Source organism: Sceloporus occidentalis, unplaced genomic scaffold (genome assembly GCF_023333645.1).
Source record: "Sceloporus occidentalis isolate IW3139 unplaced genomic scaffold, rSceOcc1.0.p SCAF_6, whole genome shotgun sequence".
Lineage (NCBI taxonomy): Eukaryota > Metazoa > Chordata > Lepidosauria > Squamata > Phrynosomatidae > Sceloporus > Sceloporus occidentalis.
The window spans coordinates 65,380,391-65,452,479 of record NW_028316986.1 but is presented as its reverse complement, the minus strand read 5'-3'; the positions used below and the strand labels follow the sequence as shown (position 1 = coordinate 65,452,479).

General features: G+C 40.4%; 2 protein-coding genes and 1 non-coding gene across 4 annotated transcripts; all 3 read right to left on the bottom strand.

Annotated features, from left to right (window-relative positions):
• Positions 1–39,504: 39,504 nt before the first annotated feature.
• TOMM20 (translocase of outer mitochondrial membrane 20) lies at positions 39,505–49,242 on the bottom strand. The gene is made up of 5 exons (XM_089529891.1): positions 48,988–49,242; positions 44,001–44,047; positions 42,719–42,800; positions 41,651–41,793; positions 39,505–39,924 (listed from the first exon to the last, which is right to left on the bottom strand). Exons 1-5 carry the CDS (start codon positions 49,118–49,120, stop codon positions 39,880–39,882), a joined length of 450 nt encoding a protein of 149 aa, XP_089386017.1. The 5' UTR covers positions 49,121–49,242; the 3' UTR covers positions 39,505–39,879.
• LOC149310858 (small nucleolar RNA SNORA14) lies at positions 45,112–45,252 on the bottom strand. Its single transcript, XR_016281823.1, has one exon. It is a non-coding gene; the product is annotated as a small nucleolar RNA SNORA14 (small nucleolar RNA).
• Positions 49,243–52,416: 3,174 nt separating the features above from the next.
• RBM34 (RNA binding motif protein 34) lies at positions 52,417–70,371 on the bottom strand. Of its 2 annotated transcripts, XM_089529883.1 has the most exons (12): positions 70,280–70,371; positions 67,498–67,669; positions 63,149–63,288; positions 62,440–62,665; positions 61,208–61,267; positions 60,457–60,500; positions 58,911–58,994; positions 58,644–58,707; positions 58,510–58,552; positions 56,801–56,851; positions 55,297–55,415; positions 52,417–52,757 (listed from the first exon to the last, which is right to left on the bottom strand). In XM_089529883.1, exons 1-12 carry the CDS (start codon positions 70,309–70,311, stop codon positions 52,476–52,478), a joined length of 1,317 nt encoding a protein of 438 aa, XP_089386009.1. In that variant the 5' UTR covers positions 70,312–70,371; the 3' UTR covers positions 52,417–52,475. The 2 variants fall into 2 exon arrangements, with proteins under 2 accessions (XP_089386009.1, XP_089386010.1); XM_089529884.1 differs by lacking the exon at positions 56,801–56,851.
• Positions 70,372–72,089: the final 1,718 nt, after the last annotated feature.

Below are 72,089 nucleotides of genomic sequence, written 5' to 3'. Positions count from 1 at the left end.
CTCCTGATCCCACCCCTGAAACCACCTGAAACCCACTCAGTAGTATCAAGCAATGAGGGTCTGGGGCACTGCAGGAAGACATAACCAGTCTCTTCCCACCAGCAACTGATGGTGTGATGAAGAGTTAGGATAGGACCCCAATTGGGATCCTTGCTTCAGCTCCTCTCACCATTGCCCACTGTAGGAAGAAGGCTGGTCATGTCATCCTTCAGTGCCCCCCCACTCATCATCACCACAGAACTTCATTGTTTGGCAAAGCTGACTGGCTTTTAAGGTGAGTTTCAGGAATATTAACAATCCTGGCAATGGTACCATAATCGTATATGTGACTAGGAAATAGTTACATGGTTGTAAGTCTAACATATGTCATTGCAATTGACTAACAGGATGCAGCCTTTATTATTAAAACATGTCTCCTTGTTGTGTGCCTTCAAATCATTTGCAATTTATGGTGACCCTAAAGCAAACCTATCACAGGATTTTCTTGACAGGTTTTGTCTCTCAGCTCTCCAGTTTCTTCTTTCTCACTGATTTTTGTTATCCTTGCTTCAGTGTCCTTCCCCTCTTTTTATTACAGTTATGATACATCACCCAATCTTTCTTCCAGTGAGCTCACACCAACATGCACGATCTTATTCCATATATCATCACAAGGTCATCCAGTGAACTTCATGGGTGCATGTTGTCTTCTTTTACACACTGTCAAACATAACATAGAATGCAATTTCTTTTCCTTCAGATTTATCTTTTTACTTCTATTAATCTGTTTCTAGATAAAGTGCCTGGCAAATTAATTCACCTTCATTATTGTTGTCACATATCCCAAACAGAGAAATGAATATTGGAAGCAAACAAGAAAAGCAAGAAGACATATTTATTTCTGCTTTATTGTGTCATTTGCAGTTCTGGGAAGTTAGAGTAATATGAAAGAGGGAAATCAAATCCACTGTAATGTCTTTTAACTGATGTCTGTACTAAAACCTGAGCTCGTATATTAAGATGACTCATACAAATAGCAGCTTCTACAGCAGTAGATCATGTAGATATAACATACTGAGTTTTCATCTTGCACTATTTGTGTTTTCTAATGTTAAAAGGAGAAAACAACAACTATCCTTCAGTGTAAAGCCAAAAATAGGCCTGCAGTGCAGCATTCTCTGATCCAGAGTAATTTCATAATTTTCACTGGAATATGTAATATAAGAATTACAGCCAAATATGCATATGCCACAAAGTGGAAAAGCCTTCCTGGGCTGCTTACAGAAACAGTATTTGTCGGTCGCTTATAAAACCAGCTAAAGTCTGGCAAAATTAATACATAAGTAAGGAGGTGCAAAGGGTAGACCAAACATTACATTACATATGTAACTGAACCTGACACTATTTTTATAAGATGAAGAATAAAGATGGAGGTTTAAAGCACATCCCTCTCCTCCAAATGTTCTTCCAGCAAGTTTCCCTCCTCTCATTCCAAAAACATGTTTTCCCTAAACTGTACTTCTTTTGCACTGCATCCACACTGCAGAAATAATCCAGTTTGATACCACTTTATCTGCCACGGCTCAGTGGTACAGAAGTCTGGGAATTGTAGTTTTGTGAGACATTTGGCCTTCCCTGCCAGAGAGCTCTGGTATTGCAAGAAACTACAAATCCCAGACTTCTGTACCACTGAGCCGTGGCAGATAAAGTGGTGTCAAACTGGACTATTTCTGCAGTGCGAACCCAGCCTAAATTTCTATTCCAAAGCTGATTTTTATTGGATACTATCAAAAGGAATGGTTCTGGAAAAAGTACAAGAAGGGGAGATGGCATTATTTCACAGTGATTGCATAAACAGAGCATGAGCAATTAGTACAATTAGTACAAGCAGCATCTAATGGGATGAGTTCTGAAAGTATTTGCACAAGTGCATGATCAAGCAGATGGACTGGACATTTATCCAAGGATGAAAACAAGGCTTAAAGGACCATGCCCAACCAAAGTCTACATTAAATTCACATTCAGCAGCAAATCAGCAAGTGAAGTGGAGGACTTATCAGGGCCAGAGCTTGGAAAGATTATTTTTCTGGATTACAGCTCCCACAGTCCCACAACTAGTATGGAGATTGGCCATGCCACTTGCTGGTTTCTGGGACCTGTGATCCAAAAACATAAATTCTGGATGCCCTGGTCAAAAGAAAATGTGGTATAGGGCTCTGTGTGTGTGTATAATAAAATAAATATATACTATATATGTGTATGTACGTACGTACGTGTGTGTGTGTGTGTGTGTGTGTGTGTGTGCATGTGTGTATACAAATTTATTCTGAAGTAAGCCCCCACTGCATTCACTGGGGTTTCCTCCAAGTGTGTAATGAATAGCTTAATCGGTCAAAGTCACAATAATGTTGGTGAGCACATTTATATTGATAGTACCTGTATAAACACAAACATAGTGCTTACACCGCAAAATCCATTGCCGATGTCTGTTATCTTTTGTTGATGGAGGAAAGAGAGGAACAAAGGGATTCTATCAAGCTTTTATTCATGGGTACAAACCTTTGATCAATAATAAATGAAACGTAAGAACCTTTCAGATATGCTGCAGTTGGCACTTATACACAGTGACTGAGGTAAACAGTCCGTGCTGATTCACGATGCAGCTTGCTTCATTTGCCAAAGCACTTATATAATTTCAATATAAACATGCAAGGGGTAGCAGTTTGTTGGCAAGAGATATGAGTGCATTTTTGCAGTAGCAACTACAAAAAAAGGACAAGAAGCAAAAGGAAGAATATTGACAGAAGAGGGAATCAGGGGAATAGAAAATAAGGGGTTTCCCAAAAGGAATGACAAAAAAAAGAAGATAGATAAATTCAAAGTGTTTGTCCCATGCCTATATGGCTCCATACAATGTAAGAATTCCAAAATAATCAGGGCTGGCTCAGCTATTTAATAAATGTTTATTTGATCTGTGCTATCTGGGTATCCAGGTAGGAATCCACTAGTAAACAACCTCTGAAATAATATAGAGATGTTTGAACAATCTGTCCAGTAAAGGTTTAGATCTTGCCTCCTTCTACCAGAGCAGGCAAAAGGGATAACCTCATATTAATGGCAGCAATGTGCCAGGTGAGGAAACAGAAGAAGAAGCTGTCAGGCAGGGAAACAGGTTTAACATCAGAGATGAGATGGATAGGGCCCAGGAAAGCAGGTCTGACCCTAGGCAAGAGGAGAAAAGATGGAAGAATTAATTGGACTGCACCTCAGGAAGGTGAAAGGAAAGTGGATATTGTGGCTTATTGAGATGCTGCAAAGTTGGGTACATACAACAGGATGTGAGGAAAGGGTGTAGATATGAGGGGTTAAAGAGCAACGACCTTGATAACAGCCACAAACCCTAAGACAGCGGCAGAGAACCTTTGGGGTTCTAGATGTTTGTGACTACCATTTCCATAATCTTCTACCATTAGCCATGTTGAATGAAAGCACTGGGAACTGAAGTCCAAAATATCTGGAAGGCCAAAAGTCCTCCAGCTCTACACTAAAACTATCCATGGAGGAATTTAGCATGTTGCAGATAGTCTGAGGGGAAAACCCCATTCCAGATGGTACCTTTCTGTGGTGGTCAAAATACAGTAATAAAGTCCATTAACAATTTGGTGACCTTTAGTGGTGGTAAGCCAGCATCTGATGCAGAATACTTCCTCTTTTGTGAATAGGGCTAACTTATATATATAATTAATTATTGTTATTCTGAATAAAGAATAACAGTAATTAATTATATATATAATTAATTACTGTTATTCTGAATAAAGAGTGAGGTTGCAAGTGCAACCTTAGAATGAGATGCTTTGGCTAGCTAAGCCTGAAAATAAGAGACTTAATGTGTTCACTTAATCTGCATCTGCTCCCTCTGCTGTAGTCCTCAGCAGTGTTTACTGTTAATATTTTGAGAACAGGATGGTAAAAGCAGAAGGGATTGCTTGTCTGGAAACTCCCCTGTCACACTGAGTCCTGCTATATTAATTCTGCTATGACAACACAGGAGCAGTACTGGCTTTTCCTCCCACAGCACCTCATGTTTCAAGGCCAAGGAAAGAATGCACTGTTCTGTAATGAGCAAAGGAAATTCTTCCTTAATCAATAAAAAGTCCTCTGCAAACTATGTTGACACATGTAATAGCTTAGATCTACGGACAGCCCGAAACCTTTTGCTGGCTGAGGTGAAGAACAAGATGGTGTTTCCTCCCATTCCATTAGCAGAAGCTGACTGATTCAGTTAACACTGGCAATGTGACAGCATCTCCTAAGAAACCTGAGGATACCGGCTGATTTTGGAAGTGTGACAGAGAGAAGCAACTGTGGAGTTCAAGAGTTATAACAAGGAGGTTGTCTCTCTTGCTCCCCAATACCTACTGCCTGAGGATATTGCATCATTCTACCTAATAGTAGAGCCACTCCTGCATGGATGCCATGTGTTCCCACGATCCTTTCCATTGTACTTTCTGTGACCACTTGTCAGGTGAAGCAAACTTAACAAAATAAATACTTTCTTTACTACCCACATCATCCTCAAGCATCCTTGTTGTATACAAAGCATGGTTAATTATGATTGATGATTATGGACTGATGACAACAGTTTCATACAACTGATTTATTAATTAGTGCATAGTTGTGCAATGTGTAAATTGACCCAGATATTGTGAAGAAAGTCCTACAGCCTATTCTTTCAGCAGGGACCAGGAGTGCTAATGTGCCAACTGTAACCAGAAGTCAGATCTGCCCACAGTGGTGCATGCCTTGGTTGCATTCTATTTGAATTACTGTAATGCACCCTATGTGGGCCTGCCATTGAAAAGTGCATTAAAAACTTCAGTAGACCTACAGAGCTGCAGCCAGGTTCTTAAAGGGGGCTCATTACAGGGAACACACAACGTCCTTGTTGCAACAGCTCCATTTGCTGCCTGACTGTATCCAGGTGCAATTCCAAGTGTTGATTTTGACTTACAAAGCCCTATATGACTTGGGTCCAGGTTATTTGAAGGACTGTATCTCCCTTTTTGAGTCCATGAGAGCTCTAAGATCATCTGGAGAGGCCCTTCTCTCTGTCCCCCTCATATTCTCATCAGAGTTGTTTGGTGCGATCAAGGGAGAGGGCCTTCTTGGTGGATTTTCCCAGACTTTGGAACTCTCTCCCAAAGATTATGGTCTTGTCTTTGGTCTCCTTTAGACAGCAAGTTAAACATTTCTGTGCAATCATGCTTTAACAAACTAAGAGGCTGTGCAGACTGGCATCTTTGGCCAGCCTGGGGGCAGGTTAGGGCATGCCGCCTACATGATGCACACCCTGGCTCTGCCCCCAGGCTGGTGTGATGCCACACGCTGCACCACATAGCACGCAGCATCATGGCGCTCCTCTGGCGCTGCGTTTAGATGACGCAGCACCAAAGGAGCAATGTAAAGCTGTGGTGCCATCAGCTATAGAGCCAGTTTTTGCAGCTCCTTTTTGCACCATGGAAAGGCCAGATCAGGGCCATGGCATGCGGTTGCCACGGCCCTGATCTGGCGAAGATGGAGGCGGCTGCAGGCTACCCCTTCAGGGGCAGTCTCCACAGCCCCTAACTTGGGTTGGGCTTCTAATGCTGTGCAGTTCTGTTTTTAAGGTTGGTTATATAGACTTTTTATGCATTTTAATATTTTTAATCTTTAGTGTTTTAACTTCATAAATTGTTTGTTTTTTTAAAATCTTATATTTATACTTTTATTAATGTTTGTGCATTGTTTTTAGTTGTGTTTTAAATATGACATTAGCCATCTTGAATCCCATTATTGCACCCTACCCTGAAACCCTTAATAGAATGAATAGGATAGTTTATAAACTATTTAAGTATATACAATATGGAAATAACAGAAATTTCTTAGAGACGTTATCTATGAAAAGGAACAAATAACTGATTATCAGCAAATATGGAAACAAATATAGAACATAAGTAGCACAGCTCTGCCTCTCCGAAGGATTATGTATGGCTATATACCCTAATATAACCATGCTGTTGCAATATGTTGCATCGAGAGCAATAAAAGGCACCTATGCAACATATAAGACAATTTTAAAAAGTGTTCTTGTGAAATAATAATCCATTCAGATTCTTATTGCTGTCCCTCCACAATCAAGATATTATGCTAAAAATATTCAGATGATAGACATTAACACAGGCAGCGTACTTGGCATTCACCACTCATGGGAAGAGAAAATAAATGTGGAATTTCCAAGCCAAGTCATTTATAAGAGGGTTTTTTTAATGTACTGCAAGAGCTGGATTTTCCAACAAGAGCCATGTAGTGGGTGTAGAGGAACTCTCCTTTATCAAACTTTCATACCCCCAGGAGGAGTTTTGCAGTTAAATTGAGCAGCAAGGGGATTGCCTCTGCTTGCTGGCAAGCAAGCCAAATCAGTTTCAGCTGGAAATAAGTGCTTCTATATTTCCCAGAACCAAGCCTTAATGGAAGGCAAGCTACAACTGCTATGATGAAGTCACTAATGTTGTTATTATACAATCATTTGGAATGCCGTTTGAGATCCTAAGGGGTGAAAACAGTGATATGCATGAGAAAGCTCATATTTATTATTATGACACTAAAGGAATGGGAAAGAAACCCCTGTGTAAAACATGAATGGGAACAGCTGCTGCCAAGAAATGTATCACAGCTTTGGCTTTAAAAAAGATTATTCAACTTCTCAGCCATAGATAAAAACTCCTTCAAAGATACAAAATGTGGGAAGGATTGTTCTCAAGCTAAAACAACAGCTTCCTCTTCTGAAGCCATGCTTTGTGCAAATGTTAACCCTCTTTCTTTGCCACATTTTCATTAGCAGAGATTATCCAAGATCCCCTGCTGCAAGAATTCTGACTGACTTTGATCATGCCATCAACCTTTAGAAATTAAGCTGTTTTCTTTAGGAAGGTTCAAGCAAATCCCCCCAGGCCTGACCTCTTGCCACTGACATATACTCTCACCCCATACCCCTGCTGGTCACACAGTTTGGTGGCCTTGTGAAGGGACTGTACAGGGTTACTTGAGTGTAGTCATAGGGACTGTCCATGCAAAGAAGCTTCCTGGGCCAGCAGGAATATTCTCTTGGGTGGATGAGCCCTGTCTGTCGGGACCTTTCACACAGCTGTTGAATCGGCAGGCATGTCAGCAAGGGCTCTGGCTAACCGGCACAACTCCATGGCACCCCTTTGCTTTCCCTATGTGAGAGAGTTCATCTGACATTTCCTTTTATCATGCCTTCTTGCTGTGGAGCTTTCACTCTGTGAAGAGATGTGGCAATCATAATTAATGGAGAATTTTCACTTCCCTCACAAAGCTCTGACAGCTAAAGTTAACCACTGTGCTTTCTGTGCAGCCATAAAAAGAGGCTTGCTGCCAATCAAAGGCAAATAGAGGGATCTTGAAGCCAGAAAGCTTAAAGAAAATTCTCTTGGGCTGCATATGCACTGCAGAAATAATCCAGTGTGACATCATTTCAACTGCAATGGCTCAATGCTGTGGAATTCTGGCAATTATAGTTGGTTGTGGCATCAGAGCAGAGTTCTGGTGCCACAACAAACTGCATTTCCCAAAATTCCATAGCATTAAGCCATTGAAGTTGAAGTGATGTCAAACCAGATTATTTCTGCAGTGCAGATGTGTCTTTGGTTTCACTCCAGTATCTTTTTTGCAAGAGGGGTTGCCACAACAAGCATGCACACAGTGAGAGGCACATTTGAATTTGAAGTCCCCCCCCCCCCCCGTCTTCAATGAGGTTCAGCAATGTCCTAAATGGCACGAGTCTGTAAGCTTTTTGGCACTTCCAACCTTTCTTGCCTTCGTCATGCGGTTCAGCAACAGTCAACACAGCAAGAAAGTTTGCATGTTGGACCTTGTTCTTTCCTGGCTCCCCAGCTGCTGGAGTTGTACACAGTATTTCCTGCCAGGAATCCTTTGCATATTATTCACAATTTGTCCTCAAATACACCTCTCATTCCTTCCAAGGAAAACACAGAACTTTTCTTTTCTGCTTGATGGTCCTCTTCCTATTACTTCCAGTCAGTTATACATTAAACTGAAATCAGGGTGACTAGACACCCTCCTTTTCCAAGACATGTCCTCCATTTCCACCTGTCCAGTAGGAATTCCAAAACATTCTCCATTTTGAGCATGACTAAGAAGCATGAATTTATATTTGTACGAGTGTTTTTAGCTTTTATGTGATTGTGTCCTCCATCTTTCTTTTATGGTGCCTTGTCCTCCTTTGTGGTGAGGACATGTGGTCACCCTGACTGAAGTTCCCTAAATTTTCAAGGAGATGTTCAGGTTATATACATCCAGACACATATCATAATGGCACCATGGCTTCTGCCTGAACGGCAGAGCTGTTAATGCAATCAACTTTCTGGTACTCGAGGCAAAACCAGGGACGGCTGGCAGTGTCATGCGTGGGAGAAGATGAAAGAGAATCCTTGGCCTTCATTTTATTCTAACCTACTTAGCCCAACCGTGGCTCCACGCTCTTGCAAACTCATCCTGGGCCTGTTGCCACAGCAACCCTGAAATATGTCATGCAAGGCCATCCCTCAGCAATGAGAAATACAGAGAGGGGGAGAAGAGGAGGAGAGACAGAAAAGAGACTTGATGAATCACGAGAGGTATAATAAGTCAAAACAAAAACCAGGGGATTGATTATAGTGAGGCCATTTTTTTTTTTCTGGATGATTTAGCAGGAGTCAGTTAATGGCTTGTTGTCTCTACTGCACTCACTTTGTTTTCCTTTCTTTGGCTGCACCTATTCAAAATAAGGCATCATTCCTGAAAAACACAAAGTCAACAAAACATCATATTTCTAAAGCCTTTTTTTTTCTTGCACATGAGCCTCTGCCTGAACTCTCTGTAGGCAGGCCACCTGAAGCTTTATGACAAGTGACAGGAAAGAGGTCTGCTCCCAAGGGAGCTTTGTGTGGCACAAAGCCTGATGCTGCTGCATTTCAGCACAGGCCAGGATGCGACTTCTAGCTTCCATCACCAGAGTTTATTTGTTTTTACAAAAAGGTCAGGATCAGGGGGGCTTTAAGGCCTAGAACTACAATTAAACATGGAGTAGTGGTTTGTGCATTGGATAGCTACTCTGGAGACTATGATTTGCATCCCAGTTCAGTTGCAAAACCCACTGGGTGGCCTCGGGCAAGTCACATACCCCCAGCCTCCGGGGAAGGCAATGGCAAACTTCCTCTTAACAAAATGTGCCATGAAAACCCCATACTAAGGTCACCTTGCCATAAGTCGGAAACAACTTGAAAGCACACAACAACAACAACAACAACTACTACTACTACTACTGAAATTAAGCTACATTTGGAGGCAGTGACAATTGAGCCCTTTGGGGAGATTCCCCCCCCCCCCACATACACACACATTTTGTGTGACTGTTCCCACCCATCCCCGGCCCATATTTTGGGAATTGTTTAGGGAGCTGCATGTAGGTCTGCTTTACGAACAAGGAAAGGGTGGCATTTGGGGTGTACATAGAAAAAAAATATTAACTTAGTCTTAAGGTTGCTATATTCTAGTCCCTCATATCTGGACACAAAATTTGCATATTATGCAAATTATTATAAACATGCATATCATTAATTTGCATTCTGACTGTGGAAATTCAACACGTTAAACATTGCACTTTTTCTACCATTATGTTTCAGATTCAGTACCATTACCAAGCTAAGAGCTCTTTTCTTCTTCTTTCCCCCCCAGCTGGTGTGAAGAGAGCGAGGTTTCCAAGCATCCCAAGACAGTGTTTGGAATGCTGTTTGGAACCAAAGTTCCACCGTTCTGCCTAGCTCTAGGCTCAAGCCACTGACACAACAACCACACAACACAAGGTCATCTCTGCTTGCCTCCTTTCTTTCCCTGCCTTCTGGGGAAAGGGGAGAGAAGAATAAGATGACAGTGCTACACCTGTGCAGTAGCAATTGGAACCTGCAGGGTGGGATGAGGTTGCCCCCCAATGCCAGTCTCCTTGCACAGTTTCCTGCTAAATGCCACTGCCACATTTTAACCTATGGCCTAGATGAAAGAGAAATCTGGGATTTACTGCTTCAACTGGCCCAGCTGGGACATTTTTAGTCCCTTCAATCCAGGATTTTCCAGACAAGTGTCAGACAGCAATCCTACCTGATATGTGAGCAAACTCCTTCCTCCTATACCAGGAAAAGAGAGTAGGGGTGTGATGAAAATTCATTGTTGTTTTTTAAACATGTGGGATTTCCTCAAGGCTCAGGTATTTACGAGTTCTGCAATTTGGCACCTACTTGATAGAGGTGTAAGAATTTGCAGATACAGTACACTTGTCCCTTCACAGTCACTGGGGATAGAGGCACAGGACCCTCATGGATGTGGAAAAACTGCAAATAACAAAAACACTATGTTTTTACCTGAGAGAACACCTCTCTAGGAATTTCTAGATCCTCAAGTGCAACTCTCTGGTCAACATCCACCAGACATTGGTGCAGTACAGACTGCCATAAAGCAGCGTACTCGCGCCAATACTAGGGTTAGGCAGCACGCACCAACCGCACACTCCCTAACCCTAGTACGTGTGGGGGCTGCCATGATTGCATGGCTCCGCCCACACATCACACGTGTCGGAGACATCACACACGCGCCACATCCAAACAGTGCAGCATGTGTGTGATGTCTCTGTGCCACTGGAGGGTGCTAATCACGCCTTTCCAGCAGTATGAAAAGGAGCTCCGAAATGGAGCTCTTTTTTGGGAGTGGATTGTTCCTGTGGCATCCACGCAGCCACGGGAATGATCCTGAGGAGAAAGGAGCTGCCCCTTTCTCCCTATGGCTCATGGGGTGTTTGGGGGCATGACGCCCCAAGGACACCCCTTTTCTGCACCACGGAAAAGTGGCATTTTGCCGCTTCTACGTGGCCTGGAAAAATGGCAGATTGGGGCCGCAAGGTTGCCAGTGGGGCTGCCCTGGCCCCAATCCACTGTGAAAAGGGATGGTTTGTACTGCGCCATTAACCATAGAATTGCACTGGAGGAGCCACAAATGCCTAGTGGAGTGTTTTCTCTAGGAATCTCTAGGTTCTTCAGTGCAACGTTTGGTTAAAGTTGACTAAAAAGTTGCACTAGAGAACCTAGATATTCCTAGAAAGAACAGATTAATAAAATCAATGAATAATCAAAACCACAAAAGTCAAAGCCAAAAATGTGGAGGGACGAGTGTACTTCATTTGCAAAAGAAGTAACAGTGCATGCACTTCAGTGAGAAATTAGATGTTCAGGAGATTATGTATATATATATATATATATATATATATATATATATATATATATATCTTAAGTAATAAAAGTACTGTAACAGTGCCCCTGCCATTTATTTTAATTGTGTGAGTCTTAATCAAGAGAAGTTGAATTACTCCATTAGGCTGCAGGAGGGGAAGGGGAGAGGGAATTCCATTCTAAAGCTAAAAAATCCTTCCTTGTTAGACACTGCCAACTGAGTTATATGGTTCATGCTACTAATTGCAAGAGAGTTAGGGACAGAGTGTTGTATAGCCTTTGTTCTTTGAGAATTTGTCAGGAGTGGCTCAGCTTCTCTGTGACGGGTGACCCATTTGAATATACTGCTCTCCACAGAAGACTAAGGAGGGTAATAATCCCCCTCCCTCCCCACCAAACCCAGGGATGAGAATGGTAAAGGGAGAAATCTACATCACTAAAGGGGAGTCTGTGTCTCTGCAAATATTGCTAAACTACAACTCCCAAAATCCATCAACATTGGCTATCTTGGCTAGGGTTCATGGGAACTGAAGGCCTACACTATCTGGGAACCACATGTTCCCTGCTCCAGACTGTTCTGTTATGGCTGTCTGCTGCTGTTGAAAATTCACATTGCCACACAGATCCAGGACCAATCCTAACTTGATTTTGGCAGCAAACACACTACATGAGTATGAAGGCAGTGATATCAGATATAAAGAGGGAAGCAGCCATTTATTACACTATTATTGCCCGAAGTTAACCTACCTGACATATTGAGGCTGCCATTGCAAGCACATTTTCTAGGTTCTGTTCATCCAGTGGCACCACCCCTTGCACAAAAATGTTTAGAACTAAGCTCTAAACCTCTGAAATGTCACTGCAGCTCCTTCCTTAAGTTAAAAACCCTGTACTGGCTGAACAAAAACATCAGAATCCCAGATTCAGTCTGGTATAGGTGGGGGCTGTAAGGCAAATTTTTGTAGGAATGTCGGGTATACTTTGAATGAAGAATGAGGACTTAATTCTTGAGTTTTCCTTTTAAATTACATTTTTGAAAATCATTACACCAGTTTCATGATAAAGATCTGCATGTATAATGCTTTACCCTCCAGTCTTTACAAATGGTTGCTGGTACAGACAGATAGGCCAGGCAATTTGAAACTTAAAGTCCAAGGTCCAAGTTAATGAAAAATGCAACAATTGCACAGACAGAGAGGCAGATAAGGAAAAAAGACTTGCCAAAAGAAATATAGATAAATAGAAGGCAGTTCCTGTATTTGGGAATTTGGCTGGTTTTCCAAATATGATTATACATGGATAATGTGATGTTGGCAGCTTCATCATGAACAAATGTAAGATTTATGAGCTTCAAACTACAGAGAGATTTTTGCAAACCAGTTTGTTACACAAGGTAGCTGCAGGGAAAGTGAAATTTGAATAGTGTGTATCATCTGCCCCCAATGGGTGTGTTGAGCTTTCAGTGTCCCAGATCTTATTAGAGCCTCAAGCAAAATGTTGCCAACACTGTCAAAATTTGCCAAGTGTTTCACATATCTTCCTTCAGTTGTTTCTCTACACTTCTAGCTTTGAATGTTATCAAATCAAAAGATAGCCATCAGTAGGCAGGTGTATTAAAGGTCTTTAGTTCATCTTTTAGGTGTAGTAGTATTCTGTTTATGCATCTAGCACAAGAAAGAGATGGAAGAAGCAATGAAAATAAATTATGAAGAAAGATAGGGAGAATTAAAGACATGACCAGTGTTAGCAATTTGGTCAAATATTAGAGAAAGCTAAGATTTTAGAGAGGAGGAAACATTGGCAGGTTGAGTAGGTAATTTTATTTCTAATAATAAGTCCCGATAGGAGTCTTTGGCCTTCTAGATGTTTTGGATCTTAATTCCCAACAGGCCTACTGAGCAAGGCCAATGGTAAGAGTCTGTGAAAGTTGAAGTCCAAAACAACCGAACAGCCAACATTCTCCCACACCTGGTTTAGGTAAAGCTGACCACCACATCATATATATAGTCCAGTGACTATATAAGTCTGAAATTCACCAGGAAGAACAATTCATTCACCATGGATACTAGGAAAAGTAGATTTGGCAAGTCTACATAAGAAGCTCTTTATTCATATATGCAAAATCAACAGATGACAAGACAAACATGAATCAGTCATATGATACAGCAACAAAAAAGGCCAGTGCAATTTTTTACTACATCAACAGAAGTACATAGATACGTTAAAAAGAAGATAAAAGTACAGTACAGAAAAAAAGACATTAAAAACCTTTCTGCCACAATCAGTTAACAGTTAACGGTCTATCTAAATTAAAAGGTGTTGACCAGCTACTAGAAAGAGATCAGAAAAGGGGCTAACTGGGCCTCCCATGGGAAGGAATTCCACAGTCTGAGAGCAGCCATTGAGAAGGTTCTGTTCCATATCCTCACCAAACACGCCAGTGACAGTGGTAGGACCAAGAGAAAGCCCTCCCCTTAAAAAATCTTAAAACTAAGACAGGCTATGCAAGTTTAAACTATAATGCTGAGAACTGGACACAGAACTGCAGATGAAATCTGATCACAGCAGACACATTGTACTGCTCTGTAGATGGGTGGGATGTCTGTCTCTTGTCTGCCAATGAGCCATTTCTAGGAAAGGGTTCCCCCATGATACATGTCATGGTAATGTTTGGATTGCTGCAATAGGTTGACTTTAAATGCTATGCCAAAACTTCAGTTGCTCCAAAGTACATCAAAGTACACAGAGTGAGCCAAAGAATCATGTCATATCTCTACTAAAAACATTACATTCCTATCCAGACAAAATGGAAAGAAAAGCCTTAGGTCCAAAACTGGGTTATTTTGTCCCATGAGCTTCCCACAATGCTGAGGTGATCCGGGAATAATCTGATGTTTCTGCCAGCCAAGAGTGTCTCAGCAGGGGTGCATCTAGTTTGGACCTCTCACCCCAGAATTCATCTCTTACACATTTATAAAGATTTTCTCTTCTGGCATGTTTATGGGGGGAAACAGTTAATTTGACAATCTATTTCACCTGCAGGTTTTACTGTCCAGTTTTAAACACTGCTTTCATGGAATGCTTTCATGAAAATACTGGAAAGGTATTTGACTGTTTTCTGTCTGATTTATATTTTTTGTTATAGCTATTTTAACGTTATTGCTATGAGCAGCCCAAGGGGGTTGAGTGACCCACATGGCCATATTTTAAAATCCATTTGTAAAATGCACAAAACTTTGCCTTTTCATTGTTATGGCTGTTACTGCTACAACAAACAGGCACAATGGGCAGCACATGCTTAAAGAAGTGAGATCTTCAATCTCTATGGGCAGAGCGAGTTGTTCTAGATAACATTTGTGCCAGAGGTGGCAAATTGTAACATAATCATCTTTAACTTGCCCTCCCACATACCACCACAACATTATTTTAAAATGTAAGGCAGCAAGCCTCTTGCGGAGGTGTGAGAATCTCCACCTATCTTTCCTTGAGCAATGGTTTCTCCGTTTCTCAATCAGTACAGGTAATTAAAAAGTTTCTCACTGGCCAGTAGAAATAGAGGGGAAACATAACATTTATATATATATGCGCTGCCCTTTATCCATGGATCTCAGGACTGCATGCAGTAAAATCAATTTAAATAGTTTAAAGCAATTTAAAACTGTAAGAATAATTTAAATCAGACCTGCACAACTAGGGGGCAAAATTAAAATAGGTTAAACTTTTTGGGGCCACAAATAGGTTTTAATTTAATATTAATTTATTAATTATTACAAAATAATAATAATAATTAATATTGTTAATATTAATGCCATCCTTCTCTGCCCAGTCCTTCCTCCTCCTCATGGTCCTCTCCTCAGGAGGAGGCCAAGCAATGGAGGAGCCTTGAACTCATTCCACATCCTTGTGAGCCACCCAAAATCCTTTGGTGGGCCACATGTGGCCCCCAGACCATAAGATGTGCAGGCTCGATTTAAATAGACTATAAAATGCATGAAATAATATGAGAGTATATCCATACTACATAATTATAGCACTTCCATATCAGTTTAACTGCCATGGCTCCATCCCATGGAATCCACGGATTTGTAGCTTGGTGAGTTACTTAAGATTCTCTGCCAAAGATCTCTAGTCCAATTCAGAATGGCACTAGAGAATTCTAAGTACCTCACCAAACTACAAACCCCATAATTCCTTAGGATGATGCCATGACAGTTAAAACAGTATCAGACTGTTATAATTGTGCAGTGCGGACCTTGAGAGGTTACAATTTGACCTTATCTACAAAGAAAAAATTATAGCACTGGTAAGTTTGTTGCTGTTGTTTTTAAAATCATCATTGTTCACATGTCTTAAGCCCTGTTTCTTCCAATATGTTACTTCTCATTCATTAAGATCTGATGAGAGGGCCTCCTTTGAATCAGTATACTCTGTGGAGCCCGAAGAAAGGACTTTATCAGCTCTAGTACCTCTGTTGTGGAATAGTGCTGAAACTCCTCTTATTTTGACACTGGCTGTTCACATGAGCATTTTGGACCTAATAAGATCATGGCTCACTGGATTTTGTTTGAATTTTTTAAAATTGCTTTCAAATGTTTTAAACTTCCTTGAATTATTGAATTATTTACATTGTTTCAATGAGTTGTTATTAATCATCCTGCCACTGAGACTGGTTGATACAAACCAGAGTAGAAATATGTAACACTAACTAATCTCACTTTCCACATGCCCTGCAGCTACGTGCCTAGCAGTACAAAAGGGGCAAGCCATTTTCCTCAATACAGACTCTAAAGGGGGATAAAAGTTAAAAATCTGTACTCTACATCCCTCTCAATTTGGCAGAGACAATCCTGATTAATGCTCTGTCATCAGTTGCTGCTGCTGCTGCTGCTGGTTTATGAGCTGCTGCTGCTGCTGCTACTTTGTGTGTTCTTTCTCTTTAGTACCTTTTACCATTTTGACCACACTCTGATGTTACTGTGTCTTGATTTTCATCTGTGAAATGCTGGAGGTTATAAAAATCTCAGTCCCCTCCCCCCCATCACTTCCTCTTTTAAACAAAAGCTAAGTCTAAAAGGTGATCCCCCTAAACATCTGGAAATGTGTGAAGAATTCAGAAATACTAGGGCATAGATGATCCTAACTTTGGCATTCAATGATATATCTTCTGATTTCTTGACTATAGTCTCCATTTTGATTTATGACAGTGTGTATGTGCCTTCAAGTCACCTGTGAACTTAGAATCATAGAATCATAGAATCATAGATACGTAGAGTTGGAAGAGACCACTAGGGCCATCCAGTCCAACCCCCTGCCATGCAGGAAATCCAAATCAAAGCATCCCTGACAAATGGCCATCCAGCCTCTGTTTAAAGACCTCCAAGGAAGGAGACTCTATTACCTTCCGAGGAAGTGCATTCCACTGTCGAACAGCCCTTACTGTCAGGAAGTTCCTCCTAATGTTCAGGTGGAATCTCTTTTCCTGTAGCTTGCATCCATTGTTCCGGGTCCTGTTCTCTGGAGCAGCAGAAAACAAGCTTGCTCCCTCCTCAATATGACATCCTTTCAAATATTTAAACAGGGCTATCATATCACCTCTTAACCTTCTCTTCTCCAGGCTAAACATCCCCAGCTCCCTAAGTCGTTCCTCATAGGGCATGGTTTCCAGACCCTTCACCATTTTTGTCGCCCTCCTTTGGACACGCTCCAGTTTCTCAATGTCCTTTCTGAATTGTGGCACCCAGAACTGGACACAATATTCTAGGTGGGGCCTGACCAAAGCAGAATACAGTGGCACTATTACTTCTCTTGATCTAGACACTACTTAAGTGGATACCATGAATTTCATAGGATTTTCTTAGTCAAGGGATACTCAGCTTTGCCCGTGGTTTTGCCAGTTCCTTCCTCTGAAATACTGGCATGTTACAGACCGCTGAGAAGCGGCGGTCTGCCACCGCCGCTGGTTGCAGCGTCCGGGAACCGCAACAGTGGGCCCCGGAAGAGACGCTGTGAGACGCTAGTCACGCACTCACGGCATCACTTCCGGGGCGCAATGTGTGGACGCAGAGCATCCGCTATGTCAAGATGGCGGCGGCCGTGTGGAATGGCTGCCGCCATTTGTTACGGACTCAGTCTGTGGTAGGGTTAGGGGTGTCTGGAAGAGACACCCCTTTCTAACTCTAGCACGGACTGAGTCCGTCCTAGGGTGCCCATGTGTAACGGGCCATAGTCTCCAGCACCTGCTTTTTATTGGTGGTCTCCCATCCATTTGCTTAGCTTCCAAGATCAGATAGGATTTAGTGCTTTGCAGTGTATTTTATGATTGAGCCTAATCTAAATATGCTGTTTAAACTACCTAACCCAATATTTCATGGGATGGAATAATGTCTGTTAAAGTGGAATCATAATATTATTGTATGGTGTGGAAGAGTCCTGACTCTGGTGTCTCTCTTCTCAGTTTCTCCACAGTTCACCCCAACTGCCATGATCTTCCATGTCTCAAATGTGCATGCCCACATTCCCCTTTCCACTCAGAAAAAATGTTCATGAGAATTACCACATGCCTAATATAACTGAAGGTGAAGGCATAAATTTCCACTTAGTTTTAACCTACTTAATATCTCATCAGTGAACTGTCTGCTTTATTAGCAGCATCTGTAGTACAGTGCAAACTGATGGCATCTGTGTCCAGAATTAAACCCTTGTTTATGAAATGTCTGTATTGTGGAATCAAATAAGTCCTATACTGTATGTATTGAATAAGCCTGAATTTGTGCTATGCTTTTACCCAGATTCTAACAGTTAAGTAGGACTGGTACTTAACTGTGGTTTGTATCAACAAAGTACATGACTAATTATATTTATTCACAGAGCATGATGACAGATAAAATTTTGCCACACACCTAGACTGGCACTTAGGAGTCTTATTGTGAGTGGTTCCATGCTTCTATTCCTCTGTGAGCAGGATACATGTTTTGGCCAGACTTTTTTGATTTGTGGTATGATGCTACAGCTCCCATTTGCTCCTCCATTCACCCATCTCTTGAAAAAGAGCTCTTTTAAATAAGAGCCAGCACAGACCCTCCTAAATTTAAGATCCAAAGGACAAGGAAAATAGTACAATCTTCACTGCCCAGTGCAGATTCTGTGGGAGGGAATTCCACAGTCACTGTCCTACTCCAAAGAATGTCCTGTCACCTGTACCCACTATCACATGGAGTGTTGGGACACATTAAAGGGCCTCCACTGATGAGCTAGCTACTACTTGTAGTAGACACAGACACAACACCACCACTGCTAATGCTGATGTTGCTCCTGAAGGGTGAGAAAAAGCTGTTATGATTGTTGCTACTGGAGCCATTACCACTGTTGCTACCGGAAGAACTAAAACTGCCTTTGTTGTTAACTGTCATCAGCTTGACTTCAGCTTATGGCAACCCTATAATGAGAGACCTGTAAGTCACCCTGTCATCAACAGCCCTGCTCAGATCTTTCAGATTCAGAGCCATGACTTCCTTGATTGAGTCTATCCAACTGGAATGTGGTCTTCTTCTTTTCCTACTGCCTTCTACCTTATCGAGCATTATTGTCTTTTCTGTTGAATTATGTCTTCTCATGTTATGGCCAAAATACAAAAGTCTCAGTTTAGTCATCTTGGCGTCTAGGGAGAGTTCAAACTTGATTTGCTCAAAGCCCATTTATTTGTCTTTTCAGCAGTACATGGTATCCATAGCAGTCTTCTCCAGATTTCCTTTTTATCAGAGTTCTTCACTGTCCAGTTTCACAACCATAAATAGAAATGGGAAATATGATGGCATGGGCAATTCTAACTTTAGTATTCAATGATATATCTTGACATTTCAGAATCTTGTCTAGTTCCTTCATAGCTGCCCTTCCAAGTACTAGTCTTCTTCTGATTTCTTTACTGCAGACTCAGTTCTGATTAATGACTAAGCCAGGGTATGAAAAATCTTGAACTGTTTCAATGTCTTCACTGTCTACTTTGAAGTTATGTAAATCATTTGTCATTATTCATGTTTTCTTCATATTCAACTGAAATCCTGCCTTTGCATTTCCTTCCTTCATATAGGGATGAATCACATGGCCCTGAAGGTGGATTAGGGCCATGGCAAACACAGGCCATGGCCCCAATTCGTCTTGCAGCCAGTTGAAAAAGGAGTGGTGAAGAACTGCTCCTTTTTGGGCCAGCAAAAAGGTGGCTTTCTCACCTTGCCGTGCCCCATGGGCAGCTTCAAGCCACTCCAGTGGTAAGCAGTGTGTAAATAGGGAGTTTACTTTAAATTGTTGATGTTCCTTGCTCGGATTTTCACACCTCCTTTCTCTGAGTCTGGTCCTGCTTTATGTATGGTATGTTCAGCATACAAGTTATACAGAGAAGGTGATAGAATTCAGACCTGCCTAACCCCTTGCTAGTTGAAAACCATCTTGTTTCTCTGTATTCTGTCCTAGTCTCTTGTTCTTAGTACAGGTCATGCATCAGGACAATCAAATGTTGTGGCACACTCATGTCTTTAAGAGAGATCTATAGTTTTTCATAAGCTGTACAATCAAAGGCACAGTCTGATTTTCTTTTTAAATTCTTTGGTGCACTTCATTATCCAACATAAACTTGCAATATGATCTCTAGTGCCTCTTCCAGATTTTAGTTAGAACTGCAGCAGGTTCTGTCTCTATACAATGATGCAGCTCTGTTGGTATGCTATCTGTTCCTCATGATTTGTTTCTTGTAAGTGCTCTGAGTGCAGCTTCCACTTCACTTTCTAAAACTGGAAGTTAGTCTTCATATGGTTCTTCTTCAAATTAATCTTTCATCTTTTCATTCTTTTATAGACTTCTTCAGTATTGTTTCCATTGTCTTTTTATGTCTACTTGATCCTGTAATGTGTTCCCCTGCTGGCTGTAGGGCATCTCCACTCTTGGTTTAAATTTCCTTTTGATTTCTTGGTTCTTGTTTAAGAGGTCTCTTGTTCTTCTTCTTTTGTTGTTGTTGTCTTCTATTTCTCTACATTGATTATTCCAGTGGTTCTCTTTGTCCCTGTGCACAAGTCATTGAACTCTTGTATTCAGAGTTCTGACTCTATTTCTGTCACCTTTCACTTACCTCTGCTTCTCCTCTGTTCTTAAATGCTTGAAGAGCTTCATCCCTCAGCCGCTGATGCCAAACTGCCTACCTTCTTCCTAAGCTCCTGCCCTATTGTCACTGCTGTTCTGTGTACAGGGAATGCAGAAGGAGATATATCAAATGGCTGGAACAAAATCGAAAAAAAGTTTGTCTATTTAACCTCATTCTTAGCTTGAAAATGTAGTGATACATGCTTCAATTTCTGCCTCAAGAATTCTACAGCATTGGGCTGGAATTTTAGAAGTGATGGTGGGAATGCAGATAGCCAGGTAATGAGGAGGGGCAGAGTCACATTGTGCTATATTACAGTAACCCATACCTTGAAGCTGGAAATATTACTTTAATCTGTCACTGTAAACACCTGGCCTAGAACATGAATGCAGTGAGGAAAAGCAGCATCTGGGTTGTAAAAAAATAAATGAGTGAGCAAACAGTAGTGGAGAAAATTATTAAAGGGAGAGCAGCTTTCATGGAATTCAATGTATTGCAATTATTTGTGTCTCAAACAATTATGGGACTTGTTACCACAACTACCTGAAAAGTGAGGATGAAATCATACAATACATAATGTTCCCTGAGTTTGGAAAGTTACCTTTTGGATAGCAACTCTCAGAATCCCCAACAGCTTTTCTAAACTCTGAATTTTCTGCTTGAAATTAAGTAATGAATGAAACAGTCTATAGTTTTCCAAATGTGTTATTCACACCCCACTGAATCCACCCCCCAAAGTACTCTCCTCTTTACCACAGTTTTGTTTCATGGGCATGTATGGAGCAATGGCTCAGCTAAAAATGTAATAACAGAGTGTTTTAAAATGATTAATTACTTAATGACTAGGATTGCATGCAGTTCACTAAAACCTGGTAGGGAGCAATGGTTGCAATCCTCCTTCATGCTGATGGAGCATAAAGCTCTGCCAACATACTTTATAACGGACTCAGCACCAGTTGGTATGGGGGGGAGCATTTTATCTGGTAGATTCTCAGTGCACCCCATGGCCATTCTGGTTATGGGTGGAGGGGTACAATGGTGGCTGTGTGTTAACTGTCCTTTAAACAAGCCTACTGTGCTTCAGGTGAACAGGGAACTGCTTGTGTAAGAGATCACTAGACAACTTCTCATGCAGCTTATAAAAAACACAACTGCCAGCACAACCAGGAGTTCTGCTGGCAAAGCCTGAAAGGATTCTGGTGTAAGGGCCCATGAAGCTTCTCTAAATATGCTAGATATGAAGAGCATGAGGGACCAACAAGACTAAAAGTTCTATTCACTGCAGTGTTCTGAGGAATAATACTAAGCTAGGTGTTTCCTTAGCTGGCTTTTCAATCGAAGTAAACAGAACAGGTTTTAAAAGTTGTCTCCTGTTAAGGACAGGCTTTGCACTTAAATACTTTGTGGTGTTCTCCTAGCAGGAAACCTGGGAGATATGGAGGAGGACAAATGAAGTGAATGTGAGTAGCCTTCCTGGAAGACTAAAGTAATTGATGCCACACTGAGCTGCAGCCTGAAAGGCAGGGAGCACTTTGGGCCTGCAGTGAGCAAATTATAGAATAGCGCCACAGACAATTCAAAAGTGCTGCATGTCTAAATGAAACAGTTTCTCATTTACTTTTCATCCTTTTTGCTCTGTGAAAGACACCTTTCATACTAATGAAATGGAAGCTGTGATCTTGCAGTGAGTCAAAAGGTTTCTTAAATCAGCATGTTGTATGCATGTAGGTACAACATAATTGCAAGAGATGTTCCAAGATGGGGAGAAACTCAGTAAAGCACAAAAGCAGCTATCTGTGAAGTGTGTCTCGTTTCTTCAGCCTTCCAAACAGTTCTTTCCCTCAAATCAACCAACTGAATTCTCTGCTATGAAAACAAATCTGGGCAAATATAGGATCCCTGGACAATCCCGTTGATTTTGTTGTTGGTGCTTGTTGTTGTTCTGGATTTGAACATAAATGCCTCATCCCCTGCTCCCCTAAAAATATCTCCCTCCCCTTCACCAAAAAGGCCAGGCCCCTCATACACAGAGTCCAATGGGTTGCAACAAATCAGCATTCACCATTCTGTGTGCATACCCAGAAGTGCTTTGCATGCACACCAGGACCTCTTTGGATCCCAGCCAGGAGGAATACTAAAAGTCACCACACCTGTATCATATTTTCCTTGGTGCAATACCTCCCTGTCTTCATAGACTTAAAGTCAGGCTTTCGTTCTTGCCTCCCACTCATGTCCTCCTTGATGGGAGGGACTTTTCCACAGAAAAGCTATGTCCCCTTGAAAGGGGGCCAAGTTGCTTGAAGGTATTCAAAATCAGCTTGTGATGTGATGGGACAGGCCATGTGCAGGGACGTAGCCAGGATTTTGGGAAGAGGGGGGTCCAGACTAAGTGCCACCATTATAATGGGGCTTGGGTGCGGCGGTGCAGCAGCACACACCATTCATTTTATCTAACGGAAGGGGGGGTCCGAACCCCAAGAACCCCCCCCCTTTGGCTACGTCCCTGCCATGTGTACCTGTGCTACCTCCTTCGAATGAAGGAGCTTCCGATAAGCTTGCTTCCAGCTCAACAAAAGCAGAATGGTACATGTTGACACAGACAGGAAACATACTTGACATTGGGGATGGGGATATAATCTTTAAAAGAGAACAAGCTACGCCTGTTACTAGATCAGGGTTGGGAATCATGTGGCCCATCATATGTCTCAGGACTGCAATTCTCCATAGCCCTGACCAGCACAATCAATGGTGAAGAAAGCTGGGAGTTGCCATCCAACATCATCTGGAGAGCTGCATAATTCACATGCCTGCACTAGAGTGCACTCGGATTAGAGATTAAATTTAGCATCCTGTTTCTAACTGCATGCATCATTCACAGAGGCTGGATTAGGGGTGTCCAGCCAGGATGTGTCCCAGACTCTTAGGTTTTGAGGCCAAAACCTAAGGATTTTGAGGTCACAAGAGACAAGGCTTAGAGATGTTAGCTGCCTCTGATGATGTTATTAAACAGGATACATTAAGTCTGACAAATGAGGAAACTACATACACAGATAAAAATACACTTTCCAAGATAGTGCTCTCACCCAGAGATTCCTCCCCCTCATCTTGAGAACTGGAGAAAAGGGATCAGGCCCTCACACTCCAGGCCAGGCCATGAAATATGTCAATCCTAGGCAAGATGCTTCTTTTTTTTATTACCATCATATCCCTCTTTTAAAGAGCTCAGGGAGGTTTTCACCAAGTTATACTTTTTTACAGAGTAACAACATTCCTCTGAGGCAGGTTAGGCTAAAAGATACTGACTGGGCGAAGGTCATGTAATGAGCTTTGCAGCTGACCTGGTATTTGAACAAAGATCTGCCTGGCATGAGTCCAGCACTTTTTATCGACTACGCCACACAATTAAAAACAAGTTTTAAAAACAATTTAAAAACATTCAGATAACTATCATATTTTTAAAAGCACTACATTAAAACCAGTTTAAAAGCATTTAAACACATATCAGATAAAGATTAAAAATACAGTATCCCCATTTAAAAAAAGAAGCTTCTACAGCAATCAACTTGTAGCCAAAACCATGTCTAAATAAAAAGGTCTTTGCCAGTGAAAGGAGAACAGAAAGGAGGCCAACCTAGCCTCCCCAAGAAAGGAGATCTCTAGCCTGGGAGAAGCCTCTGGAAAGTTATTCTCTCATGTCCTCACCAAACATTCCTGGGATGGCGACGGGACTGAGACAAAGCCTTTCCCTGAGGATCTGAAAGGGGAGATACAATCATTCAGATAGGCTGGACCCAAATTAGATTATATTCCATTTCAAAAAAATATATACTAATGTTTTCCTTCTCCAGAATTATCACCCTTTTCTTAAAACAGAAAGGCTGTGAGAAGTACAAAAGATGGAATAAGGGTAACTTTTAATTTTTTCATGGAGACCTAGTGTGGTATAGTGCTTTGAGGGCTGGACTAGGACTCTGAGAGACCAGGGTCTGAATCTCTGTTCAGCCATGGAAACCCACTGAAGGGGGTTATTCAGATGTTGTGATTTTTTAGCACGACTATGCAAATAAGCTCAGTCACACATTCTGGTTTCATTGTTCACACTATTTTTTTTTAATTCTTGGAACCGCATCTATGTGCATCTCTGTGAGTTCTGTTGGTCGCACATGTCAGTGTCAAGAATAAAGATGGAGTCAATGATGCGGATGTACTCAAAGAACATTCAAGGCATGCAGAGTTTTATCTCAGTTTATCCTGGATCTATTCACATTGGTCATTCACACTGACAATGGCCCCATACAGACAGGCCAAAATAAAGCTGCTTCGGGTCACTTTGGAGGTATGCTGTTTAAATGTTGCATGTGTCGTAAGAGTCTGGAAGCCATGCCAAAGCCACAATCCAGTCCTAAGGAATGGAGTATGGCTTTGGCGCAGCTTCTGGACTCTTAGGACACATGCATCATTTAAACAGCATACCTCCAAAGTGACCCGAAGCAGCTTTATTTTGGCAGTCTGTATAGGGTCAATGTGAATCTTTTGGGAAAACTCAAGGGAAAAAAAACTGAGATTGATTATCCAGGGTTAAGTGGGGGTTTGGTGCACACACCCAAAAACACCCCTAATTGGATACATTCAAAGATTCAACCCACATTCTACCAGCTACATGGCCTTCGACAATTCTTACTCTTAGCCAAAAGCAATGGCAAACCTCCTCTGAATAGATCTTACCAAGAAAACTCTATAATAGGGTCTCCATAAATCAGAGTCGATTGAAGACCTATCACAACAACAATGCCCTTTTCATCCATTGTGCTAGAACCAGTCCACTTAGAATGGGGCGGGCAATTTCAGCAGGTTGGGGGGAATAGTTATCTGCCTCAAGATCCTCCAGGTGCCATCCTGATGGTCAAATATCAAAAACCCAGACACACACCCTCAAAATGGGCAGAAGCCTGCTTCTAATTCTGAAAACAGATTTTTAAAATGTTAAACAATATAAAGAATCCCTGGATTCTATTCAGTGTCACTACTGGAAGAAGATTCCTCATAGAAAATAATGCTTCCTATCAATATTCTGACAAAATAGAAGTGCCTCCTTCCTGTATCTGATAGCTCTAATTCTCAATTATGTATTGTTCATAGGACAGGAGAATTAATGAATTTGTGCTGGCATAAGACAAGAGGCATATAATCAGCTCAAGCATATCCAGGCTGGTCCCCTGTAGCCCTCTAGAATGGTTGGAGATAGTGTAGTTCTATTTTATTGCTTTTTAAAATGTGCAGATGAACCAGAAACAATAGATGTCTCTTTTATTGTTGTAGATGCAGATGATGTTTCTCCTGAGGGTCTACATAACACATCATTGGCACTCCATGACAATGGACAACCTAACTCCTCAGCCAAGCAACACCCCATCCCACCCTAGCTTTATGATCTTGCTTCTGGCTCAGATTTTCTACAAGTCATTGAGTTTAAAATGACAGCAGATATAAAACTAAGGCTCTTCTCAATGTACTCTTGCAGAGACTGATTGAGCATTGTTCAGATTAAGAGATCTTTAAAAACTCTGTCATGTTGACTTCAAGGCAACCCTGAAACAAGAATGCTATTTGTGCTGTAATTTTATACACACTTGATTTGTGATAGGCTGGGGAAGAAAGCAGAGCTCACAAAAGTGGGACTGTGATTCCCAGAATCCTAGAATCAATGGGGAGAGCAATGCTTATAGGAGAAAAAGGCTGTCTGCTGCCTTTATAAAATAAGTGACCCTGCCTCAACCAGGAGGCATTAATCATTACCAACTCCCATTTATGATGTCATGACCCAGAAATTGACATCAGGAAAGCTGCTGAAAACTGGCTAAGGAAATTGGCTTCCCAAAACTAGAAAACTCAGCCAAGATTCATTGGCTTTGTTTATTTCCTCACCATCAGGGACGACTAGACTAATTTTGAAACAAGATTTCATTCTGGCAGGAAAGGGGGGTCTTAGTTTCCAGCAATTACATGGTGTTGGATTCTTTTACCATATCCGTTATAAGCTAAACAACACCCATTGATTTCATTGTAGTTATTTCCAGTTTAGCCTGGGTGTAGTGTAACTTTTGATGGGAAGCTAATATGAACCCAGCCCTCCCTTTTGCAGAGTTAAGAATGCAAACCATTTGGCAACCATTTGGTCCTCTGTTGCTAGCTGCCTCACTATCCTTGGACATACAAGACAGAACCGGACAAAGTTTAAAGTGATAATTCTAGCTGAAAAATTAACAGGGTGGGCAGGTTGTAAATAAAAAATTATCTAGGAAGGAGCAGCAATTCTCCTGGCTAAAATTCCCACCATCACTAGTTTCCAAACACAGAACTAGGAACAGATTAACACTGATATTCTGCCAAGTGTGAAGTCATTCCATGATTGAAGACCATTGCTTTCATCTGCCAGATCCATAAGCCATCTCAGCTACCACCATCCAAAAACAACAAAAACAGGGACAAGGGCAGTAGGATGATGGCTAACTACACATGCACTCAGTTCTCCTTGGATGGCCAGATATTATTAAGGCAGTGGTGAGTATCTGTGATCCTGCAGGTGTCTTGGATCACAACCACATAACTCTTCACCCATATTTGCTATGTTGTCCAAGACTGAGGAGGGCTGAAGGCAAAAAAAAAATCTGAGTTTGGTTCCAATACTCCTCTCCCCCCCCCCCATACCAAAATCTGTGGATTCTCATGTCCCATTAAATACAATGGCATATTAAAATGGTACCACTTATATAAAATGGCAAAATCAAGGTTAGCTTTTTTAATTTATTAATTTTTGATGTTTTCACGCAGTGGATGTTTGAATATGTGGATACAGAATCTAGGATGCAGAGGGCCATTATCATCTCACTATCTGGCCACAGATCCATCATCCAGAGGGAGAGAAAGGCAAGCCAGCTCCATCAGGGCTTGCCTGAAAGAAGAAAGCCCTCCCTCCATCCACCATCCAGAGGGAGAGAAGGACAGGCCAGCTCTATTGGGCCTAATCAAAGAAGAAGGGCCCTCCCTCCAGTCCATCTGCCATGGTTTAGGCCTCAGAGGGAGAGAAGATCTGCTGGACTTTTCCCCTTCCCCACTGCCATTCCCTTCTCCTTTTGTGTCTTGTCTCTTTAGATTGTAAGCCTGAGGGCAGGGAAATTAATTAACAATTTGTAAGCTGCTCTGATAGCCTTTTGGCTGAAGAGAGGGGTAATAATAATAATAATAATAGTAATAATAATAATAATAATAATAATAATAATAATAATAATAATAATGGCCCAGAACTGATAAATGGTACATTACACATAAAGCCCAATATGGCTTAAGCTTAGGCTACTTTTAAAAACATTATTATTTTAAAGCATGGGTGACTTGAGGCCTGAGCACTAGGGCACCCTTCCCCCTGTACTTCAGGGTAAGGTCCACATCCACCTCATCTGTTCCATTAAGGTACACACCCGTCCGGATTTTGAGATTTTTAAGGGAGGCCCTTTTCTCAGTCCCGCCATATCAGATGCAAATTTGGTGGGGCTTTCTTGAGCCAGGAAAGCATCAGTCATCATTGCTAGTGGTAATGCTATCTGGGGGAGCCTGGGACTTGTATCCCCACAAAGTAACTTTTTGAGCATTCAGTTTCAAGGGAAAAAGTCAACACAAAGACTGGTATAATCAAAGCAAGCTTGGAACAACCGTGTCCTTTCACACTGCACAATTATAGCACAGTCATCCCAGTTTAACTACCAAAGGTTCCATCTTTTTGATTCTTGGGGTCTCCAGTTTTGTCTGGTTGTTTCTGTGTGCCTTCAAGTCATTTCCAACAGGATTTTTTTTATTTTATTTTATTTTTATTTTTTGGGCAGGATTTGTTCAGTAAGGGTTTGTCATTGCCTTCCTTAGAGGCTGAGAATGTGATTTGCCCAAGGTCACCCAGTGGGTTTCCATGGCTGAAAAGCAATTTAAATCCTGGTTTCCTGGAGTCATAGTCCATCACTCAAACCACTACACCGTGCTGGTTCATTTGCAGTTTAGGGAGGAGTATTCAGAAACCTCAGCCTGAGAGCTCTAGTGCCTCTTCAAACAACATATCTCAGGATTCCACAGCATGAAGCCATGGCAGTTAAAGTGGAATCAGAGACTATAATCATGCAACGTGAAAGGGAACTAATTAGATTGCAAATACTAAACCTAATTTTGTGGGGAAGGCTGCCTCCTTGTAAGGAGGAGGAGTTTGCTCTAGAAAATAGTACGTTGACATCAATCTTTCCAAGCAGAAGAGGTAGGTAAAATGATTATCAAATGATAGAAAACTGATTAAAAATATTCCTTTTGGTTCAAAGACTCCCCACTATTCCTTTTAGCAACCTTTTCTCTAGGGATTTCACCTCTTTCTATTTTTCACATACATGCAGCTGGGTCACATCTTGGCTCAGCCTTTGTTGACGTATGAAGTGGTGTTGCTGTAAGTAGCAACATACAATATTTAATATTATAGTACTGGCTCTGCTGGTTAGGTCAGCAGAAATTCCCAATCGCTTTAATGGATACTACTTAGAGTTTAGAAATAAAGCATTTCCACTAACAACAGTCTACTTGGGGCTGAAAAACAGTCCTTTAGCAAATAATGTAATGACTACCAACTTCACTAACTTTTTCCCTACATAGCATGTCACCTGGGGGAAGGGGACTATGGCCCTGTACAGACAGAGCAAAATAAAACTGCTTCAAGTCACTTTGGAGTATGCTGTTTAAATCATGCATGTGTCCTAAGTACTGGAGCGTGGCTTTGGTGCAGCTTCTGGACTCTTAAGATGTGTGCGTTATTTAAACAGCATACCTCCAGAGTGACCCAAAGCAGCTTTATTTTGGCCTGTCTGTACAGGCCCTTTGAAATTTTAGGCTTTTAAAAAAAGTTTTAGGGTTTGTTTTTTAATGGCACTAAAATGTAACAAGCTAACACAAAAAAAGTTGATGGAAATGACAATGCATTTCCTGGTGGTGGTGCCAATTTGCACAAGGAATTACTTTTAAAAAGTAACCTTCCTATCTCTAGAGCTGCTTATCTGCAAGTGCTACCTGGTCAGACAGGTCCCACGTTTACTCATTTGATCCAGAATCACAGCAGATGTCTGTCTGCAAGCTGGAGCCGTTCCAAAGTCAGAACCTCTAAAAGGACGATAACTTGGCTCTAACATATCAGATTACTTTGTACTTGGAGTTACATTTTAACTGAGCGAAAGTTTAACAACTATGACTTATGGACTTCTACAATTGGCAGCAGAGGAATCAACAGAGAGAGTAATGGAAAATAACCGCAAGCAAAGCCATTCCATGCTATGCACCATTCCTTAGCTCTTTGTCAAATAGTTTTTGGTTGTGGTGGTAATGGTGGTAGTAGTGGTGATGGTGGAGATTATGGAAAATGTTTTCCAGATATATAGCCCTTGCCTCTCAAAGCATTTATTCATGCCAAGTTTATAAAAAGCAGCTGCAGACGGAATTGAATCAAAAGATTACACTGCTGTCTGCCTTCCAGAATTCACTTGAGTTCACACCCTGTCCCACAGAGCAACCCTGATTCCTTAGGTCACCGTAAATTTACTTGTACATATGTGTGCATGTTCAGTGGTAGAAAAAAGTCCCTTCCATTGCCACATCTCCTTTTTCTTCCCTCCACACCTCTCATTCACTCTCACTGTGATTCTGTTTATGTCATGGTATGACCTGTTACTACATAAGAAAAATATTGGCAATAAACATTAATCAGAGAGCTGCCAACTTAAAAAAAACAACCTAAGCTCAACTGAGTGCCTTTAACAGAAACTGAATGCATAGAAATTAAGTAGATGAAGCTTAATTCCATTTATGTCCATACTGAAAATATTCACCAGTAGTAGGAAAATGTTGAGCGCAAGCTAATTTTGCATTTTGAACTCAGTTTGCACCAACTGGAGTAAACCAAGGATGAAAAGAGAAAGTTAGAGGAGGAGAGAAAAATTGGGATGTTGTAAAGGCAGGTTAAAAAGTGGAATGACAAGGGATTAATCAGGACTGTCCCTGCTAAATCAGGACAGTTTTGTGCATGTCCTTCCAACAGCCCACACTTCTTTTAATCCCAGGGTAGGAAACTTCAAGTCTTGCAGCCAAATCCAGCCTCCATGAGTTCCCAAAGGGGTTATGATCTCTTCTCCCTTGACTCCATTGTTTACTGATTTCCCAGCCTTTCCCCCCATTTAAAAAATTTGGGATGCCCACTCTTCCTAGGCTGTTGTTGTTGTCTGCCTTCAAGTTGTTTCCAGTTTATGGCAAGCCTAAGATGAACCTATCATGGGGTGTTTTTTGGGGGGGGGGGTTGTAAGTTTCTTGAGGGGGGGTATCAACAGCATCTCCCTCTGAGGCTGACAGAGTGTGACGTGCCCAAAGTCATCCAGTGGGGTTTTATGGCCAAGCAGGGATTTGAACCCTGGTCTCCAAAGTCATGGTCCAACGCTCAAACCGCTACACCACGCTCTGGCTTCCTTTGAGATTTTTAGTGGCCAGCAATAAGAGCTTCACAGTATAATATGTTGGCATTTTTGATCCCTCCCACCCTTGTAATGCAACCCTTGAGAACCTCTTCAAGATTGAACTTGGCCCCCAGGCTAAAAGAGGTCCCCCCCCCCCACTTTCAAATTTTGACAATGAAAATGCTTTAAGTCAAAGAACAGCCTCTGCTTGGAGGAGTCTGGCTTTATTCCCCATAGACTGGAGGAAGTAGGAGTGAAGTAGGAAGATGCTTGGGAAGGAAAGAGGGTGGGAGGTAAGAACTTTTAAAGTGGAGATGCATGTTATTGTTTCCAAAGATAAAGCTACCATTGTTCTGGTCTAACATTTTATGGACTATTGCAATTCATTCTCTCTTCTTCCTCTCTTGCTTTGTTTCCAAGGCCTCTGGATAGCGAAAACATACATTTTCCTCTTAATCCTGACTTGCCAAAAGTGGTAAACCTGCCCACAAGTTACCTGACATTCTTAAAGAAGGGTTATTCAGACAGTGAAAATAATCCCAGTAGAACATGGTTTGAATCTTTGTTGTTCCCAGGCATTTAGAATTCATTCAAGTTTGTTTGGATGTGTGTGTTTGTGTGACAAAAAAAACCCCACTTAACCCAGGATAATTGATCTCAGGGTTTTTCCCAAGTTATTTGGCAAGATTTGCATTGTCTGCTGTTTGAATAACCAATGTGAATACACCCGGGATAAACCAGGATAAAACTCTGCATGCCTTGAATGTGTTTCCAATATATCTGCATCATCGATTCCATCTTTATTCACAGTGTTGACACATGTGAGCAACCGAACTCGCAAGGATGCACACAGATATAGTTCCAATCAAAAAAATTGTGCAGACAACAACATAAGAATGTGGGAGTGAGATTATTTGGATAGTCATGCTAAAAGAAAAACAATGTCTGAAAACCGCCAAAATGATCCTAAAAGGCAGAAGGGCCAAGGAGGCAAACCACCAGGGACTGTTGGGCCTAAATCGAAACCTGACTGTTTTTGAATAGTACAGAACAACAGTACTGAGAAGGCCAGCACTGCATCAGTAATATCGGTCAAGACAATATTTCCTGGCAATTGTTTGGAGAAAAGCTTTTCTCAGAGCTAATGGCTCCTCGGGGGTTTGCCTTTACCTGTTTTTGGAGTGGGAGTAAGGAGGAATTTGGAGCCACCATTTCCTACAACAAGCCATGAGACTGGGAAAGGGGCCAAGCATGAAACATTTGTAATGGATCATCAAACCATTTCCCCCCTCTCTCTTGATGGGGTGCTGGGTGAAATTATCAATTCATGGGAGACAGGAGAGAAAGGGCTTTACAGGAAAGCTGGAGGGGGGAGGAAATGTAGTTTTTCATGCTGCAGGAGTGCCACACTGCCATCTAGCTGAGACGGTTTAGAAAGCAACCTAACTCTGCCCTAATAGGTTTCAAAACATGGTTCATTAGAAAAGACATATTTTGGTAAGGAAGAAGGCAGTAGGAAAAGAGGAAGGCCATATTACAGGTGGTTTGAGTCAATGAAGGAGACTGCAGGCATGAATTTGCTTGAACTGAGAAGGGCTACTGATAACAGGATGACATCAAAGTCTCGCATTCAGAGTCAAAGTCAACTTGGTGGCAAATTAAGATAAAGTCAAGTTGATGGCAATTAACAACAGCAAGATGTATGTTAGTGTAACATACCCTCCATCATCTCACAGATGAAAATTGGGAAACATGTGGTGGATATCAGAATGTAATTCAAAGGATGTAGCCAGGCAAAAAGAGATCAACATTTAGTGGTGAGCAAAAAACTCAAAACAACTATTTAAAGCAGAGAAATCCTGTTGAGTACTCAATTTAGGAGGGCCTGAAAAAAAAAGTCTAGATCAATAAATACAATACTATGTACACATATGTGCAGCAGCAGCAGTATAGCAGCAGAGGAAGAGGAAAATGGCCCAATCCCTTCCCCAAATTTTTCCTTCAGTCCCCAAATTCCTAGCACTGCAGAGAGTGAGATGCTGATATAAAAACAGCTAGAAGTCTTATATTTCTTTGCATTCCCTAGGTAACTTTGCCAACCTCCTCCTCCCTCCATGCTTAAATTGCATTTCTAAAGCTGAAGTTTTAATACAGCACTAGAAATTTGGGGATGGATTTCATTTTGGGGTGCAGAATTCTCATTTGGGGAGCAATGCCCCCATTTTGCCCATCCTACATAGATACACCCGATATGCAGCATGGTTAGAAAATATAAAGGCCAAGATTCCTGTTGGGGAGTTACAAATGAGTAAGCACCATAGTTACAGAGCTACACAATGATGCTTTATCCATCCCCTGAGTACACTCCAGAAGCAGGACTCCAGTGGCAATTCCCCCTTGTGCTGGAAACTGCTCATGAGGGGGACTTGGACTGTCATCCAGGTGCTTCCCAATCAACAGGTGACCCTTGCGATAGTTGCTTCCCAATCAATGGAGACTAGAAGACTTTCACAGTCCCTACATGTCCCTTAAACAAAAATCACTAGTGTGTAACTCTAGGTACCTGCCCAATAATAATAATAATAATTTGTTTTATTTGTATACCGCTATTCCAAAGATCATAGCGGTGAACAGCAAGTAAGCTAATTAGCAAGTAAGCTAATTTGCCCCCAACAGTCTGGGTACTCATTTTAGCGACCTCGGAAGGATGCAAGCCTGAGTTGAGCTTGGGCCCTTTTGCTGGTCTTGAACTCGCAACCTTGTGGTTTCGAGTGAATGGCTGCAGTACAGGCATTTAACCACTGCGCCACCAGGGCATAACCCCTACAGACAATGTCAAGGACCCAAGAGTTGGAAGTCACAGTGGCCCAGATGTCAAAGAAGGGCCTCAAGATATCATGGAAGGAGGAGCTGGAGGAGACGATGGAGCACGCAGCAACCCTTCAGGATCTCTTCTTGCCCTGGTTGGTATCCTGTTTGCAGTAGTTCTTCCGGTACCAAGCAGGGGGCTGGCGGCAGCCAGAATAAGAAGACTGGGAAGGGTAGCGCTACCTCTGGTGCTCCTGTTGCTGGTATGGGCGGTCCTGTTGGAAAGGCCACTGGCCCTGGCCATACCACTGTCACTGACCTCCAAAACGCTTCCGAAAGGAGGGTTGAAAAGGGGTGCCTTTTGTTGTTGTTGTTGTGTACTTTTAAGTCATTTCCGACTTATGGTGACCCTAAGGTGAATCTATCACAGGATTTTCTTGGCATGCTAAAAGAAAAACACTACACCTTGTTGGCTCTGAAAGTGCCTTTACCCAACCAAATTTAAAATTACATCTTTTTCTCCACTCCATGGCCATTGCATGAGCTCTGTGTTCCCACTCTCCCTTTCAACCCAATGAACTTTATAAATTTAAAATCCTAATATTCTCATAACACTTATTTAGTCATTTTAAGCTAATCTGCTTCTCAGCCTAAGATATTTTACAGAGTTTTTCTTAGGTAAAAATAGAAATGGTGATAAACATACAATATGTTTAGTTCCAGGAGATAAATGAAATAAAATTAGTTTTGAAATTGTTGTTAACTGCCTTTGTGTTGATCTCGACCCATGGCAACCCTGCTGATGATACATCTCCAAGACTCCTTGTCCTCCACTGCTCTGCCCAACTCCTGCAAACTCATTCTCTTGATCTCTTTAATAGAGTCCATCCATCTCTCATACAGCCTTCCTCTTGCTACTTCCCTCCACCTTTCCTAGCATTATTGTTTTTTCCCCCAAAGATTTATGTTTTCCCATGATGTGTCCACAGTATGCCACTTAAGTTTTGTTATCCTGGCTTCCAGGGAGATTTCTGGCTTGATCTGCTCTGGGGCCCATTTATCTTTTTGGCTGTCCATGGAATCCTCAGCACACTTCTCTAGCACCACATCTCAAATGAATTGGTTTTCTTCCTATCTTCTTTCTTATTTTTCCATCTCTCACATCCATACATGGTAATAGAGAATACAATGGCTTGTATGATTCTAATTTTTGTGCTAAGGTGTTTATCTTTGCATTTGAGGATCTTTTTTAATTAATAATAATAATTAATAATAATAATTTGTTTTATTTATATACCGCTATTCCAAAGATCATAGCAGTGAACAGCAAGTAAGCTAATTAGCAAGTAAGCTAATTTGCCCCCAACAGTCTGGGTACTCATTTTAGCTCCCTCCTCGGAAGGATGCAAGCCTGAGTCGAGCTTGGGCCCTTTTGCTGGTCTTGAACTCGCAACCTTGTGGTTTTGAGTGAATGGCTGCAGTACAGGCATTTAACCACTGCGCCACCAGTTCTTTCATAGCTGCCCTCCCCATTCTTAATCTTCTTCTGATTTCTTGGCTGCAGTACATATCTCAGATATGAGTACTCTTTCACTATTTCTATTTATGAATGAAAAAACATGAATGTCATAGTGCCTTCCAATGGACTTTTAGAATGTCCCAATCATGTGTACACCTTTATTTAGGAGTAAGAGGCTCTTCAGAACAGCCATTAAGGCTGGCATGGGGCGGAGTTGCGTCCACATGACACATGCCTCAACTCCGCCTCCCAGGGCGCTATGACACTGCATGCTCCTCCACATGATATGTGGCATCACAGCGCTCCTCCAGCACTGCATCCAGACACTGCAGCACCGTATAGCTACAACGCCATAGCTATCGCGCCCTGGAAAGGCCAGATCGTATCCACAGCATGCAGTTGCCGCAGCCCCGATCCCGCTAGGAAAGGGGTGGCATCACACCATCCTTTAAGGGCTGTCTGTACAGTCCCTAAGTCCCACTGAATTCAGTTGGATTTACTTCAAAACAATTGCACTGTTAATGCAAATAAAACACTGTTCTGCCAGAAAACTCTGCAAACAAACAAAAGGAAACAGATCTACAGAAACAAAAGGGTCAGAAAAATATTTTCAATCTTATTGCTCCAGTTTTAGGGAAACAGTGGGGAAATCTGAAATCCATCAATGGCAAGGATGGGGATCAGTGTGTCTCCATGTGTGTGAGAGATTGAGAAAAGAGCTGGTTTACAGCTCTGGTGTTGCTCAAGTTCACAGGGCAATCCCTTCAAAGAAAGACTCTTTGCTAACAAAAAAAAGATTGTATTCCCACAGGCCGAAACTAACTTCCAGTAAGTACAGTAAGTGCAATGCTGGGAATGGCAACTCTTGCTCCTTTCCTTCTGCTGGAGCAGGAAGGAAGGCTGCCCTCTGCTGGACTAATTTTTTGAGTGAAAAATCAGCAGCATCTTTCAGTTGTTTAAAGAGCTGGATGGAATATGCAGCTGAGAAGAAAATTATGACATTTAAAAACACTAACATGGGAATGCAAAAGACTAGACAGGGCTGTCTCAGTCTATTCATGACTATTGGAAGATATGGATTCGAGGTACACAATGGAAGAGGTATTTCCTTTAATCTGTTCAGAAACATCCACCATTCCATTTCATTGGATGTCCTCATATTCTTGTAAGATAAACACTCCATTACTAGCCATGCTTCTGTTTGGAGAGTCACCACCTGGGACAAGTATGCAAAGGGATCATGTAGCACCTTTGAGACTAAAAGAAAGAAGTTTGTAGCATGAGCTTTCCTAGACATTAGGTGCCACACTGCAGAATTAAAGTAGTTTGACACCACTTTAGCTGTCATGACAGAATCCTGGGATTAGTAATTTGAGACATTCAGCCTGGTCTGTCAGAGCTCTGATGCCTTACCAAACTGCAAATCCCAGGATTCTGTAGATCTTAAAGTGGCATCAAACTGCTTTAATTCTGCATTATAGCTACACCTGGGGTTCCATGAATCTGACAAAGAAGAACCAATCTAGGACAGTTTGTGCTACATATTTTTCTGTTAGTCTCAAAGATGCAACAAGATCTCCTTGCTTACAGATCCAGACTAAGACAGCTATGTCCCGGGAAGGACAATGTGACAACACACATTACCTTCAGTTCCTGTTTGTCATGCACTATGCACTCAGTCTTTCATCCTGTGGAGCTGTGATGGCAACAGGCAGAGCAAAACTGTGATTCACCTATGTAGGTGCACTCCCCATTGCCTTCTCTGACCCAGTGGTGGGAGTTTGCTAGTATTCAAGAAGTCTGCAACTAACCCACTCACCACACACCCACTGAAAACAGAGATGCATCCTGTGTGCTTTGTGGAAGAGAAACATTGCTCCTGCCTGCCCAAGGAATGACTGTGAATACCTTTACTACTCACAGAAAAACTATCTATAGGTAGTGTGAGTACTCTGCACATCCTTTTATTTTTTCTTCTCAAGATGCTTTAGGATGCTTCATAATTTCTGCCTCCAATTACATGACTTACTGATCTGTGCAGGGTGCCTCAGAACTGCAGAACTGAACATTGCTGGCTGGATTCTATCTGAATCCTGAAGCACATCAGACCACAGATGGAAAATCTGTAATCCTCCAGAAGTCACTGAGTTCACTGGCTAGGACTGAGGGGAGTGGAAGACAAACATCTAGAGGGTCACTGGTTCCCCAACTCTGCTGCAAAGTGGAAATAAGTGATCTTTACGAAATAACCTCTAAATTTTGAGATGACACCTTGCAGACAGGGCTCATGGAGTAAGAATTCTACACACTCTCTCCTCTTCACAGCAGCCTCATGTCCCATAATCTAGGTTCCTTCAACTCTCAGAAGAGGTTTGAGGGCACAGAGAACTGCAGTGGCAAGACAGAACAGGAAATCCTTGTGATCCAGAATATTTATTTTACCTGATCTTGGAAGTTAAGTAGGGTCAGCTCTGGTTAGTACTTGGATGGGAGACAAATACCAGGTGCTTTAGGCTATATTTCAGAGGAAGGAATTGGCAAAACCACCTCAAAGTATTCCTTGCCTAAGAAAATACTACAAAATTAATGGGGACTCCATAGGTTGAGAGGCATGTATACACAAGCAGAGGATATTTATTAATCTATTAAATATAAAATATTGAATTTAAAAACTAACATGTATGAACACTAGGATGTCAAACTAATGACTACCCACTCTGAAAGGGAATCAGCTACATCCAGCTGACTAGCAGTTAGTCATCTAGAACACAAGCTTGTTCTGTATCTCTCATTTAAGACACAGCATTGTAATGTCCTGAAAGATTAAGAAAAAATGGTTGGCAAAAATATGGTAATTGCAGTAATGGCTGCACACTTGAGATCCATGTATGTGTCTTATAGTGAACCCACAAACGTCACAGGGTTTTCTCAGGCAAGAATCATTTAAGCAATATAAAGTAGGTGACAGTATTTCATAATTTAAACTCAACACCATAAGGTTTTCATTAGATGTCACTCGTACTACATGTAACACATATCACATTCCATATAAAGAAAAATTGGAGCCCTGCTGACTTGGCAACAAGAGTGTTAGCAATCTTTCCGCAAAGCAGATTGTGTTTCTTAACTGAAACTCAACTTTTTATAAGGAGAACTATTATCTTGTCAAATACCAAGTGAAGGAAGCTAAGTTTCTTGTACAAAATGTATGCACAAGAACCAATGTGCCATGAGGGTAGCCAAAAAAGGATCATTTCCAAAAAGGAAAACGGGGACTGAGAGATGAGGTCTGAAAGACCTGTATGGTGGTGACGGAAGAGGACGCTGCTAATGCAGAGAGAAGGCAACAAGTAATATAAGGTGCATAGAAGTGGTAACAGATTGCAGAAATAATAGGAGTAGGAAGGAAGTACAAATGTGCGTATATCAATGGATAGTAGAGTAACCGGTAGGGATTAATAACACATGAGGTCAGGTAAACAGCTGTGGATGAAAAGAAGGAAAACAGATAAGACTTGTGATGCTCTTTCATGAGAGGAGAGTATGTGAGAACTGTAGAGAAGAAAGTGCTACAGAATGCAGGGAAACAGTATCTGAAATACTGTATCTCCCTATATAAGACTCCCCAAGTTTTAAGATCTTGACGGGAAGGTTTTTTCTTGATTCCAACATACTCACAGGTATGTTTGGCAATGAAACTGGAGAGAGCATTCTCAGCAGCTGCTCTTAGGTGAGGAGAGGCCAATTGGCCCCTTCAGTCTTCTCTTTTTGCCAGCAGGCCTTCAATTGGTTGTGCTAAAGGATTTTTTTTAATAGTCTGTGCTGTACTTTGATCTATTTTAAGTGTTTTTAAATGTTTTAAAGTCTATTTTTAATTGAATGTCAATAGCATTGTCTATTTAATTAAGTTCCACATTATACATTGCTTTTGTTGTCTTTTGTTTTTAACTTACACTGTAAGCTGCTGTGACCTTACAATATCAACCCCTGTGAGGAGAATGTATAAAGGAAACTATTTTTCCCTGAGGTAAACTTAATGTGACTATCAAGTTACTGAAAATAAAGAAGCATCCCTTATTTTTGCACCCCTGATAGTGGATGTTTCTTCTTTTTAAAGAATAATCATGGATGATTTCCAGAGCATGCTGGAATCTGCAGATACCACCACTACACTCCTTTCATACAGGAATGAACACACAGAGACAGAAGCACAGGTATGTTTTTAATGCCTTAGCTTTCTGTTTTTCAAAAATGAGCATGGGATATATTTTGTTGTAGCTTTACATCTTTTTTATATGTACAATGTTACATCTGTATTGGTAATAAATGAGAGTAATGATACTTTTTATAACTCAACGTGGTGTATTTATAAAATGAATTTATCAAAATACATTTTGCACTAGATAATAAATAAAGTCCAGCCAAACCAACCTACCCAGAGTTCAAATTTACGGTGGCAGGTTTAAATGTGGTGTACAGTCCATTATGACTATTATGCTTTCTCCTTTACTCTGCTGTCCCTCCTCCCCCCATGACGCTCATCTATTGGGCTAAGGAATCACTTATATTTCCTGCCGAGACTTCTCATTCCACATCATCTTCAGCCAAACACTGTGCACTTACAATTCTCTGTAAAAGAAAATGTTTGAATACAATTAAAGCAATATTTTTCTTGTCAGGTGAATTACTTAAATGAGTTTTAACTTATACAATTAATTTAGATTGCAACCCTTGCACCATGTTTGGTAAGAAAGAGCAAACAAGAGTCTGAACAAAATTTCTTTAAAAATGAAGTTGTGCAAAGTTTAATGACGTCTAAAAATTATTTACTGGGAATCCAGCAACTATCCTTCCACATGTTTCTACTATCAATATTTTATTGAAGTATGTAAATGGTTTAAAATTAATTTTTTGCTTAAGGTTTTCTACAAAGGTAATTCTGGACAGTTTCCCAGCTCTAACTACTTTTAGAGGACCTTGAGAAGCCCAGATTCAGTTTGACTTTAAGATAAATTCTTAGTTTCTAGCCCTTGATGTTACAAAGATGACATTACAAGCAGCTAGAGTTAACTCAAAGCATCTCTTCGGCAAATAAGGGTGTTTATTGTTCTTAATTATTGCACCACATGCTACTTTTGTAAATTTCTAACTTTCAAGAGCAGTTAATTAGAATATGAAGTTGTTGTTTAAAAATAAGTTAAATACCCTCTACTAAATAAATCTTACAACACTCATGATTTTTAAAAGCCAAAGAACAACTGATAAGAAAATCTAATCATGTTAAAACACAGCCAGTCATAAATCCAAAATTATATTGGAAATAAAATTCACACCCTAAATATGCATCTGAATCCAGCATTTAGAATCCATCAAGACCACACCAACTTTTATTATAGTCAGCCTAGTATCAGAGAGTGCTGACACTGAGAACAGGTTAGGGCTTGATGACCTAAGCAAAGGGAGCAAATCTTATAGTACTATCCCCAATTCTTTTAGGTTAGGATTTCCAATGAGCAATGCGAGCACTCTGAACTGTATCAAGAAATGAAATCAGTGAGGTAGTGCAGATTTCTTAACACAGATGTTATGTATTCCTTCCACCAACTAATGGGAGTCAGATGGACTGCTGTGGATGAACCGAAATCTTTACACAGTTGTCAACAGCAGCCTTACAAATAATAAATCTAGACATGACAAAGGAAAATAATAATAATAATAATAATAATAATAATAATAATAATAATAATAACAACAACAATAATAATTGTATTTATATTTCCCGCTTCTCCCAGGTGGATTGAAGCGGGATTACAACCTGATAAAAAATATACAAAGCTCATCAATAAAAGGAGTGGCACAAGTAGAAAAAGACTCCCTCTGAGCTTTGTGAGACATGTCAAAATTACCACACACAGAGCCTCTGCTTGCCTCATCCTGATTACAGCACATACCTAAGTCTAATGTTGCAAGTGTCTCCCAATGTGATTTGGACAACTGTCATGTTATCAGCAAAACTGCCCTGCACTAAACATGCAAGGTTACAATTTTGTGCATACCTACTTTGGACTATCTGCAATAAAATCTTACTTTCCACTGGTATTTTCAGAGAAATAGCTATATTTGTGGTTTTTAGTTCAATACAGTAAGAGTCATTAAAGCCTGACATTTATTGTGCCATAAAGTTTTACATACTACAAATCACTTCATCAGATTCATGAAGCATTATCCAGAATTTCAAATTGATTTATCAATCTATAAACAGATATAAATAAAAGGATTAGGCTGTAAATAACAATGATAATGAAAAATACTTTTTCAAAGTGTAAAGAACAATGCCGACATTAATGTTTCATACCTGGCTAATTGTTGGGAGTTTAGTAAGGAGCATTTGGAAAACTGGTGGTGGAAGAGTCTGCTGTAGAACTTGTAGTAACTGCTGTGGTTGTCCACAGACAGCAATGGCATTTGTCAAGTGATCAACACCTTTTTCATATTCTCCTGTATAAAAAAGAAGTATGTCACACTAGATTTCAATTACATATTAGAAAGAACTTTCTTTTATGTCAAATAAAAACTAGTTTCAAAAAGTAAAACAAAATGTCCTTAAACTCCTTCCAAGCCGTCTGCTTCACCCCAAAGATAACCAAAATCAGAATGTCAACATAGAACATAGAACTCTTTATAAAAAAAAAACTTGCAACTTTCTTCTCTAATGCAGTTCTTATGTAAAAGAAAAACCTGGTTGAAAATAACCCATAAGCATATTGTCATCACCCACAAAAAAATAGAAGGTGCTCATGTGAAGGACTGCTTAAGCCTAGAATAATTTATAAACAGTGAAACTGACACAGAGTAATAGAGCTGCGGAAAGGCTCTTCTAAAATCAGAGGCTTTTACTCCATTTGTCTTTGGTTCTTTACCAGTATAATCCCAAGAAAATATTATTTTATAGAAAATCTATGGTGTAGTATTCATATACACTCATATACTGAAGGTAGGCTGTTAGTATTACTACTGTAACTAAACCTATTATTTAGCAACTGGAAAGTCTAACTCTTAAGGCAGTACTTTTAAATATAATTCATCCTTGGATAGTTTGCCAAGTCTTTGTTAGAGTAAATAATTCCACCATCCACAGCTTGAAAATATTCCCCCTCCCTGCAAAAATTCCAAAAAACAAACCTCAATTTTGCCATTGTATATAAGCGACATAATTTTACTACAGCACTCTATATAACAAGGCTTGAACAAACACGGATTTTGGTATCCACAGGTGGGGGAGTCCTGAAACAAAACATCAGTGGATATCAAGGTATTCTACTGTATTCTATTATATGAATCGTTTTCAATAAAAGTAATCCTAGTATTCTTTCTACTACACTGCATTTTACTGTTTCACGCCATTGGCAAAATTTGCAATAACCTTGTGCTAGTAGTTCCTCGCCCAGCTGTATCTCTTCAAGGAAGAACTTCTGAACTGCTTCTGCATCTTTTAAATCAGGCAACTGTAATGACAACATTTATCTATTTAGAATTCAACATCCTTCCTCCGCTACACACATACTTATAAACATAACACAAGCCTATTTATATATTTGATGGTTTGTAACATTAAGAGCCAGCATGGTGTAAGTATGAGCACTATGACTCTGGACATCAGGGTTTGATTCCCTGCTCAGCCATGGAAACTCACTGGGTGACCTTGGGTGAGGCTCAGCCCCAGAAAACACAGCAATGGGTTTGCCTTAGGGTCACCAAGGTACAGAACAACAACATTAAGAGCCAGTGATGTATTCAGTTCTTTTAGTCCAAGTCTCAAGTGAAGTCTCAAATCTCTGCCTTCAAGTCTTGAGTCAAGTCTCAAGTCTGGGGGCCAATGTTGGGTGCATTTTTCAGAGAGGAACAACAAACACATTAGTCAATGGGCTTGAGGTGAGGGTTGAGATCTGCTTGTCAGCCTTCTACTTAAAGCTTTTCAAAAGCTTTAGAAGTATCCTTCCACCTTAAACCCATTGCCTAACACATTTGCTGGTTCCCTCAGAGAAATGTGCCCCACACTCTGGGGAGGGTCTTTTCTGCTGCTCAAAGTGACTGGCACCAGCATGGCAATCACTAAAAATATGCAAGTCTCAACTCAAGTGTGTGTCTTTTTCACCAAGTTGGACTTAAGTCCAAGTCAATTGACTAAAGTCTACACCACTGTTACGAGCTCTCCCAGACAAAAAAGTGAAACAGGATTATATCCCATGTACTTTAAAGGCAAATTATGAAATACCGGAAAGAAGCTTGGAACTTTTTAACTTGCATGTACTTAGGTTAGCTACAGCAAGAAGCTCCAATTTGTGAAATGTTATATCTTAGAAATATCCCACCAAAATAATTTAATGCAAGTTAGATCCACATGAGAAATGGAATCAGTGTAAGTTGATTTTCTTACTCTTTCTCCAAGAGCATCCCAAATGGGATGGGTTTTTGAATAATGACAAGGGAAACAGATGATGAATGAAAGAAGAGTCTACTGTGTATACAGGTGAAGTGTCTGGGGGGAGGGGTCATTTTCCACTGGTGCTCTGGACTTAAGCCAAATAATGTATGTTAGTGTGATACATTTAAGACAACTCCATCTTAAAAAGAATTCTGTATATGTTATGTTGCAAAAACCAAACCAACACAACCTGTACTAAATACAGGAAAGTATTACTTACCTTTGAAAGCCCTGCTCTCTCTTTGGCAAGCTTCTGTTTCTTTCTTCCTGTGAATAAAACACAGAATAGGATTTATGTATTAGATAATAAGTTACAGATTTGATAAGGATGTATAATAATTTTTCAAATCATGATATTTGCATGTTATACTGATACTTGGGAAGAGAAGCAATTCCACATACTGTGAAGTGTGCTACAGAAATTAACTGTACATATACAAATATATGGGATCCATATACAAATCTACTTATGGGACAAACAACCACTCTAGGTCCCTACAGTCATTAAGAACTAACTGAAGATGACATCTAGTGCTGTGTGGATGCACATTTCTAAGCATGGCATTTCTTCTTGGTTTTCTTAAATCTCTGTGAGTGCCACTGTGACAAGTCCACCAGTGACCCAAGGAGAGACTTTGGTGTTATCTTCCCCATGCACAATTCTTAGCTGTTCCACGATCAGGAACAGACCAGGAAAAACATTCTATCTGGCCTGTGTGACAAGCCTCATACCCACAGAGACAGTTAAACCTCACACTGGTTTAACTGCCCTGGTGGTGCAGTGGTTAAATGCCTGTACTGCAGCCATTCACTCAAAACCACAAGGTTGCGAGTTCAAGACCAGCAAAAGGGCCCAAGCTCGACTCAGGCTTGCATCCTTCCGAGGTCACTAAAATGAGTACCCAGACTGTTGGGGGCAAATTAGCTTACTTGCTAATTAGCTTACTTGCTGTTCACCGCTATGATCTTTGGAATAGCGGTATATAAATAAAAAAACAAAACAAAACAAACAACACTGCCTTTACATTTGACTGCATGAAAGGGTAGGAACATATTTTGCCTCAGTTTTTCACAGATCTTACAAAATTAGCTGCAGAAGGACAGAAATGCCAGATACCTGTGGGGAAAATTTCAACGCCCCTTGCTCCCACCATCAATTCCCCCACAATCAAAAGACAAGTTTGTCACTATTAAAATCTGCTACAGACTACCTCATGCCCTGTATAAGTCTCTAAAGTCTCTCAGCAAAGAAAATGAATTCACATCTGGAAACACCATTTCACAACTGGTATAATAACCAGTTTGCATAAGTATACCTTTTTAACAATACTATATTTTTGTTGAAGAGGTGAAATAATGCAGAACTACAACAGAAAGTTCTGCATTTTGGATAACTCTCCATTTTTATTTTGCATTCATCCTTATCCTGGAAGTTATAATGACAACAATACCAGGAGGGTTTGAGAATGCATTTAATGATACCGTATATACTTGACTGCAAGTCGATCTCGTGTATAAGTCGAGGGCAGGTTTTGGGGCCAAAATTATGGATTTTGATATGACCCTTGGATAAGTCGAGGGTGAAATTTAAGGACATACAACAAAGGATCTAAATGATGAAGCAAAGGAAAACAATGCCAAAGAACCCACAAAATTCTGGCAGGCATAATGGTTTTGACTCACACTAAATGCTGGATGGAAGAGAGAACAGAGGGAGGTCAGTGCTTCTAGGACAGATTGCACCCTTGCCTTTCACCAGGGGATGGCTCCCTTTTTAATAAGAGTTAAAGTATAGTATTTACATTGACCCGTGGATAAGTCAACCTAGGTTTTTGGGGGCAATTTTTGACTAAAATTTCTAGCCTTATACATGAGTCTATACCAAGTACCAAAGGAGCATTTTTCCAAAATTTTCTTTCCTCTCATTTTACAGATCATTATCCATATTTACCAAAATAAAAGATATAGTTCCATCCCAACACACAAAAATAGAATCATAGAGTTGCAAGAGACCACAAGGGCCATCCAGTCCAACCCCTGCCATGCAGGAAATCCAAATCAAAGCACCCCCAGCAGATGGCCATCTAGCCTCTGCTTAAAGACCTCCAAGGAAGGAGACTCCACTACACTCCGAGGGAGTGTGTTCCACTCCCTTACAAACAGCCCTTACTGTCAGGAAGTTCCTCCTAATGTTGAGGTGGAATCTCTTTTCCTGTAGCTTGCATCCATTGTTCCGGGTCCTGTTCTCTGGAGCAGCAGAAAACAAGCTTGCTCCCTCCTCAATATGACATCCTTTCAAATATTTAAACAGGGCTATCATATCACCTCTTAACCTTCTCTTCTCCAGGCTAAACATCCCCAGCTCCCTGAGTCGTTCCTCATAGGGCAAGGTTTCCAGACCCTTCACCATTTTAGTCGCCCTCCTTTGGACACGCTCCAGTTTCTCAACGTCCTTTTTGAATTGTGGCGCCCAGAACTGGACACAATATTCCAGATGGGGCCTGACCAAAGCAGAATACAGTGGCACTATTACTTCTCTTGATCTAGACACTATACTTTTATTGATGCAGCCTAAAGTTGCATTGGCCTTTTTAGCTGCTGCATCACACTGTTGACTCATGTTCAACTTGTGGTCTACTTGGACTCCCAGATCCCTTTCACATGTAGTTTCATGCAGCCAGGTGTCACCCATAATCCTATATCTGTGCATTTCATTTTTCTGCCCTAAGTGCAGTACCTTATATTTCTCTGTGTTGAATTTCATTTTGTTAGCTTTGGCCCAGCTTTCTAGTCTATTAAGGCCATTTTGAATCTTGATCCTGTCCTCTGGAGTAATAGCTATTCCTCCTAATTTGGTGTCATCTGCAAATTTGATAAGTATGCTCCCAATTCTGTCATCCAGGTCATTGATAAAGATGTTGATAAATACCCAACTTGAAGTTCATTTTATACAGGACCTCCCACAAAACCTTGCTGGGTATTCTCACTCCAAATAAGATTGCTCTTACATAGAGGGTGCAGTAGGCAGCTATGCCATTTTCTGCAAAATCTTGCTTCTCAGTTGTAATCACTAATCCAACAAGGTTTGCTATTACGTGGAACATGCCTTCAAGACAGATCTGGATTTCATAAACTTAGTTACACAGTCTCTTTCCTACAAGGCCCCAGAGGGAAGAACATTTCAGATTAATGATTAGGAGACCTTGATTTTTTTTTAAAGGGGTTTGTGCAATTTTTACTGCAGTGCCTAAGCAAACATACACACTTACAAACACAGAGACATAGAAGAAAAGTGTCAGATATATAGTAAGCTTCTACACCGCTACACATACCCACAGCAGAGAGCCAACAATGGGACAATATGGTCCACACAGCAGTGAACTCCTTTGTTGAAGGTGCACTTTACATGTTATGAAGTCAAAGACATGCCATATTAGTCTGGAAAATCAGCATGCAAAGGGATCTTGTAGCCCCTTTGAGACTAACTGAATCAGAGGAGCTGGTAGCATGAGCTTTCACAGGGATTTATAACAAGGGGACAATTGGAAGTGTAAATGGGGTTTAAAGATTTTTACACAACGTCTTGAATAAAGGACCATTATCCTGGGAGTATCTCACGAAAATTGAGATGTCACGATCGAAAGCGATTAAAGCACTATTCACCCAGGAATAAACAGGCAATAAATAACATCAAATCACTCAAGAGAAAATCCTGTGAATGATATGTTGCTGTTTATTGCCTGGTTATTCTTGGGATAACGACCGCTGTGTGTCAAAATCTTTATTGTGATTTAATAGTAATTGCACGACTTTCACAGAATAAACCCCATTTAAACTTCCAATTTTCCTCGCATGATAAACTCCACAGACTTGAGTCTACTTCCTAAGCTCAGCCCATGCACCTGAGGAAGTGGGCTCAAGCCTACAAAAGCTCATGCTACCAACTTCTCTCTTTCAGTTAGTCTCAAAGATGCTACAAGATCCCTTTGCACACTGATTTAAAAGTGCATTTGCATAACATATATGTGTGTATATTTCCTATGGTTTGATTTACAACTATATTATATGTACTGTATCTCATTATGTGCTCACTCCTCCCTATCCCTGATTTCCTATGGCAGTGTTTAAAAACATGATGTGCACCAAGTGTGAAACATGCTCCAAATGGAGGACATTTTAGGATTCCTCCAGGACAGACAGTTGAAATGTGGGGCATTCAAGGAAAATGGAGGACACGAATGGATAAAAAGCTATAAATATGCATATCAATAAACATCCATGCTTCTTAGTCTTGCTCCAAATGGAGGACATTTTGGGATTCCTCCTGGACAGAAGGCTGAAATGTAGGATATGTCCAGGAAAAGGAGGACGCCTGGCAATCCCACCTGAGGAGCCAAAGTAGAGGCATCTCCACCATCTTTGGGTCTGAGATTTTGGGCTGCCCCAAAACCCTCCTGCAGACATTATTGTTATTGTGCTGTTGTTGCTGTTTACCCACACAGCACCATCTGCGCCCATGGCACACTGCTAACAGCCAGGATAAGACATTCATAACACTTCCAGCATTGAAAATGCAAAAGTGCTCCAATATCAGCTGCTAAAATACAATACCCAAATGCAATTTAAACACCCCAGACAGAGACATCATGCAAAACAAAGCAGTAAAGGCAGATCAAGGGCTGTACTATGGACACAGCCAGAGAAGGGCCCGTGTGGCGCAATGGCCTGAGCAAGAGACGAGGATACGAGACCAAGTGCGGATCCTCTGGGTGACCTTGGGCCCCTGGCAGCCTCCCGGCCTCAGAGGAGGCGGAGGCAGAGGCAGCGCCCCTCTGGAGACCCCTGGACAAGGAAGTAATCAGGACAAGAACTAGGCTCTCTTGGGGATGGGAGGCCTGGCTGGGGCCCCTAGCAGGCAGGGGGCCTCTGCGGGGCAAGGTCCCAGACCACCCCAGGGTCCCGCCTTCTCTCTCAGAATCCTGGCATCTACACATCTATGTAAGCGCTCGAAGCTTCGACGTGGCTTAAGCCCTCCGTTTCCTCCCTCGGGAGGCCCTCCATTGCCAGCAGCGTGGGTTGTTTTAGTCCAGGGCGACCAGGCGCGTCCTCCTTTCCCCGGACCCGTCCTCCAAAAGCCCCCCCCCGCCCATCCATTCGGAACAGGACTAAGGAGCCCGCCACTCCATCTTCGTTCGGCGGAGACTCACGTTCCCTGAGCCGGTTCTTGAAGTTGGGGTCGCTCCTCCGCTTGCGGTCGAAGTAGATGCAGTAGCCGATGAAGAGGGCCCCGCAGACGCCGGCGGCGATGGCGCTGCTCTTGCCGCCCATCATCATCATCATCCTTCTCTCCTCCGCTGCCTCCAAGGCACCCGGGCGGTGGCGCGGGCAGAGCCGCAGAGGAACAAGAACCCGCCCAGCGCCTCGCTCACGCACCGACTCACGCACGCACGCACGCACGCCAAGGACGGCGCCCTCGGAAATGCGTCATCGCGCCGCGACAGGCAAGCGCCGCACGCGCACGACGACGACGACGCATGCGCGCGGGGACAGGGCTCCCTCTCTTCCTCTCCCCCCTCCCCACTGCGCGCGCCACTGCGCGGAGTGTGACAGACAGGTGCGCATGCGCGGGAGGCTTGAACCGCCCTCAGCCGACGACGAGGAATAATAATATAATTATATAACAACAACATCGTCATAATATAATCATTATATAATAATATGAGAACAACACAATAAATATAATTATATAACAATACAACAATATAATAATAATAATATTGTTATTTATATCGCTGCCGCAAACTATCTCCAAAGCAGCTTAAAAAAATATCCATGAAGTGCAAATGGCAGCCAGTGAAGTTCTGTGCATCCCTAACCCTCCCGTCCACAATAAAACACAAGGAAATGGTTGTATTAAAGCAGGGGAAGGGCAGTTAGGGCCACTGTCAAATGAATCATCGCAAGGATTCTAATCTGGAAAGGCCTGAGCCGGGATTTGAACCCCGGTCTCCAAAGTCATCGTAGGGAGGAGGTGGCTTAGCGGTCAAGGCGCCAATTCTGACAGGCTGGCAGTTGGAGGCCCAGGTGCTGCATGATGACGGGGTGGGCTCTGCCCCTAGTCCCAGCTTCTGCCAGCCTAGCAGTTCCAAAGCATGCAAATGCAAGTAGATAAATAGGTACCACTTTGGTGGGAAGGTAACAGTGTTTGGTGCAGTCATGCTGGCCACATGGTCACAGAGTGTCTTCAGACAACGCTGGCTCTTTGGCTTAGTAATGGAGATGAGCACCACCTCCTACAATTATGACTAGACATTCATGTCAAGGGACTACCTTTACCTCAAGTACAAGCCCAATGCTGAAGCCACACCACACTGGCTCTCATGGCAACCCTAAGGAGCCCTTACCATGGGCTTGTCTTTGCAGGTTTCTTCAAAGGGCATTTGCCATTGCCATCCTCTGAGGCTGGGAGGGTGTGGCTTGTCCCAGGTCACCCAGTGGCTTTCCACCGCTGAGTGGAAATTAAAATTAAAATTTATGCACCAGCAAAATGTTGTTGTGTGACTTCAAGACATCTCTGACTTATGGCAGCCCTAAGGTGACCCTATGTGGCTTTCTTGGCAAGATTTGTTCAAAGTGGGTTTGTTTTGCCTCCCTCTGGGGCTGTGAGAGTGTGAATTGTCCAAGGCCACCCACTACATGAACCCTGCTCTCCAGAGCCAAGATCCTAAAGTGTAAAAGATATACAACAAAGCTTAGAATTACCCAAGCCATGTTATTCCCCATCATTAGGTATGGATGTGAGAGGCAGACAGTGAAAAAAGCAGCTAAAAAGGAAATCAACTCATTTGAGATGTGCTGGAGAGAAGTGCTGTGAATACTGTGGACAGCCAAAAAGATAAATGGGTCTTTGGCGGTAGAATTCAAAGATATAGTCATGTTAGGTCCAAAACAACTGCAGAAATAATCCAGTTTGAGACTGCTTTAACTGCCTTGGCTCAATCGAGGGAATCCTGGGAACTATAGTTTATTGTGGCACCAGAGCTCTCTGACAGAGAAGGCTAAATGTCTCACAAACATTACAAATACCAACCTTCTCCAGCATTGAGCTAGGGCAGTTCTCTCTCTCTGGCTTTGCTTCGCGAATGAAGATTCAGGAAGGACTCATCCTGCGCTTTGTACAAGCACGTTGGTGACTAAAAAGGCCGATCCGGGACAAACAGGTCCGGTTGCAGAAAGCACAGCGGAAAGTCTCCTTGGGTGATGTTAAAGCGGTCTCAAACTGGATTATTTCCACAGTGCGTTTTGGACCTTAGTCTATAGAATCAATACGTAAAGATATCTTGTAGCACCTTTGAGACTAACTGAAAGAAAGAAACTGAAAGGGAAAAAAATGGGTCCTTGATCAGATCAAGCCTGAAATCTTCTTGGAAGCAGAGATAATTAAGTTGAAGCTGTTGTACTTTGACCACGTCATGAGAAGGCATGACTCATTAGAAAAGACAATAATGCTACAAAAGGAAAAATGAAGTAGAAAGAGAGGCAGGCCACATGCCAGATGCATAAACTCAGCCAGGGAGGCTCGTCTTGATTGCCCAAGCACACAACCGTAAACACAAAAATGTTTTAATTAACGTATAGCCATATTTCTCAGGCCCTATCATGAACACAGCAAGATTACAAATTAACATGTCTGAGACGGCTCTGGTGTTAACATGGGGCAGTAGCAAGTTTTGACATATAACCAGCAGAGCAAAAAGGGCTTTTCCATGAAAGACTTGCACTCTGGCTAGATTTCTATTGATCTTATGCTGAGTGGACTTTTCTTTTTTTTTACATACAACTATTGCAAAGACAGTGCGGCATCAAAAGCCTCAAGTTTGCACATCAGGAATGAAGTAAATTAAAGTGGTTCATTTACTCATTTATGGTGGATTTTAAAATCTCTTTTCAACTTTTGAAGCCCTCAAGGTGGTTTATGAAATGAAGAAGTGAATAAAACTTGGCTGGAGCAAAGAGAAGCAGCAGTTATTAACCGTTTGAGTTCCAGCACCCTCCCACCCCCAACCCCACTACAAAAGAAATTCCTCTCAAGGAACATTTAAATTTATGTTAGTATGCATACAACTTCTGAATGTCAAGGTTTTAAACCTTCAGATCACTACTGTGTTAGAAGAACATGATTAAAAATAACTGATTAACTACAAAGAAATTTCCTTTAAGGGAAACATTGGGCCTGAACAGACAGGCCAGAATAAAGTTGCTTTGGGTGATTTTAAAGGTATGCTATTTAAATGATGCATGCATCCTAAGAGGCCGGAAGCCGTGCCAAAGCCACGCTCCAGTCCTAAGGACTGGAGTGCAGCTTTGGTGTAGCTTCTGGCCTCTTAAGATGTGTGTGTCATTTAAACAGCATACCTCCAAAGTGACCTGGAGCAGCTTTATTTTGGGCTGTCTGTTTGGGCCAATTAATAAAGCACCCCAAATAGATGGTGTTCCCCAATTAAGAAAAGTAAAATTGTTACGCCTTACTAATCTTTGTGGAATTTTTATCACTTTCTTTTTAATATTATGCAATAATCAAGGTAAATCTCTAAACTATGAGGAGAAAATAAATATAAATTCCAACAGACTAACCATGAAACCATGAAATAAAATTTATTTAAAAATACAATTCAAAATTTGTAATATAGAAGTTTCATTTGGGTTTTTTCAGTTTTTTCTTCATACTGTTTTTTGTTTTTCCTTTTTTGCTCTTTTTCAGTGGGACTGCTTTCTCACCAGCAAAGGAATTATTAGAGCATCCTCTTGCATTTTTCAGTGAAGAAGCCTTTGTATATTTCAGTCTAACTGGGCTCTTCACATTGTGTGAACATTTCTGTTGTGTTTTTTCTTTCTCAACACAGCGTTGCACTCTTAGCTTTCTTCCTTTCAGTTCAGAATTGTTTAGTTTCAGCGCAAGGTGTGCAGCATCTGTAGTCTTTAAGGAAAAATAAAATGTTAAGTATAAATTAACACTGGCTGCCTCTGTACTGCAGAAATAATGCAGTTTGATACCGCTTTATCTGCTGTGGCTCAATGTTGTGGAATTCTGGGATTTGCAGTTTTGAGATATTTTAGCCTTCTCTGTCACAAGTACCACAACAAATCCCAAGATTCCATAGGATCATAGAATCATAGAGTTGGAAGAGACTGCAAGGGCCATCCAGTCCAGCCCCATTCTGCCATGCAGGAAATTTCAACCAAAGCATCCCCGACAGATGGCCATCCAGCCTCTGTTTAAAGACCTCCAAGGAAGGAGACTCCATTACACTCCAAGGAAGGAGTGCATTCAACTGTCGAACAGCCCACACTGTCAGGAAGTTCCTCCTAATGTTGAGGTGGAATCTCTTTTCCTGTACCTTGCATCCATTGCTCTGGGTCCTATTCTCTGGAGCAGCAGAAAACAAGCTAGCTCCCTCCTCAATATGACATCCCTTCAAGTATTTAAACAGGGCTATCATATAAAGCTGTGTCAAACTGCATTATTTCTATAGGTGAAGTTACCATCTACAATTAAGGGTCCATTTAATGTTTGGGCCATTCACATTTATTTATAGTTTCCAAATATTTAACACTACCTATTTAAAACAACATCACAACCAAACATAACAGCAAAAAACTATTATCCAGGCATGCACCCAGGTGAAAGCAATGATAAAAACCACTGTAAAGATCTGAAAGACCAGTATCACCACACACCATCTTTTGAAGATACTGGATATGGGTCACATTTTATCCCACTCCCAAAATTGTATAAATACCCTTAATAACCTGAGGCTTTAATATCACTCTGTATTGCATTGGAAGAAGCAGACATACTGACAAAAGTTCATGCTAAAATAAAAAAAAAACCAGTTTGACTCAAAGGTATTGCCAGATTTCCTTTTTTCTGCCCTTCCCTTTTTCCTTTTTATACTGCAAGAGATTAACACAGCTATTTCCTTGAAAGCTACATAACAGGAATGTTATCCATCACAGCACATTTGATAAAGACACCGGAGAGCCTTCTTGGTGGCTGCTCCCAGACTGTAGAACTCCCTCCCACTAGAGGTTTCTTTTCTTTCTGCTGGCAGACAAATACCTTTGTAAGGCAAGTCTTTTGTTTTATGGTGTGTGTGGTGCTTGTGTCTTTTAAATTATATTTGAAATGTATTTTCAACTGTTTTAAACATTGTTTTTAATAGAACTGTTGTTTTTAAACTGTTGTACTAATGTTTTTTAAGGTGTACCTTAATTTTAAGTCTCCCTGAGTCCTCTACTGGGAGTGAGACAGAATATTAAATAACTAAATAAATAAAATATATGATACAGCAAAATTTAATATGCATCTGTATGTCAGAGCCTACTGCATAATTTGATTATGAATTACATTTATAACCCACTCATCAGATTGAAATCCACTGTGGTAGTGTAGTAATTTTGGGTCCTTCCCCCATGCAGCCTCAATAATCTGCTCTGGAGGATCTCCAAAGCAAGTCCTGTGTTTGCAGTCACAGAAGCTGCTTTTGGTAGTGCAAAAACAGTGTTTGATTGTGGCTTCAGATATTTCAGAGAGGCAATTGCCTATCTGACTGCCTGAAGAGGCAGAAGAGGCTGCCTATATGGAGTAGACATTATGAATCCTTCTGTGGTCAAGTTATGGCATAAGGACTAATGCTTTTCATGCTACAACCTAAGAAGACTAGACTTTCAGCGGTGACCCAGAGGACCTTCTTATCAGCCGCTCCCAGGCTCTGGAATGACCTGCCACACAAGATCTGCCATATTACCATCTTGGAAGCCTTGGAAAAGGCTATTAAGACGGATCTCTTCCGGCAAGCCTTTCCAGACTAGGTTAGATCCATTAGACTTGCCTCCCCCTCTATTGATACTGATATCAAAATTGATTTATACCATCACCCCCATCACCCCTCCTCTAGAGGAAGACTCATTTCTAGTGCTAATCTGCCCGAAATTGTAGTGTATTCATATTGAACAGTTTTAAATTTTTTGATGTTTAATCTTTTTTAGGGGATGATCACTCTTTTTATGATGGGGGAGGGTTGGGGTTTGAGTTTTTAATTTTTAATTGTTTGATGTTTTAATTATACTATTGGAATCCACTTTGATTTCTTTGTGAAAAAGTGAAATACTTATTATTATTATTATTATTATTATTATTATTATTATCAGTTGTAGGGGAGGTGTTATGAGATGACAACAGCATTTACTGGGGCCTAGTGTAGGTGCTATATCCTATTTAGTCCTTATATAAGTCCAAGAAGGTCTTAATAGTCTACTCACTTTTGGTGAGACAAGGAAAATCTTAATAATGAGGATCAAGGAAGTCTCAAGATTTCAGTCATGTACAACTGCAGCTAGAGTTTTAACAATGCCATTCTGTAGCTGTTTGGTGATCACTGGATGCCTTCAACTTCAGAAAGTATTCAATGAATTTGGCATAATAGAATGCCATGGTAAAATCAGAATTAACATACCTTAAACAGAACATAACCAAATCCTTTGCCAGTGCCTGTGTTCCGATCTCTCACAATTCGTACACTCATTACACTTCCACATTCAGAGAAATGGTTTCTTACAGTATCATCATCAATATCTGTAAGCAAACAATATTTGGAAAGGAAAGCATGCTGATATTAAATCGCAATAGTCTGCAGGAGTATGAACAAAATTCTGAACATTTTTCTTTAAAATTTAAATGGAAGACATGTTTACTATCTGCAATAACTACTTTAATCTCTGAATTTATGTAAGAGTATGGTTATGTTCACATGTAATGCTAAATCACGCATGCAGTAGTGTCAGCAAGCCTTAAAAAGTCTTGGGTTCATATCCTCTCTATTACCCATGAGGCCAGGAGGAGAATTTTATATTAATTATATAAAAGTAATTATATTTAATTATGCGTTCCCAGGCATTGCATAATTGTCACTTGCTATTTGATGTTCTTTTGTTGTCTGTTTTATTGAATCATTTCCTGTACTGCTATGTATTTTATATGTATTATCCTACTAGAGAGGCCCCTTCCCCACCACCAGTCCCTTTGTGTCGTGTCTTTTTAGATTGTAAGCCTGATGGCAGGGAACCATCCAATTAAATAGATTGTATGTACAGCGCTATGTAAATTTACAGCGCTTTATAAATAAATAATAATAATAGGATTCATTGTCCTCACTTTCTCTTATACACAAACCAACAATCGTGGTCTAAAACAGATTGGGACAACATCTGGGAAAAGATACACATTCCCACTCTTACCCTAAAATGAATTTACTTTAACTACTAATAATCCAATAAATTAACAGTTTTCAAATATCATTCCTGATTTATATGTAGGAAGCCAAGAATTGATGGAAATAAAATTAAAGTGTAAGTTCTTCCAGATGTATGGCAAAAAGAGAAGGGTAGAGAATGCAGCTTTGCTCAGGTGGAGACTTCTTCGTATAACATAATATCCAAGCTCCTATATTGGGGAACAGCTCCATCCTTGGAGTTCCACATCCTTTTCTCCACCCCAACCCCCAGCATCTATCATGCCCCACAAGCAGCTGCTCCTGCTTCCTCCGGAACAGGAGGGCAGGGAAGCAATTCAGACCATGAAATAGCAGCTGGACTCAGTTGGGGGTGAGGTGCTCACGGATGGAGTGGACCAAAAAAAGGGAGCCCAGAGTCACCATATCTTCATGATCTAAACTGTGTTCCACTTCCCTCTGGTAAGAAGGAGCAGCAGTAGAACTTTCCAGGGCTTGACAGCTCCCTCAGGCTGGGAGCAAGTTTGGGGATGGAGTGCAAGGACAAGAGAATAGCTTTTTTTTTTTTTTTTTTTATTAAACTTAGAAGCTGTCAACTTAAGATTTGGTTGGCATGCCTATATATGGTATCGCAAAGATAAAATAAATAAAGACTTTCATAATCACTCTATCAGGAAGGCTCTATTTCAAACATGGGTAAAGATTAAGGGAAAATTTTATTTAGGAATACCTAACTGGATATCCACGCAGGAGGCTTTCTTCGGAAGATGGGAGGGGAACCCTAATTGGGTTAGATACAAAGACTTAATAAAAATGGAGCACAATAACATGATAAAATTTATCCCAAGAGAAGACCTAATTGCTAAAGGAAAAAATATGAGTTGGTTTGGATACTATCAGATCAGGCAAAGGTTCAAGGAAGACGCTCAAAAAGAAGGATTTGAAAAAGAATCAAATGACTTAGATAAAATTTTAGGAACAAAGGAAAAAGGGAAAATCGCGAAACTATATAATTTGTTTCTAACCAGGGAATTGGAGCAGGATATTATATCCACTCATATGATAACTTGGGCCTCTGAAATAGGTCATGAAATACCTCTTGAACACTGGGAAATTGCCTGGGAAAGAGCTAATAAATTCACAATTTCACAAGAACTAAAAGAAAACTGTATGAAGGTCATTAATAGGTGGTATTATACCCCCGCAAGAATTGCAAAAATATACAAACTAAGGGATAACAAATGCTGGAAATGCCAAAAGGAAAAAGGGACATACTTTCATATGTGGTGGACATGCCCAATAATTAAAAGATACTGGTTTAAAATTCATAAAAACATTAAACAAATTTTGAATATTGATTTTCCACTCATACCAGAAGTGTACTTATTAAACATGACTTCATTTGTGGATATGGCAAATCAAAAAAAGCATTGGAGAATACTATTGAACTTAATTACTTGTGCTAGAATCCTCTTGGCAAAAAATTGGAAACTACTCTATGTACCTACTATAGACGAATGGTTGCTAAAGGTCCTGGAGGTTAAAGATATGGAGTGTGCTACGTCAACATACAATGAGAATTCCATGGAAAAAATGGAAAGAGATAAGGAATGGGACCCTATCCGGAACTATATGAAAAGAAAATGGGATGTGGAGCTATGAGGAAATTATATAACATAATAGATATACAGGGGTATGCATGTATGTATAAGCATATACATCTACATAAGTGTGTGGAAGATCGTATAGATATCTATACGTATGGGTAGATATTAGTAACTGAAGGAGTTTTTGGGCAAACATTTGTAGTTATGTAGATGTATACGTAAAAACAAAACAAAATCAATCATAAATGAAGGGATTTTTATTTGTGAGAAATGATAGTAATGTAAGGTTTAATATTAAAAAGAAAGAGATATACAAGATAAAACAAGGATAGAAGACAGAATGAAAAGATTCTTTTTCTTAACGCTTGGAAGGTAGGTTTTCTTAATGTATTAATTATCGCTCTGAAAACTGTTGAAGAACATGGATAAATATACACGGATGTGGAGTATGATTCAATGATGTATAGATTGAATTATGTTTTGCTTTGGCTTATTTTGAATATATTTAATAAAGATTATATAAAAAAAAAAAAGAGAGAATAGCTTTTAGGCATCCCAAAAGAGACTTAGACATGCACATGTCTTTAACAGGCCAATATCTTTTCTAAAGTTGTCACAATATATAATGAACATTATCTGACACCTAGGAGCAAATAGCTTTTTAAAAGAGTAAACATTTGAGTACATTGTTAATAACTTCCTACACACTCTAAATCCGCTCATCAGCAGAAGGTATAAAAGAAGTGGTTCTCATTAAGCTCTCCAGAAGAGTAGCTTTTCTGGTAGAATAATTTACACTTATCTGAAAAGAAGAGTATGAAATTTCACCTACCATAAGGGAGGTTGCCCACAAATATTGATCTCTTGTTATCATGCTGTAAAAAAGGCAAAAACATTTTAAAAATTGAATCAATAACCTAAAGAAGGGTCCAGAGGGGAACCTTCTATACCATTTGAATTACTTACACACGTGGATTGTGAAGCAAGGTCGACTCGGATGTGAAATCCACTGGTAAATTCAGTGCCATTACTATGAAAGCCATAATGGGGGAAAGTCATGAGAGAAAGAAAAAATAGTCATTTACTATTGGTTTTTAGTTGACACACTGCATTATTTTTGAAAAAGGATATACAGGTTAGAGTAACATGCTTCGAGTCAGAATTATATAATTAAATATGAATTTTGTTACTTTATAAAATCAAACACAAGTAGTAACTTTTTAAAAAATATACCATTTTAAGGCATTATTAGCACCATGTTCCTCCTTGAAAACGACGTAAGCGTTAATATATTTCATGTTTGGATGCAATTTTCGCCTGTAGAAGATAAATAAAATTATTATATATTTAACTGAAATTTTTAAGACTGGTTGTAGAATTTATACAATTCTCAAAATAGTTACTTTGATGAAAAATATATTGCATTTAATCTGACATGGCATATTTTCAAAAGAATTTGCTACTCCTATACTTTCTTGATCCCTCTCAAACATGTATAATCAGTGTGTCCTAATACTAGAGCATCTATACATTCTCCCATCTAAAATGCAGGTTAATTTTGCCAGGCTGAATGAAAAAGGGTCCCTTTCCACACATATTGGGAAATACCTTAGGGGGCTTTTATATGCCTCAAAAGCTATGCTCTTACCAGCTCTATCTAACAGTAAGGATTGAGTAAGAAGTAATTTCCATCTTTTCCAGTTAGGAAGCCGAAACAATTTCAGAGCTACAATGCCATTCATACTGATCTACATTTATGGGTTATGAACTGCAGAATAACTTTAATTTCCACTTTGGTCCAGAACAGATAGAAAAGACACTTGATTATGATCAAATTGCGTGTGTGTGCCTTCAAATTGCCCGTTGATTTATGCAGACTCCATGAATTTCATATGATTTCATTAGGCAAGAAATACTCAGAGGTGGTTTTGCCAGTTCCTTCCTCTGAAATATAGCTCACTGCAGCTGGTGTTGGTTGGCAATGTTCCATCCAAGTACTAACCAAGGCTGACCCTGCTTAGCTTCCGAGATCAGATCAAATTACACAGCTGGTTAAATAAACTTTTTAACTGTACTATAATAGTTTTGAAACAAGTAACCAGTTCAGAGCAAGTTAAAAGAATAGACATGCATTACATAATCCTTTACAATCCCTAAATTCTTACTAAAGCCATATTTATTTTGCTTTTCCTCGGCTCTGCAATATAGGCGGGGAACTGTACGGTGGGCAAGGAGCAATTTCCTTTCAGACTTCCCACACACATAAACAGTGAGCCCAAATATATCTCCATTTCCTTCTGTAGTTCCCCTCAAAAAGGCAACCAAAAGTGATGACACATCACTTCCTGTCGCCATTTTGAGAAGGACTATGGAGGGATACAGAAACATTAGGGATAATGGGGGAGCCTAGTTTCATAATAAACTACAGTTCTCAGAACTCCATTGCATTGAGCCATGGCTGTTAAAGTGGTGTCAAATCGGATTATTTCTGCAATGATGCAACCTAACTCTCTTTAGGCAATGACTTTATCAATACTGGTTTGCCAATTCATAGTATTATCTCTTTTCTAGCACTGAACCAATTGATATGTTTGTAACACAGGACATGCAAAACTGTAATTCAGGATGATGACCAGGCATTCTAGTTGCCATTGTTAAAACTACTGAGTAAGAACATGTAGCAGCTAGAAAGAAACTGATTTAAAATGCAGAACAACAACAAAAAAAAAAAGGGGGGGGGAGTTCTCCCCAAAAGGAACACACAAGTTACATAACCTACTTTATAGCTGCCATTTTCTTTGTCAGAGTATCTTCAGCTGGAATCTGAAAGAGAAAACAGGTTAGTTTACAGACCTTGTTCAGCTATGTCATATTACAAATATTTTGAATCTGATTGGAAAACAGCATTGCAAAAGAAACCATTGGATTAGTGAGGTTTTCAGGTTCGATATATATCCAATTTAAGAGAAATCTAAATCATTATAAAATATTTAGGGAACAGATTAGACTAGTGCCTCTCTAGTTATCTGATTTAGGGGACAGGGATTTTTTTTTAATTAATCAAGACTAATACCATATTAGTGCTCATTAGCTACAAATGTTTCTTTCTTGGAAACTTGCCATGGACCAACAGCCGCTGGTCACAACTGGTATCAGTCCACAGACTGCCACTTTGGGTAGCACTGGATTAGAATACGGAATAACAGAGACCAACTATTCATTCAGAGTGATCAATTCAGCCTTCCAAAAATGTGTTAGCCAAAATTGACATTACAGGAAATTCTTTTTCCTGGCTTTCTAACTGGAAGATGAGTAGAGTAATGTTGCCTGTTCCAAGCTCAGTGCAAGTAGAGTCCTTTTACCCTTCCTCTAGTATGCATAAAGGTTTTGGGAGGGTATGTGGCAACCTCATTATGTCCTAACACGTAATCAAGCAAAAATACAATATATAAAATATAGTCCCTCTCCTGTGACTAAAGATTCTCTCCCAGTGAACAATCATCAGCCAACATAAAAAGTAACAGACGTACCACAGAACGAAAACGAACTGATTCGATTTGTCCATATTCTTTGAAAAATGTCTTCAGCATCTAAATTTAAACAAAATTTTGGGTTCATTTGTTAATGCAAACATGATACACAATGAGAAGCAAATATTTCAGGTAAACAGAAGAAAATATTTAATCTAAACAGACTGAATTGAATTCCCAAATTCCCTGTGTTTTAACTGGTTTGTAATATGAAGAATACAAAACCCAAGACCATTTAGGAAATTATTGTTTCTTCAGTAACAGAAACAATACTTAAGATAAATACAAACTCAATGCCCAGGCTTGTTCAAAGCTAAATATTAAGTTTCTGGTGTTAAGAATAAATCAGTAAATCAATACAAGATTTGAACTTAGGTAAAAGCTATCATTTAAGTACTTATATTCTCTAAGTATTTTTATTCAGAACAAAATTCCAATGAAATCAAGGGATACATACTTATATGAATGGGAGAGAGTGGTGCAACTACAGAGGAGCAACTTTGGACCTTTGGAAGATGCATATACCTCCCACCAAACCTAAGAAGGATGCACAGACACCCCTACAGAGAAGCCAAGATGTTTTTTATCACTTATACGGTGTCACTATGCTCTCTAGAGGGTACAAGACAATTTGCTATGACTTAGAGGCCCTCAGAACTGTTTTAGACCTGGAGGGAGCTCTTTCCCAAACTGAAAATTATCAGGTGTTACTTTGTTTTGAGGGTAGGAACCCACTGGTCCTATGACAGATGAGGTGACACACCAGCTAGAAAACATGAGGGATACAATGTGGTGGTGGCTACATTAGGGCTGTTGGAGGGCAAAACGCAGCCCACAGGCTGCACTTTGCCCACTTTAGATTAAAGCGTTGGATAGAGCTAGGAAGACTAAAGTTAAATGCTTAAACCAGCATGTCCTGCAGCTATGTTGCCCTAGGAATCCTGGTAACAATCATCTAAACAAGGAACTTTCCAAAGATTTCAACAGATTCACATCTCCATTCAGTCATAAAGCTCGCTGGGGAAACTTATGCTACTTGGTACATTTCAGACCAATTTGTAAGGCTGCTTGTTGCAAATATAGAACGGGGGAGGGAGACAATTTGATATCTGTGGATGAAATGAAATCTATAAATATGGTAAGTACCGGTAAATAAAAATATCGCTTAGAGTGCTTGGAACATAAATTCAAGCAAAAAGAAGTACATCTTGGACTGTCCACCAGTCACTCACCTGTGCTGTACAACTAACGGGTAAGTTTCCCACAAAAAGTGTCCTCTTATTTTTTAGCATCTCCTCAGCCTTACTGATTTGTGTTTTCTTTTGTTTTATTCTAGCATATTCATCTGAAGTTGAGGGATACTTGGTAACCAGTTGAGAATGTCTATTTTTCAACTTTTGCTTAATTTTTATTTCTTTTTCCTCCTCTTCTTCATCTGCTTGTTCCAAAGCAAATTCCCTTGAATGAACAGTGAATAATAGCAATCAAGTTATTACAAGTTGGGTTTTTTGTACAATCATAAAAAATAATACATTTTAAATTGAACTAGTCAGGGGGGGCTCAATTGCTAGATAAACAATAGTATAAGAAGCAATGCAAGTATCATCATTCAAACTACATGGAAGTCAACAAATGTGTGAAAAAAGTAGTACTGTATAGACAGACTAAGAATGTTGTCCTATATACTCTTTTCTGGGTTTATTAGATGTTCTTTAGAACATACGTGCATAGGGTCAAATTCTAAGATCCAATTCATTATTTACTTACCTATTTTGTGCCATCAACTCTTTCTAATCTAAGACTGAGTGCAATCACTACTACAAAATTACTGGAGTCATCAGCAGAAGTCAAGAAAAAGGCATATCTCATGCTGTGTTTCTAAAAGCTAAAATTTCTAAAATACTTCACCTGAACTTTACAGATTAAAAGCATTTAATTTACCTGTTTGACAGCATTTTCTCTGCTGGAGAGAATTTCTTTTTGTTAATTTTCTTCATTTTTTTCAAAGGCTGTATGTTAGTTGATGAGCTATGAACTTTTGCAGCGATTTCCTCTTCTGCATGCTTGCGTTTTTTGTTTTCCTTTTTGAAACAAAAGGATGCTTTTAAAACAGTTTGTTAAAGGAAAGCCAAAAGGGTTTTTTTAAAGCAAAACCACAATGCAAAAATAAAATAGCATAAATATCAGGAAAAACTTCAGTTTACCATCCTTCATTCCATCCCTGCCTAAACATTTCATATTTATATAATTATGTTAAAATTAATTTCTCATAGGTGATCTCTTATACACTTTCTTCCAACTATTAAAGCATTTGTTGTAAATACACAACTACCTTGATGCCTTTAAGAAGATGCCTATTATTTTGAAATATGACAAAAACATGAAGAAGAACTTCAAACAAAAATGCATTTTTGTTATGGTGAGAAGCGTTTTTAAAAGCTGTTGATAGCTATTATTCAGGTGAAAATTTGACATAAATGAAGGATTACTGAGTTCCTACTTAAATCGTCTTTCTCACATGAATTAAAGGCTAGTCTATATGTTACCATAGTACAATGGCATAAGAACTACAACCGCATACCAGGAATCATATGGGCTGGATATATAATGATTCCAGTTTAGTATTAATAGTGGTGATAAAAGCATAGGTATTCAGAGTTATGACTCTGATTAAATATCTCAGTTTGAAATTAAATTTGAGATTAAAGTAAATCTGATTATGCCGCAGAACTCTGTGAAGGTTATGGTACATGAAGGCTTGAATACAGAAAGAAAATACAGTTACAGATTCAAAGGAAGACAGCATCTCTGGTAGTTAGAAGTGAATGGTACTCATATTTTCTTAGTCCAGGGTCATTTAAGGAAACTAAGGCGGGTTACAGACTGCCAAAAAGCGGCACTCTGCCGCCACCACCGGTTGCTGCGTCTGGGACCCGCAGCAGCCAAACCGCGCGGTTCCCGGACGCAATGAAGAAGCGCCAAAATGGCGCTTCTTCTTGCGCCCCGGATGGGACACCGCGAGGTGCTACTCGCGCACTCGCGGTGTCACATCCGGGGCACGACGTATTGACGCTATGCGTCCGATACGTCAAAATGGCGGTGTCCATGTGTATAGGGCGCCACCATTATTCTCGGCAGTCCTCGGCCAACCCCTAGCACATGACGGGGGCGCCGCAAAAGCCCATTTGTAACGGGCCTAAACTAATCTGGGGTCACTATGAAAGAATTATTGATCCTTAGGTAAAGACCAAAGGAGTCCTGTAAAGTGTCCACAAGTTATCAACTAGAGGATGTGGCTAACAGAATAGTCCAAACACCGCATTGTCAGGAGCCATCAGCAACAGTCAAGATTGGGTGAAAAAATATATTCTGGAAGGAAAAACAGGACAAAGTTGAAGAGAATAACATTGGTCTTGACAGAAAGACTCAACATCTAGAGTTGGACAGATTTCACCCAGCCTCTAGGCATACTACCTGATTCCTGTTTGAACCACCATCTGACACAGATTCCAAGCTTTCGTTTAAAATAAGAGCATCTCTCTAGTCCCTCTGCAGCAGAGTTATGGGGCAAAATGTGCAATCGGTATTCTGTCCATTTTACAAGAAACAAATCCATCCTTGTCTTTGAGTGTGTTTAGCTAGTGGGTAAAGCCTCACACATAAGCCTCACTGACAATGCAGTTCCAGAATTTTACTTTAACTGTCTGCATGCTGGCTTTAAAAGCTGCACCCTGCCACAAAGCCTGGGGAGACACTTCCAGAGTTTGCTTCCTCCCGTCCTCACTTCCAAACAGTCCTGATTCAATGGGAGGGAATGCTGAGGATCAGAGAAAAAGGCAGTAAGGACATATGCATGCCCCAGATGTATGGCAGCTGCAGCCAAGCAACCATACAATGGCTAATGGAGCATACAAAAAAAATTCCAGAAAGAAAATGACCATGTGCTTTATAGATTATAGCAAAGCATTGGACTGCATGGATCACAAAAAGCTATGGATGGCTCTTAAGGTAATGGCAGTGCCACCACATCTGATAGTCCTGATGAGAAATCTGTACTTAGGATAAGAGGCTACTGTTAGAACAGAATATAGAGGAACAAATTGGTTCCCAGTTGGCAAAGGGGTCAGATAAGGATGCATTCTATCACCCTATTTGTTCAATTTGTATGCAGAAAGTATTATACGAAGAACAGGTTTAGACTCAGAAGAAGGAGTGAAGATAGGAGGAAGGAAAATCAACCATCTAAAATATGCGGATGACACCATACTACTAGCAGAAAATGTCACAGATTAGAATCTACATAAATTCAACCTAGACAATGAAGAAAGTGAAACAGTTAAAGATTTCCTGTACCTTGTATCAAATACTGATCAGAACACAGACTGCAGTCAAATTAGAATAAGACTAGGAATGGGAAGGGCAGGTATGAAAGAACTAAACTAGATCCTAAAGAGTAAAGATATACAAATGAACACTAAAGTTAGAATCGCCTATCATCATGCATAGATATGAAAGCTGGACAGCGAAGAAAGCAGATAAGAAAATCAATTCATTTGAGATGTAGAGCTTGAGAAGAGTGCAGAGGATACTATGGACAGCCAAAAAGATAAACAAATGGGTCCTTGAACAGATCAAACCTGCCATCACCTTGGAACCCAAGATGATCAAACTGTTATACTTTGGTTACATCATGAGAAGGCACAACTGATTAGAAAAGACAATAATGCTAGCAAAGGTTGAGGGTAGTAAAAAGAGAGGAATACCAACAACAAAGAGCTGGTTGTCCCCTTTTTGCTCTTCAAAGGTGCTAAGGATAAAATAAAGAATTCAATGGAGAAAACAGAATGAGAAATAGAAGGTATTGCTATCTGGAGGCCATACTACTCAGAGAAGACCCTGCATAGATCATCTTAATATAAATATCTAAGTGGCAACATATCAGAAAAGGTGCTCCATCATACATAGGACTGCAATCTTAAATGTGGTTATCACAGTGCAAGCTCTGAGACCTATTGTTGAATAAATATTCCAACACTGCACTTGAAATTTCAGTTGATTTCTTAACTGGCTTAAGGTTTGTTTCACAGTTCAAAGTAAGCAAAAATGGTTAACAAAGGGATTTTGAAGCAGGGAGAGAGAACTTCATTCTCATGTTAATACTAGGTAGGTCTCATAGCTAGACAAAGAGCTATGTATATTCCACATGGGATAAACTGTAATTCAGGGACAGGGAGAATTAAATACATGTCATATCTTGCATGAGTCACTAGATTGTCAGAATATTATTATTCAGAATCTGTGAGGCATTCCATAAATGTGAATGTTAGGAATTAGTTACTACTGTATTTCTGGTCTGGGGAGAAATAATGTTCAAAATGTTTTACCAAGTCTGCAACTCAATGTTATGTGTTTTAAAAAGAAGTAAAGACTTTGCTCTTATGAACATAGAAATTTAACCATGGACTAAAAATTGGAAGATTCATTAAGATGTCATTAAGCAGGTTGGGGTCCCACAATGTGACTACATCTAGATATTAAGCCTAGGTTTTTTCAGCCTCAGAGCCTTCATTCCAAAAAGAAACAGAAACTATAGCAACACCATAAAATAAGATTTACTGTATAAAACAGTGCAATAATAACAACATAGCACATATTATGCACATTGATCAGACTATTAAAGTGTAGCAACAAAGCACTAAGATGAATCAATTTCTTAGGCATAAAAGGCTCACTAGGGTGAAAGTCATTTTCAGTAACTGCTTGAAAATAACAACTGAAGCAACCTGCTAAAGATCAGGGTACCAGGGGCACCATCACAGTTCAACAGCAGTCATTAGCAGATGCTCCTGATAGAGCCATTTACTAAAATAATACCAAGATTCACCAGTGTAATTTTATTCAGGATCTACACACTGATTTCAGCCCTGATGAGAACATGAAAACCCTTTAACCGCTCTGTCCCCAGGACTGGCCCTAACATTAGGCAGAGCATGGCATCTGCCTCAGGCACCAGATGTAGAGCAGTCAGGGGTAGCAATGAGTTGCTGAATATTTGAGCTGCACCCACTAAGCTATTCTGCTGCTCTTACATGCAGCAGAGGGGGCTATCCTAACCCTGGTGCTGGTCTGCTAGGCATCTTGTAACAGAGACATTATCTTTTCCTACACCTCAAAGAAAACATTTTCCTGCCCCACCTGTAAAAGATAATCTGGCAATGTAAACATAAACCTTCAATGGCTCAAATACTGAATTTACATTTGAGAATTGTCTAGAAAAAGCAACTACTTACTTTTGGCACAGCAACATATACTGGCTGTGTTTCAGCTGCAGAAGCACTGAACAGTTGTAACAAAGGACGTGTACTAGATGTTGTGGGCTTATTTTGAAACAGACTGTTAGCCACTTGCCCCACAAAGTAACCCTCATTTGATTCACCAACAGCATCTTTCTCATGTTTTTTCCTGTTTAAAAAGATGACGTTAGACATCCAAAAGTTTTGGAATGTAATAAACTTAAGTGATTAACAATAACACTGGGAGTCAACTAACAACTGCTGCTTCCAATGAAAGCTGTCAAAATGTAAACCAGTTAAGGTTGAAACAATACATTTCTTAAAAACTCCCTTGGGGTAACACATTAAAGAAAAATTAAAAGCCATACAGCTGGCCCTCCATTTTCGCAGGGGATCCGTTCCGGACCCCACGCGAAAACAGAGGCTTGCACATCTTCAAGCCCCATAGGCTTGAATGGGACATGCCTCTGTGCTCAGGGCCTGGGCGTGCAGGCCTGACACTCATGGCATTGAAAATAGCTGAGGTTGCCGCTCCGCAGATACTCAAGGTCGTGGATCTCAGATCCATGCGTTTGGAGGGGCGAATATTGCTATCTTGAACAGGAGGCAAAATATTCCAAAGATATACACTTGTCCCTCCATATTCGCTAGGGTTAGGGGCACAAGACCCCCGTGAATATGGAATAACCGCAAATAACAAAATATCATGTTTTTACCTTAGAGGACACCTCTCTAGGAATCTCTAGGTCCTCCAGTGCAACTCTGTGGTCAATATCCAACAGACACTGGCCATAGAACTGCACTGGAGGAGCTACAAAGGCCTAGTAGAGTATTCCCTCTAGGAATCTCTAGATCTTTCAGTGCAACTTTTAGTTAAGACTTGCACTGGAGGACCTGGATAGTCCTAGAGAGAACATATTAATCAAATCTAACAATAATCAAGTCTGCAAATATGAAAGCCGCAAATATGGAGGGATGAGTGTATACCACATTGATATATACTATGTGCAGTGTCATAATATCGTCATAATCTCAAACTCATTCAAGTCTTAAGATTCTACATTTGTACTGTTACCAATTTTTGGAGCTTATCGCTTGGTTTATCAGTTTGGCTTACCTCTCCTAGTTTAAATTTCAATTCAGGCTTCATCCTGATCTTACCAGATTTTTGCCACTGAATTTGCCTCCCGAATACAGCCCAAGCGCACGGCTCTTTTCAAATCCGGGAGTTTTCCAGCTTAAGAAAATCCAGGAGCGCTCCTGGAAGTGGGCATGAACTTGGGCTGTATTCGGGAGGCAAATTCAGCAGCTGATAAGATCAGGATGCAGCCCAAACTGAAATTTAAACTGGGAGAGGTAAACCAAATTAATAAGCCAAGTGATAAGGTCCATAATCAATTCATCAGTCTTATAAAACATAACTGAAAGACACCTCTGGAAAAGGAAACTGCATATCTAGGACGAGATTTTGAAATTAGCTGAATGCTTCTACCTCCACATAAAGCATCAGCATTGTTATATTTGGTGGGTGAACGTTTTAAAAACTTTGGAGTTTAGCTCTTCATGCTTCATTCAGAAAGCGAGAACTCTGGCATATAATGAAAAGCTGGGAATCCTGGTTTAAAAACCAGTATGTGAATCTGCTATATGGAGCTTCCTGCAACCAATTACTCTGTCATTTGTGCAAAATGGTAAAGAAACAAGGGAATAGCATCCAGTGATATCCAGAACTGGAATTATGGGTAAGTGAGTCCTGATCAGTCAGGATTCATAAACTAAGAACAAATCCTGTCTGAAAGTTAGCTCATCATCATGGCTTTTTTGGATACACTAAACCATCATTGTTATTATTTGCTATTGAGGTGGCTTTGTATTATGAGAGCCATGTGAATGAAAGGCCTCCAAGACCTCAGCCAGCAACAGCCTTGCAGACTCAGGCTCAAAACACACTGCAGAAAAAACCCAGTTTGAGACTGCTTTAACTGCTCTTGCTCAGTGCTAGGGAATCCTGGGAATTGTAGTTTATTGTGGCACCAGAGCATTCCCTGATGGAGGCGGATAAATGTCTCAGTTCCCAGAATTCCCTAGCATTGAGCCAGGGCAGTTAAAGCGGTCTCAAACTGGATTATTTCTGTAGTGTGTTTTGGACCGCAGTGAGCATTAGATAAGTATGCATTAGTGTGTTTTGTCTTTATAGCCTACCCTACTTATTTTAAGTTACTATTTTATAATTTTGCTGAAATACATGTATTAAATACTGGGGAAAGTTTACATTTTCATTATAATTTTAGACTGTATGCCATTGGCTGGGTTTTTTTATATCTGTATCTTGTTTGGTGACTTTGTAAAGCGCCAGGTAAAACATATACTGCTATATAAATAAACTTTAATAATAATAATAAATCCTTTATAGACAAAGGCCATCTGAAATGACTTGGGAGTACACAATAAGGGCCTCCTAAAGCAGAAGGCAAACTGTCGGATACAGCTGATGCCCTGCTATGAATGAAGGTAATGCATGGAGAAATCAAAGCAACAAAAGCTCAGACACAGGTCCAAAACACACTGCAGAAAACAATCCAGTCTGAGAGCGCTTTCACAGCCCTGGCCCAGTGCGAGGGAATCCTGGGAATTGTAGTTTATTGTGGCACCAGAGCTCTCCGGCAGAGAAGGCCAAATGCCTCACAAACACTACAGTTCCCAGAATCCCCTAGCACTGAGCCAGGGCGATCAAGGAGCCCCTCAGGGCCCTTCTGGGCTGCCCCTTGTGGCTCCTTACCCTTTCCCCGGCAGGGCCTTGCGGGGCCCCATCGCCTCCTCCTCAGCCAGGCCTCAAGACTAAGAGCGACGCGGCCTTTTCCTGGAGGAGGAGCCGGAAGTGGGAGTGGGAGGCCTCCCGCGCAAGGCCCAGCCTCAGGCCCTCATGCGGAGGCAGCTCAGGGACGCCCCCTATAAGGCCCTGTCCTGTACTTACACTCACAGCTGTAGCTCTGTCTACACACACACACACACCTTTAGCTCTATCTGTATGAAGACACACATATATCTAAAGATACACACATACATCTGTATCTCTGTCTACACACACACATATCTATAGCTCTAACGACACACATCTGAAACTCTGTCTACACACACACAGATATATCTATAGCTCTGTCAATCTAAAGGCGCGCACACACATACATGTATCTCTACACACACACATATATATAGCTCTAAAGACACACACACAATCTATAGACATACATATGTATTTACACACATATATCTATACACACACACACACATCTCAATGCACATGTATCTCTGGCTTTTCTTCGCAAACGAAGATTCAGGAAGGACTCATCCCACATATCTTTCATGTATCTATCAATAGACATATATGTATCTCTACACACACATGAATTTGTCTACACATGCATCTATATATCTATATCTACACACAGAGAGATGTATTTCAGCACTCACATATGTCTGTTTACACACACACACACACACACATATATATATCTACACATACACATATATCTACACACACATCTGTCTAAACATATCTATATATCTATACACAGAGACATTTCTGTGCTCGCATATAACTGTTTATACAGACATGTATCTACACACATATCTGTCAACACACATATCTATATATACACAGAGAGAGACATATTTCTGTGCTCACATATTTCTATTTACACACACATGTATCTATACACATATCTGTCTACACACATATATCTATATATCTATATCTACACAGAAACATTTCTGTGCTAGCATATGTCTGTTTACACACACATGTATCCACACACATATCTACACGTATCTATATATCTATACACACAAAGACATATTTCTGTGCTCACATATATCTATTTACACACACATACTGTATCTACACACATATCTGTCTACACATACATATATCTGTATATATAAACACACAAAGACATATTTTTGTACTCACATATATTTATTTATACACACACATATCTGTCTCCACACACATATTTATCTCTATATCTACACACACATCTATAGCTCTATCTACAGACACACGTATATATCTCCATGCGCACACATATACTGTATGTACAGAGACACACATATATACAGTATCTCTATATCTAGCTAAAGACATATATTCCTATATACACACGCATATCTACACACACATACATCTATATCTGTCTACACACACACACACACACACACACTTCAATGTTGTTGTGTGCCTCCCAGTCTCCCAGTCATTTCTTTACTTATAGTGACCCTATTATAAGGTTTTCTTGGCAAGTTTCTTCAGAGGTTTGCCTCGGCCATCTTTTGAAGCTGAGAGAGTGTGACTTGCCCAAAGTCACCCAGTGGGTTTTTATGCTCAAGCAGGGAATCAGTACATACATAGATCTCTATATCTGCATGCACAGACACACACATATATATATCTACACACAGACATACGTGCTTCTGTACACACACATCTATATATCTGTCTGTGTACAGACACACACGCACATATAAATAGTTGTGTGACTTCAAGTTGTTACAGGCTTATGGCAACCCTGTCACAGAGTGGAAGATTTGTC

Excerpts from the sequence above, each read along its gene's own strand:
- RBM34 (XM_089529883.1), bottom strand. The coding sequence starts at position 70,311 with ATGGGGCCCCGCAAGGCCCTGCCGGGGAAAGG. Across the intron at positions 58,995-60,456 it reads AAGAAAATGGCAGCTATAAA|GCGAAAATTGCATCCAAACA; the intron begins GTAGGTTATGTA and ends TATCTTCTACAG. Across the intron at positions 58,708-58,910 it reads GCTAATAATGCCTTAAAATG|TAATGGCACTGAATTTACCA; the intron begins GTATATTTTTTA and ends TGGCTTTCATAG.
- TOMM20 (XM_089529891.1), bottom strand. The coding sequence starts at position 49,120 with ATGATGATGATGATGGGCGGCAAGAGCAGCGCCATCGCCGCCGGCGTC. Across the intron at positions 44,048-48,987 it reads CAAGAACCGGCTCAGGGAAC|GAAGAAAGAAACAGAAGCTT; the intron begins GTGAGTCTCCGC and ends TTTTATTCACAG. Across the intron at positions 39,925-41,650 it reads AACTCCCAACAATTAGCCAG|AGAATTGTAAGTGCACAGTG; the intron begins GTATGAAACATT and ends TTTCTTTTACAG.